The following is a 72,089-nucleotide window of genomic DNA, read 5'->3' as shown; positions in this document are numbered from 1 at the left end:
AGTGTGTGACTTGCATAATAAATGACATGAAGTTTCTTATCCTTCCTTTGTCCTAAAACACATCCGACAGCTAAGTCACTTGCATCACACATAATTTCAAATGGTAAATCCCAATCGGGTTTAGCAATAACAGGTGCACTGACTAAAGCTGTTTTTAATGTTTCGAAAGCTTTAACGCAATCTTCATTAAAATCAAAGGTAGAATCTTTCAAGAGTAGATTAGTGAGTGGTTTGGAAATTACAGAAAAATTCTTAATAAATCTTCTGTAAAAACCGACATGTCCTAAAAATGATCTTACTCCCTTAACAGTAGTTGGAGGGGGTAGTTTCTCTATTACTGAAGTTTTTGCTCTGTCCACTTCTAATCCTTTTTCAGATATTTTGTGACCTAAAACAATTCCTTCGTCAACCATGAAATGACATTTTTCCCAGTTTAATACCAAATTTGTTTCTTCACACCTAGACAAAACTTTATCCAAGTTTTCTAGGCACGAATCAAAGGAATCTCCATAAACTGAAAAATCGTCCATAAAAACTTCCATGATATCTTCAATGAAATCATTAAAAATTGCAGTCATACAACGTTGAAATGTCGCAGGTGCGTTACATAGACCAAAGGGCATTCTCCTATATGCAAATGTTCCGTAAGGACATGTGAATGTTGTTTTATCTTGGTCATCCGGGTAAATGTATATTTGAAAGAATCCGGAGTAACCATCTAGAAAACAGTAGAAAGCGTGACCAGCTATCCTTTCGATCATTTGATCAATTAAAGGAAGAGGAAAAATGATCTTTCCTAGTTGTCTTATTTAAATTTCTATAATCTATACAAACCCTCCAACCAGTGGTGGTTCGTGTAGGTATTAATTCACCTTCTTCATTCCTTACAACTGTTATGCCTCCCTTTTTAGGTACACAATGGATTGGACTAACCCATTCACTATCCGAGATAGGGTAGATGATTCCATTGTCCAGAAGTTTAGTAATCTCATTTTTTACTACTTCTTTCATATTCGGATTTAGGCGTCTTTGCCTATCCGCTTTAGGTGGCTTATCTTCTTCTAAGTGAATTATGTGCATTACGATGCTCGGATTAATACCTTTTAAGTCTGAAATTTGCCAACCCATACTTCCTATCCTATTTCTAACAACTTCTTTCAATTTCTCTTCTTGGACTTGTGTTAATTTGTTAGAGATAATAATAGGTAGAGAATCGCCTTCGCCTAAGAAAGCGTACCTCAAATGACTTGGTAATTCTTTAAGTTCTAATTTAGGTGGAACTATAATTGAAGGCGAAACTGGTCCATCTTCTCGAATCAAAGGTTCTGGTTCCTTATCTTCTAGTTCCTCACTCATTATAGGTTCTATTATTTCTTCTTTTTGAACAATGTCATTTACACATTCTTCAAATAAATCAAGTTTCATACAAGCGAAATCCTCCATAGGATATTTCATTGCTTGATTCATATCAAACTCAATCTTATCATCTCCTATTCTTAAAACTACTTTCCCTTCCGACACATCAACTAGAGCACGTCCCGTGTTCATGAACGGTCTACCGAAGATTAGCGGACAATTTACGTCATAAGCAAAATCTAAAATAACGAAATCGGTAGGAAAAATAAATTTGTCAACTTTAACTAAAACATCCTCAATTATACCGTATGGTCTTTTAGTGGTTTGATCCGCTAATTGCAAAACCATATTGGTACGTTTGATGCCTTCTTCTAAGCCTAACTTATTAAAAATAGATAATGGCATCAAGTTAATGTTTGCTCCTAAATCACAGAGACAACTGGGAAATTCAATATCTCCCAATTTACACGGAATGGTAAAACATCCGGGATCCTTGAGTTTTGTGGGAAAATTACTTGACACAATTGAACTACAATCTTCAGTTAGCGAAATGGATGAAATTCCTTCCCAACTGATTTTCTTCGAAATTAAATCTTTGAGGAATTTACCATAATTGGGAATTTGTGTAATCGCATCCATAAATGTTAAATTAATATGCAAATTCTTAAGTTTGTCTAAAAATGTTAAAAGTTGTTTGTCATAGTCCTTATTGCGACTTTATGTGGAAAAGGTGGTTTGGGTACAAAAGTTTTTGTACTAGAGTCAATTGGTGCATCTTTTTGTTTTAATGTATCTTCTTTGGGCTTTGATAAATCAGTTCCAGGTAAAGTTGAACTTCCGGACATTTCCGGGCCTAAGTAATTTTTCCCTGAACGAAGAGTGATAGCCTTAACATGCTCTTTCGGATTTTCTTCCGTATGGCTTGGAAGACTTCCCTCTTTGCGGGATTGGAAGCCTGTCTAGTTCCTGGTTCGAGAGATCCGATTGGCTAATCCGGACAGTCTCAGAACACAAGACGAGCATTTGGATGCGAATTAAAAAAATAATAATCAGTCACCTACTCGTTGATTTGCTAACAAGTCGTCCATGCTGGCGATCCGTAGTTAAAACATCAACCAATCAGATTACCATGACAAGGATGGAGAAGTTACATTTTCAGTTATCTGGGATTTTAGTGCTCCACTTTCAACCGACCTACAACGTTCCTCTATCGTCTCTCTCCCTATATAAAGCCCCTCATTTTACTTTTCCATTTTTGTAATTCCTTACTTTGTTTGATATCGCAACTTCAGAAATCGCAGTCTCTATTCGTTCTCTTCTTATTTTGAAAGTGAAATGGCTCGTACTAAGCAAACTGCTCGTAAATGCACCGGTAGAAAGAGGCTCCCAGGAAGCAACTCGCAGCAAAGGTATGTGTTAGATAGATGCTTAATTGGAGTTAGGAATGGAAATGCTTTGTTTAGAGATCTGTTTAATTGCCTTTTTTTTGGGTGAGTTTAGGATTTATGTTTCAATACATGTATACTTCTCTATTTATCAATTTCATACAGGTTGCTAGGTTATCGGCTCCTCCAACTACTATTAGAGGACGACTCAAGAGACCATATCGATACCATCCTGGAACTGTGGCTCTCCGGTATGCTATCCCTGTAACTTCAATTCTATTCTTTTGTTGTAATTAATACCGATCTCATGGAATCTATTTGTTTGATGAATTTACCAGAGAAATCAGAAAGTATCAAAAGAGCACTGATCTTTTGATCCGTAAAATGCCATTTCAGAGGCTTGTTCGTGAAATTGCTCAACATTACAAAGTCAATAATCCAATTTTTGTTATGAATTTTTAATAAATTGAGGGAAAGGAAACCTGTTGGTGATGAATATTTTTGTTGATTTATGGCAGAATGATTTGAGGTTCCAGTGCCATGCAGTGCTTGCCTTCACGAGGCTGCAGAGGCTTACTTGGTTGGTGTGTTTGAGGATACTAATCTTTGCGCTATTCATGCGAAGCGGGTAACGATAATGCCTAAGGACGTCCAACTTGCTAGGCGGATCCGTAGTGAACGTCTCTAGGTTTTCTTTGTGTTTGGTGTTTTGGTTAAGCAGCAGAGATAATTTAGGCGATTGGTTTTAGGTTTTTTAGAATTTGTGTTTGTGTTGTATAAAAGTTAGCATATCATCTGCATACAGGAGGTGTGAAGGAAAGTTCATGCTATGACCATAATTCATAGGAGTGAACCTACCTTCTCTTTCTAATTTGGAAATCCACCTAGTAAAAAAATCTTCTGCAATTCCAAATAAGATTGGAGATAGCGGATCGCCCTGCCGGACACCGCAAGAACAGCCAAAATAACGTTTTAGATTACCTCCTAGGAGAACTGAGATTTTAGCTGACGATAGAAGATTCAGAATCCAATCCCGAAAAGCTAAAGAGAAACCAAAAGCTTCCATTACTGCTAGTAGAAAATTCCAATCCAGTGTATCAAATGCCTTTTTAATGTCAATCTTAAGGGCCATGTTCCCCCATAACATTTTTTCGCAAGCATATTGAACCCCTCAGACGCAGCAGCTATCCATTAGTGAATGTTCCTACCCTGAACAAATCTGAATTGATTTACAGACACTATTTTCGCATCAATAAGAGACAACCTGTCAGCCAGAATCTTAGAAATAATTTTGCAGCTGAAATTACCCATCACAATAGGTCGGAATTGAGAAATAACAGTTGCTTCGTTCAACTTTGGAATAAGAGCCATTAGATTGGAGTTCATACCAGGGAGGACGTAGCCTGAGTTGAAGAAACTAGTAACCATGCTGCAGACATCCTGGCCAATGATATCCCAGAACTCGTGGTAGAAAAGGCCGCCAAAGCCATCTGGACCCAGCGTGCTGTCACCATTTAGGCTAAAAATGGCAGCTTTAATTTCTATAGCAGAAGGGCGCTTAGTGAGGGAGTCATTGTTCGTTTCTGTGACAAGGTTGGGGATCACTTCACCAATTAGACTCAAATCGACAGGATTGTTTTTACCGGTGAATAGAGCTGAATAATAATCAACAACATAGTGTGCCATTGTATTCTTGCTAGTGGTACGCACCCCCTCAATTGTAAGAGCATCGAGAGTTGATTGGATCTTCCTCAGTTTTGCGCAACAGTGGAAGAAAGAGGAATTACGGTCCCCCGCCTTCAGCCATTTAACACGGCTTTGATCCTTAAAAAGGAGTTCCTGTCTGTGAAGTTACAAGTCTAGTTCCTCTTGCGCCAGATTATGTCGACAATTTCTATCTGGATTCATTCCCAGGTCAGAAATGTCAAGTTGTATATTAGCAAGTCTAGTTTTAGCTTCAGCAATCTTGTCAAACACCCTCCCAAAGACATTTCGGTTCCAGCCCCTTAAAATTTGGCGCAACGATTTCAATTTGTGTGTAAGAAGCTGGGCGAGCGACAAGGATAAATGCGAATGGGACCAATGCTCAGAAATTACCTTTCGGATTGAATTATGAGTTAATCACATGGTGAGGAACCTGAATCGAGCCCTGCTGGTGACTCCCGAGGTGCAACTGATAATCAGGGGATAGTGATCAGATCTGTGCCGGGCAAGGGCAGAACCTGTGATGCGATCCCAAGAATCCACAAAATTCTCATTAACTAATGCCCTGTCAAGACGACATTCAACATGATCAGCGCCTTGACGACCATTAGTCCATGTAAACTGATTCCCCGTGGTGTTAACCTCAACAAGGCCACCATTATCTATGAAATTTCTAAAATCTAGGCAGAAACTCCTAGAGGGGCATCTCCCTATTTTCTCACATGAACCAGTAATGGCATTAAAATCTCCCAACACTAACCATTTATTATCAGAGGTAAAATTCAATAGCGAAGACCAAAGCTCCCATCGGGTTATAGCTGTTGAGCGATTTCTGCAAGTGCACGGTATATGCTTGTAGTAATAAAAGATATCGATCCCACAGGGAACGTTTTTTAACAAAACTTATTTACAATCGGTTAAATTTACTTTAAGGTTTATAATATGGAAAATCGTTTAATCGGTTTTTGGTTTTGAAATTGCTAGAATGAGAAAAATGTTAGAAAATATTCTGATTTAGGAATGATTTTTGCAAGATAGGAACTTTTAGTACTTTTTAGAAAAGTAAACGAATGTATTCGTTTGCATTAAGCAAAGAAAACAACTTTAAACTTTGTACGAATTATAAAGATGAAATAAATGACGGAACCTCTAATTAATTGGCTTTGAACATGACAAAACCCTTTCGGGATAGTTGCCCTTAATCAAATTAAAACTCTTTCGAGATAATAATTTGCCTAAGTGTTCAACAAAGTTTCCTTGTAAAGATTTTGGATTAAATATGTTTTAATGAAAACACCAGCAGTCACTTTAGTGGATTGGTTACCATAAGTGCTGCATAAAAATCTATCGAATAGAACGGACTTTATTAGATGAAATATAAATTGATACAAGTTTACAGAGAACATGGAGCATGGAAACATTCGATGGCTTGCAAGTGAACGGGTTGATCAATCCTTTCATTGGGTTTCGTTAGAGTTTGTCAGGCTCAGGGGCGGATCCTCTACTCAATCTTCTCGTTGAATCTTCGTAATAGAGACTGGGTCGGTCTACTACCAAAATGAAAACTAAACTGGAAAAATGACTAAACGTTACTAAACTTGTTATTATTGAATAAACAATGTGTGTACAACATATTGCTTTTTACAGAATCGAAATCTAACTTCTGAATCACTTGATTCAGAATTTCTGCATAAATTCTATACTAATCTCTTTTTTCTACATATCTTCAACTTTCCATCAACTCTTTATTTATAGATGTTGAAGAGTCTTGATTGAAGTGTCGTGTCCATTGTGAAGGATCGTGTCCGTTGCGAAGGATCGTGTCCGTTGTGAAAGGACGTCTTTATCCACCCGAACGATCGCGTTTCGTCGAAAACGAAAGTGTGTAACTAGGCTCCTAAAATCTCCTGCTCGTACCGAGAATCTTAAATTCTCTACCGAGAATGGGGGAGCATCAATTGGTCTTCAAACGAAGGAAGGAGAAGCTGGGGAACGCGTGTCGCGACCGTGAATTTGGGGGCCGCGGTCGCGGCACGAAACGTTTTTTGGTTTTTCATCTTTCGTTCGCGTCCTCGATTTGACGTTATTAATTTCTGTCGTCTTCGACTCCTATTGTAGGGTTTTTCTTCTATTTTCGAGCTCTTTTCGTTCCTATTTGGATTTTACCAAATATTTATGTACCTTACAAGAAAGAAACATATTCGAGAGTAAAAGCTTCCTAAACAGTTATAAATAGCATAAATTCGTAGCAATATTGATGTAATTAATAATGATATTTTAGGTATATTTTGGGCTTAACAAATCTCCACACTTAATCTTTTGCTAGTCCCGAGCAAAATTTCACTGAATTTATTCTCTAACTAATCTCTTTATGAAAATAAAACATATATCTTTGTATTACCTTTTGAATTAGTTAAGCCGAAAAGACTAGCTTCGCATGGCAAATTTATACGCAAAACATTAAACTAACTTAGTATAATATACGATATATCATTCGTCTTGTATTTCCAATTTTGAATTGAAGCATTCGGGACGATATAAGCACGCATGTTATTGAGTCTTTCGTCTCAAGGCATTTCAAAGCACAAAATTTCCTTTCCCAAACCTAAACTAATATATGAAATATATTAAATATTTAAATAAGTACTTGGGTTAATTATTTACTTAGTTACGCCCGAGATAAGGGTGGTCTTGATCGTAACTTTATACGTATTTTATTGCTTTATGTTTGCTTAAGAGGTACCGACCATGCCATGGGTGGACGCAATCGTTACTTTAAACTTATACACGCTTATAATTTTTGCTTTTAACGTTCCTTCCATACCTCGATTGTGATTAGGGTGGTCGCAACCGTGGCCAAAATAAACGGTACTTAATTATTCTTCCCTTTCATACATCGATTGTGATAAGGTTGGTCTCAATCGTGGCCAAAAGTTAAGAATTCAACTAATTGATTAATTAATATGAATTATAAAATTGAATTGTAAATTGGGAAAAAGAAAGATAGCACATTCATCCTATATTGACTTAAAATTCAACATGTATTATGGCTAAAGTTTCTTTAAAAACTTCAATTGGGGTTAATGTAAGACGAAATTAAACCGAGCTAAAATTGTTAGTTCAATTTAATGCTTATAAACCTAATTGAAAACTTAAAATAAGATTTATTGTATCATGAATTGCATGATATAAAATAGAAATTGAAATAAAGAATTTATTAACTTAAATACATTCACTCGAGACAATTTTACTTAAAATCGTATCGGAGATTTATGAAAAATTTTGAAAAATATTACCCGTATACGTATAGAAATATTCTTTCTAACGAAAATGATAACCTAAAAATAATCATAAGTTAAAATATTTTTAAACATGTGAAAATATAAAGTTTTATAAAAATAATGTTGAATAAATTGTGTTGCAATATATATGTTGCATTAACATAAAACAAGTGTTGCTTAAAAATTATTTATTCTTATTCGTTGCATAAAAATTTATTCGTACTAAAAAAAAATGATATATGCAATTTCCGCAAAAATCCATAATGATATTTTTTCGTTTTGCAAAATAATATCTTTGTTGCATTTATTCGTATACGTATAGAAATTGATATATGTATGTCTCCTCCCACACTTAAATTGGACAATGTCCTCATTTGTGCAAAAATAATGGAGAAAACACAAAAAATAAATACGAAATAAGGCATACGAAACAAAGATGGAAATAGTAGCAAATTAAACATTCAACATAAAATTAAAAAGAGAAAATGTACCAAACATAGGAAAATGAAAATTGTACCAAACCGCATCATTATCAAAATCTTTAGGCTTATTATAAAAATTCGAGGTAGGGAAACCAAACATATTTCCCATTGAATCATAATCAATGGTGTATGTGATGAAATTATTCCTAAAAGAGATTGAGGTTTTCTTCTTACTCATGGTCAAAGTGACCAAAATTCCACCACATATTCATTAATACGCGGAAAACGCATATTAACGAATTCTTGCCAACCCAACGCCTCAATAAAAGCATCAATTCGAGTAGAGAAATTCAATGTTCTTACCGAATGGAAGTCTAAAAAGTGCATATCCACAAATTGGCGGTCGGCTTGTGAAAAATGTTTGAAACGAGCGGCTTCTTCCTCCGAAGCGATGTCAAAATAAGCTCCACATTGAACCCGAAGGCGATTAGCTTCCGTAACAGCGGGCTTGTTACCAACACGTTTAGTCCTAACCATGGTGATGGTGTTTAGTGTTTTTAGGGTTTGAGAAGAAGAAGAAGAAGAAAAAGGAATTGAGAGAAAGAGTAAAGCTTGAAGATGAGTTTGGGGTTTGGAATATGGAAGTGATTGAATAGAAAACAGGATAGAAATTGGAGTGAATAAATTGGGAAGAGTAAAAGTAGATTTTTGGGGAAGAGTTTGGAGTAAGGGATTGGGTAAAAATAGAGGTGATGTGAGATATGTGGAAAAGGTAGGGTTATATAGGGTGATTAGGTGAATGTATAGGTAGAATAGGAATAGGAATAGGCAAAAATATTGGCAAAATCGGAATCAATAGGGCATAAATCACGCGTGTCGCGACCGCGAATAGCAAAGCCGCGGCCGCGGCACGCGATTTTCAGGGAATTTTGCCCCTCAAATTCGTCCATAGTTGCTACTCATACCGAGAATTGGTCAAAATGGCTTATTTGGGTGCCTTTTGACATAGTTTGTGCAATTTTGTTGATGATTTGGTTCCTGAACTTAATATAAAGTGTCCCTGCACTTAAAAACTAAAATAAATGACATTAATTGCAAGGAAAACCAAAGGTTTAACCTTAATAAATTGAATTAAAGTGTAATAAATTGGTTTATGAATAATTAATGAAACTTAAATGTTCATTGATGCATATAAGTTAAGAGAATCATATTAAGTGCATAATAAGTGCATATAAATATATATTAATTATAGGAACTTAGTCAATTGAATGAATTAATGTTTTAAACTTCAATTTTGTGAAAATTGGATTAAGTGTGAATATATGTGTTAATTAAGAAAACCATGATTTGTTCAATATTATAGATTTTATATAGATTTAACCATGATTATATGAGAAATGTAATAAAACATATATCTAACCTTGTAAAAAAAAATAGTAAATGAACTAAAATGAAATAGAACTTTATTGAACAAAACAAACTATAAAAGCAAAGAATAAAATGAAATAATACAAAAACACACAAAATATTTACAAAAAGAAAACCTATAAACCTAAACTATTCTATATACTCATCCCTATCAAGTGGGATATTTCTGGCCTTAATACGATCAATTTGAAACTGCACGAAAGTTTCACGTTCCGGTGCAGACAGAAAGTGAGGCCCTTCTCGAAAGACACGTTTTACAAGTCCTTCGTGCTTGAGAAACTCATAGTCAATTGTCGAGAAGAATTCATCATCACTCCAGGGAACATCAATGGTACCCTTTGTACCGAGAATTATTCCACAGATTATATTGCCGAACCCAATCTTTTTATCCTTGGATCGAGAAGCGGCGACAAGACCCTCCATCAAAATCTTTGAAGAATCTTCTGCATTTCCCTGGAATATATCTCCAAGGACATAGAGATCTGTGTCACGGACCACACTACTGAACGTGCGACCGAATAAACTGTGACACCGGAATTTGTGCAGATATAGCATGGAGTTGGAGCGAAAAGAGTGATTGTAGGCGAGTTTTGAATTGAATCGCCAGAATCCATTGAGCATTCTCCAAATGTCCGAGGATGTCATGTCTCCTTCAGGATGACGTTTGATTGTATCCCTCGGGGGAAAACCAAACCAAGCATGCAACTCGGGATAACCGAAAGTAAAGATTTCTCCTTCTCGATGAAAACTGAGACGTACCCGTCGTTTATTAGTGAAACGCATGGTACAGAAGAATTCGAGTATCCAGTCGCCTATTATTGGAAATCACATTTGGGCGAATTTTGTCCACCCTAGGTGTTCCATATAGCGGCTCATGTCATCAGTAATGCCTAATTGGCTGTTAAGAAATTCATCCATATACAACATTCCGGTGAAGAATTTGTAACGGTGATTCCAATAACGCCTACCTTCATCGTGATTGAAGATAGGAAAAGGCGCCCCATATCGCTTGGATAAGTCTGGGCGTTTATTGCTTGAGGCGGCCTTGTGCCTTGAAGTTTTGTATTTGGTAGGCATGGTGGTTGTTTGAATGAAACAAAGTTGCTGGTACTGAATAGAAAAATGGTGTTTTGAAGAAATCAGAGTTCTGATAAAGATAAAAAGAATTGTAACAGAACTTGAATCCTCTAGGATTAATTTATAAGAGTTTTAGATGAAAGGAGGTGTTGTTTTAATCATGAAAAGGTATAAAATGACACCTTTCGCGAATGAAGAAACTTAAGGTTTCAGTTGTCAAGAGGTTTCAGTTGTCAAGAGGTTTGATTCAGACCTGAGTGTGTAGGAATTTCGCGTGTCGCGACCGAGAATAGCAAAGCCGCGGTCGCGACAGGCTGATTTGCTTGCGGAAATCGAGCGTCGAAAGCCATGTCCTGATTCACGGTAGAGAATTTATAATTCTCGGTAAGTTCAGAGAAAATCTAACCTATTTGGACAAATCTGAAAAATAGAATTCTCGGCAGAGAATTCCAAATTCTCGGCAGTGAATTGCCTGAAACTTCAATTTCATTCTAATTTCCTAAAATTAATTCTAAAATCATGAAATAAACATATTTTATGCATATAAATCATAACATAAAGGCATCTAATCACAAAAAATTGACATTTGAAAAATAAAATAAAATAAAATAAAAATAAAATAAAATAAAATGAACAAAAATATAAAAAGAAAACAAAATAAACTGTGATCGAAAAACTGAGTGATTTATACGTCAGAAAATCTTGTTACGAACGAAATTTCTAGTTGTGAAATATTTTCGTAATCGATTTTACATCGATTACCATTAACTTTGAAACGAATTCCGTTAGGACCTTCCAGTTCTAAAGAACCATAATCGAATGTTTTGACGACTAAATATGGTCCTATCCATCTGGACTTAAGTTTTTCTGGAAATAAACGAAGTCGTGAATTAAATAACAGCACTTTATCCCCAACATTAAAGTGTTTGACTTTAATTTTGGCATCGTGCCATTTTTTCACTTTTTCTTTATAAATTTTTGCATTTTCGTAAGATAGATGGCGTAACTCATCTAACTCATTTAAATCGAGCAAATGTTTCTTACCTGCTTGTCGTAAATCAAAGTTTAGTTCCCTAATAGCCCAATAGGCTTTATGTTCTAATTCGACTGGCAAATGACATGCCTTCCCATACACTAAGCGGTATGGAGTCATTCCTATTGGTGTTTTAAATGCAGTACAGTATGCCCATAACGCATTATTTAGTTTACACGACCAATCTTTTCTTGAGGATGGAACTGTTTTCTCTAGAATCCATTTGAGTTCTCTATTTGATATCTCCGCCTGACCATTTGACTGAGGATGGTATGGCGTTGATACGCGGTGGCGTACTCCATATTTTTTCATAAGCGTTTCAAAACTTCGGTTTATAAAATGAGCACCACCATCACTAACGATGACTCTTGGACAACCAAATCTACAAAATATATCGTCAAGAAAATTAACGACAACTTTAGAATCGCTCGTCGGGGTTGCAATTGCTTCAACCCACTTTGAAACATAATCAACGGCGACTAATATGTAAGTTTTACCATTAGAAGGGGGAAAAGGTCCTATGAAATCTATTCCCCACATATCGAAGACTTCAACTTCTAATATGGTTGTGAGGGGCATCTCATCTTTCCTTACTAGATTTCCTGTTCTTTGGCACTTATCACAACGAGTAATAAATGAACGGACGTCTTTAAACATCGTAGGCCAAAAGAAACCACATTCAAATATTCTAGCTGCTGTTTTGGTAGCTCCATTACGTCCTCCATAAGAGCTAGAATGGCATTCCGACATTATGGATTCATATTCATTTTCACCAACGCATCTCCTAATTATCCTGTCACCACAAGTTTTGAACAGAAAAGGATCTTCCCAAAAATACTGTTTAATGTCGAAGAAAAATTTCTTCTTTTGTTGGAAATTTAATCCTTCCGGAACAATATTGGCTGCAAGATAATTAGCAATATCTGCATACCAGGGTGACATGACGCTTTTCATTTGATAGAGATGTTCATCAGGGAAATCATCTCGTATACCGTTAGTTTCACCCATCTAATTAGACGTGGTTTTGCATCCTTCTTAGCAAATAAATATCTTAATGCTGCATGATCAGTGTAAATAATAACTTTCGAACCTAACAAGTATGACCTAAACTTATCACATGCAAAAACTACAGCTAACATTTCTTTCTCAGTTGTGGTGTAGTTTAATTGTGCACCGGAAAGTGTGTGACTTGCATAATAAATGACATGAAGTTTCTTATCCTTCCTTTGTCCTAAAACACATCCGACAGCTAAGTCACTTGCATCACACATAATTTCAAATGGTAAATCCCAATCGGGTTTAGCAATAACAGGTGCACTGACTAAAGCTGTTTTTAATGTTTCGAAAGCTTTAACGCAATCTTCATTAAAATCAAAGGTAGAATCTTTCAAGAGTAGATTAGTGAGTGGTTTGGAAATTACAGAAAAATTCTTAATAAATCTTCTGTAAAAGCCGACATGTCCTAAAAATGATCTTACTCCCTTAACAGTAGTTGGAGGGGGTAGTTTCTCTATTACTGAAGTTTTTGCTCTGTCCACTTCTAATCCTTTTTCAGATATTTTGTGACCTAAAACAATTCCTTCGTCAACCATGAAATGACATTTTTCCCAGTTTAATACCAAATTTGTTTCTTCACACCTAGACAAAACTTTATCCAAGTTTTCTAGGCACGAATCAAAGGAATCTCCATAAACTGAAAAATCGTCCATAAAAACTTCCATGATATCTTCAATGAAATCATTAAAAATTGCAGTCATACAACGTTGAAATGTCGCAGGTGCGTTACATAGACCAAAGGGCATTCTCCTATATGCAAATGTTCCGTAAGGACATGTGGATGTCGTTTTATCTTGGTCATCCGGGTAAATGTATATTTGAAAGAATCCGGAGTAACCATCTAGAAAACAGTAGAAAGCATGACCAGCTATCCTTTCGATCATTTGATCAATGAAAGGAAGAGGAAAAATGATCTTTCCTAGTTGCCTTATTTAAATTTCTATAATCTATACAAACCCTCCAACCAGTGGTGGTTCGTGTAGGTATTAATTCACCTTCTTCATTCCTTACAACTGTTATGCCTCCCTTTTTAGGTACACAATGGATTGGACTAACCCATTCACTATCCGAGATAGGGTAGATGATTCCATTGTCCAGAAGTTTAGTAATCTCATTTTTTACTACTTCTTTCATATTCGGATTTAGGCGTCTTTGCCTATCCGCTTTAGGTGGCTTATCTTCTTCTAAGTGAATTATGTGCATTACGATGCTCGGATTAATACCTTTTAAGTCTGAAATTTGCCAACCCATACTTCCTATCCTATTTCTAACAACTTCTTTCAATTTCTCTTCTTGGACTTGTGTTAATTTGTTAGAGATAATAATAGGTAGAGAATCGCCTTCGCCTAAGAAAGCGTACCTCAAATGACTTGGTAATTCTTTAAGTTCTAATTTAGGTGGAACTATAATTGAAGGCGAAACTGGTCCATCTTCTCGAATCAAAGGTTCTGATTCCTTATCTTCTAGTTCCTCACTCATTATAGGTTCTATTATTTCTTCTTTTTGAACAATGTCATTTACACATTCTTCAATTAAATCAAGTTTCATACAAGCGAAATCCTCCATAGGATATTTCATTGCTTGATTCATATCAAACTCAATCTTATCATCTCCTATTCTTAAAACTACTTTCCCTTCCGACACATCAACTAGAGCACGTCCCGTGTTCATGAACGGTCTACCGAAGATTAGCGGACAATTTACGTCATAAGCAAAATCTAAAATAACGAAATCGGTAGGAAAAATAAATTTGTCAACTTTAACTAAAACATCCTCAATTATACCGTATGGTCTTTTAGTGGTTTGATCCGCTAATTGCAAAACCATATTGGTACGTTTGATGCCTTCTTCTAAGCCTAACCTATTAAAAATAGATAATGGCATCAAGTTAATGTTTGCTCCTAAATCACAGAGACAACTGGGAAATTCAATATCTCCCAATTTACACGGAATGGTAAAACATCCGGGATCCTTGAGTTTTGTGGGCAAATTACTTGACACAATTGAACTACAATCTTCAATTAGCGAAATGGATGAAATTCCTTCCCAACTGATTTTCTTCGAAATTAAATCTTTGAGGAATTTACCATAATTGGGAATTTGTGTAATCGCATCCATAAATGTTAAATTAATATGCAAATTCTTAAGTTTGTCTAAAAATGTTAAAAGTTGTTTGTCATAGTCCTTATTGCGGACTTTGTGTGGAAAAGGTGGTTTGGGTACAAAAGTTTTTGTACTAGAGTCAATTGGTGCATCTTTTTGTTTTAATGTATCTTCTTTGGGCTTTGATAAATCAGTTCCAGGTAAAGTTGAACTTCCGGACATTTCCGGGCCTAAGTAATTTTTCCCTGAACGAAGAGTGATAGCCTTAACATGCTCTTTCGGATTTTCTTCCGTATGGCTTGGAAGACTTCCCTCTTTGCGGGATTGGAAGTCTGTCTAGTTCCTGGTTCGAGAGATCCGATTGGCTAATCCGGACAGTCTCAGAACACAAGACGAGCATTTGGATGCGAATTAAAAAAATAATAATCAGTCACCTACTCGTTGATTTGCTAACAAGTCGTCCATGCTGGCGATCCGTAGTTAAAAAATCAACCAATTAGATTACCATGACAAGGATGGAGAAGTTACATTTTCAGTTATCTGGGATTTTAGTGCTCCACTTTCAACCGACCTACACCGTTCCTCTATCGTCTCTCTCCCTATATAAAGCCCCTCATTTTACTTTTCCATTTTTGTAATTCCTTACTTTGTTTGATATCGCAACTTCAGAAATCGCAGTCTCTATTCGTTCTCTTCTTATTTTGAAAGTGAAATGGCTCGTACTAAGCAAACTGCTCGTAAATGCACCGGTAGAAAGAGGCTCCTAGGAAGCAACTCGCAGCAAAGGTATGTGTTAGATAGATGCTTAATTGGAGTTAGGAATGGAAATGCTTTGTTTAGAGATCTGTTTAATTGCCTTTTTTTTGGGTGAGTTTAGGATTTATGTTTCAATACATGTATACTTCTCTATTTATCAATTTCATACAGGTTGCTAGGTTATCGGCTCCTCCAACTACTATTAGAGGACGACTCAAGAGACCATATCGATACCATCCTGGAACTGTGGCTCTCCGGTATGCTATCCCTGTAACTTCAATTCTATTCTTTTGTTGTAATTAATACCGATCTCATGGAATCTATTTGTTTGATGAATTTACCAGAGAAATCAGAAAGTATCAAAAGAGCACTGATCTTTTGATTCGTAAAATGCCATTTCAGAGGCTTGTTCGTGAAATTGCTCAACATTACAAAGTCAAATATCCAATTTTTGTTATGAATTGTTAATAAATTGAGGGAAAGGAAACCTGTTGGTGATGAATATTTTTGTTGATTTATGGCAGAATGATTTGAGGTTCCAGTGCCATGCAGTGCTTGCCTTCACGAGGCTGCGGAGGCTTACTTGGTTGGTGTGTTTGAGGATACTAATCTTTGCGCTATTCATGCGAAGCGGGTAACGATAATGCCTAAGGACGTCCAACTTGCTAGGCGGATCCGTAGTGAACGTCTCTAGGTTTTCTTTGTGTTTGGTGTTTTGGTTAAGCAGAAGAGATAATTTAGGCGATTGGTTTTATGTTTTTTAGAATTTGTGTTTGTGTTGTATAAAAGTTAGCATATCATCTGCATACAGGAGGTGTGAAGGAAAGTTCATGCTATGACCATAATTCATAGGAGTGAACCTACCTACTCTTTCTAATTTGGAAATCCACCTAGTAAAAAAATCTTCTGCAATTCCAAATAAGATTGGAGATAGCGGATCGACCTGCCGGACACCGCAAGAACAGCCAAAATAACCTTTTAGATTACCTCCTAGGAGAACTGAGATTTTAGCTGACGATAGAAGATTCAGAATCCAATCCCGAAAAGCTAAAGAGAAACCAAAAGCTTCCATTACTGCTAGTAGAAAATTCCAATCCAGTGTATCAAATGCCTTTTTAATGTCAATCTTAAGGGCCATGTTCCCCCATAACATTTTTTCGCAAGCATATTGAACCCCTCAGACGCAGCAGCTATCCATTAGTGAATGTTCCTACCCTGAACAAATCTGAATTGATTTACAGACACTATTTTCGCATCAATAAGAGACAACCTGTCAGCCAGAATCTTAGAAATAATTTTGCAGCTGAAATTACCCATCACAATAGGTCGGAATTGAGAAATAACAGTTGCTTCGTTCAACTTTGGAATAAGAGCCATTAGATTGGAGTTCATACCAGGGAGGACGTAGCCTGAGTTGAAGAAACTAGTAACCATGCTGCAGACATCCTGGCCAATGATATCCCAGAACTCGTGGTAGAAAAGGCCGCCAAAGCCATCTGGACCCAGCGTGCTGTCACCATTTAGGCTAAAAATGGCAGCTTTAATTTCTACAGCAGAAGGGCGCTTAGTGAGGGAGTCATTGTTCGTTTCTGTGACAAGGTTGGGGATCACTTCACCAATTAGACTCAAATCGACAGGATTGTTTTTACCGGTGAATAGAGCTGAATAATAATCAACAACATAGTGTGCCATTGTATTCTTGCTAGTGGTACGCACCCCCTCAATTGTAAGAGCATCGAGAGTTGATTGGATCTTCCTCAGTTTTGCGCAACAGTGGCAGAAAGAGGAATTACGGTCCCCCGCCTTCAGCCATTTAACACGGCTTTGATCCTTAAAAAGGAGTTCCTGTCTGTGAAGTTACAAGTCTAGTTCCTCTTGCGCCAGATTATGTCGACAATTTCTATCTGGATTCATTCCCAGGTCAGAAATGTCAAGTTGTATATTAGCAAGTCTAGTTTTAGCTTCAGCAATGTTGTCAAACACCCTCCCAAAGACATTTCGGTTCCAGCCCCTTAAAATTTGGCGCAACGATTTCAATTTGTGTGTAAGAAGCTGGGCGAGCGACAAGGATAAATGCGAATGGGACCAATGCTCAGAAATTACCTTTCGGATTGAATTATGAGTTAATCACATGGTGAGGAACCTGAATCGAGCCCTGCTGGTGACTCCCGAGGTGCAACTGATAATCAGGGGATAGTGATCAGATCTGTGCCGGGCAAGGGCAGAACCTGTGATGCGATCCCAAGAATCCACAAAATTCTCATTAACTAATGCCCTGTCAAGACGACATTCAACATGATTAGTCCATGTAAACTGATTACCCGTGGTGTTAACCTCAACAAGGCCACCATTATCTATGAAATTTCTAAAATCTAGGCAGAAACTCCTAGAGGGGCATCTCCCTATTTTCTCATATGAACCAGTAATGGCATTAAAATCTCCCAACACTAACCATTTATTATCATAGGTAAAATTCAATAGCGAAGACCAAAGCTCCCATCGGGTTATAGCTGTTGAGCGATTTCCGCAAGTGCACGGTATATGCTTGTAGTAATAAAAGATATCGATCCCACAGGGAACGTTTTTTAACAAAACTTATTTACAATCGGTTAAATTTACTTTAAGGTTTATAATGTGGAAAATCGTTTAATCGGTTTTTGGTTTTGAAATTGCTAGAATGAGAAAAATGTTAGAAAATATTCTGATTTAAGAATGATTTTTGCAAGATAGGAACTTTTAGTACTTTTTAGAAAAGTAAACGAATGTATTCGTTTGCATTAAGCAAAGAAAACAACTTTAAACTTTGTACGAATTATAAAGATGAAATAAATGACGGAACCTCTAATTAATTGGCTTTGAACATGACAAAACCCTTTCGGGATAGTTGCCCTTAATCAAATTAAAACTCTTTCGAGATAATAATTTGCCTAAGTGTTCAACAAAGTTTCCTTGTAAAGATTTTGGATTAAATATGTTTTAATGAAAACACCAGCAGTCACTTTAGTGGATTGGTTACCATAAGTGCTGCATAAAAATCTATTGAATAGAACGGACTTTATTAGATGAAATATAAATTGATACAAGTTTACAGAGAACATGGAAACATTCGACGGCTTGCAAGTGAACGAGTTGATCAATCCTTTCATTGGGTTTCGTTAGAGTTTGTCAGGCTCAGGGGCGGATCCTCTACTCAATCTTCTCGTTGAATCTTCGTAATAGAGACTGGGTCGGTCTACTACCAAAATGAAAACTAAACTGGAAAAATGACTAAACGTTACTAAACTTGTTATTATTGAATAAACAATGTGTGTACAACATATTGCTTTTTACAGAATCGAAATCTAACTTCTGAATCACTTGATTCAGAATTTCTGCATAAATTCTATACTAATCTCTTTTTTCTACATATCTTCAACTTTCCATCAACTCTTTATTTATAGATGTTGAAGAGTCTTGATTGAAGTGTCATGTCCATTGTGAAGGATTGTGTCCGTTGCGAAGGATCGTGTCCGTTGTGAAAGGACGTCTTTATCCACCCGAACGATCGCGTTTCGTCGAAAACGAAAGTGTGTAACTAGGCTCCTAAAATCTCCTGCTCGTACCGAGAATCTTAAATTCTCTACCGAGAATGGGGGAGCATCAATTGGTCTTCCAACGAAGGAAGGAGAAGCTGGGGAACGCGTGTCGCGACCGTGAATTTGGGGGCCGCGGTCGCGGCACGAAACGTTTTTTGGTTTTTCATCTTTCGTTCGCGTCCTCGATTTGACGTTATTAATTTCTGTCGTCTTCGACTCCTATTGTAGGGTTTTTCTTCTGTTTTCGAGCTCTTTTCGTTCCTATTTGGATTTTACCAAATATTTATGTACCTTACAAGAAAGAAACATATTCGAGAGTAAAAGCTTCCTAAACAGTTATAAATAGCATAAATTCGTAGCAATATTGATGTAATTAATAATGATATTTTAGGTATATTTTGGGCTTAACAAATCTCCACACTTAATCTTTTGCTAGTCCCGAGCAAAATTTCACTGAATTTATTCTCTAACTAATCTCTTTATGAAAATAAAACATATATCTTTGTATTACCTTTTGAATTAGTTAAGCCGAAAAGACTAGCTTCGCATGGCAAATTTATACGCAAAACATTAAACTAACTTAGTATAATATACGATATATCATTCGTCTTGTATTTCCAATTTTGAATTGAAGCATTCGGGACGATATAAGCACGCATGTTATTGAGTCTTTCGTCTCAAGGCATTTCAAAGCACAAAATTTCCTTTCCCAAACCTAAACTAATATATGAAATATATTAAATATTTAAATAAGTACTTGGGTTAATTATTTACTTAGTTACGCCCGAGATAAGGGTGGTCTTGATCGTAACTTTATACGTATTTTATTGCTTTGTGTTTGCTTAAGAGGTACCGACCATGCCATGGGTGGACGCAATCGTTACTTTAAACTTATACACGCTTATAATTTTTGCTTTTAACGTTCCTTCCATACCTCGATTGTGATTAGGGTGGTCGCAACCGTGGCCAAAATAAACGGTACTTAATTATTCTTCCCTTTCATACCTCGATTGTGATAAGGTTGGTCTCAATCGTGGCCAAAAGTTAAGAATTCAACTAATTGATTAATTAATATGAATTATAAAATTGAATTGTAAATTGGGAAAAAGAAAGATAGCACATTCATCATATATTGACTTAAAATTCAACATGTATTATGGCTAAAGTTTCCTTAAAAACTTCAATTGGGGTTAATGTAAGACGAAATTAAACCGAGCTAAAATTGTTAGTTCAATTTAATGCTTATAAACCTAATTGAAAACTTAAAATAAGATTTATTGTATCATGAATTGCATGATATAAAATAGAAATTGAAATAAAGAATTTATTAACTTAAATACATTCACTCGAGACAATTTTACTTAAAATCGTATCGGAGATTTATGAAAAATTTTGAAAAATATTACCCGTATACGTATAAAAATATTCTTTCTAACGAAAATGATAACCTAAAAATAATCATAAGTTAAAATATTTTTAAACATGTGAAAATATAAAGTTTTATAAAAATAATGTTGAATAAATTGTGTTGCAATATATATGTTGCATTAACATAAAACAAGTGTTGCTTAAAAATTATTTATTCTTATTCGTTGCATAAAAATTTATTCGTACTAAAAAAAATGATATATGCAATTTCCGCAAAAATCCATAATGATATTTTTTCGTTTTGCAAAATAATATCTTTGTTGCATTTATTCGTATACGTATAGAAATTGATATATGTATGTCTCCTCCCACACTTAAATTGGACCATGTCCTCATTGGTGCAAAAATAATGGAGAAAACACAAAAAATAAATACGAAATAAGGCATACGAAACAAAGATGGAAATAGTAGCAAATTAAACATTCAACATAAAATTAAAAAGAGAAAATGTACCAAACATAGGAAAATGAAAATTGTACCAAATTATAACAAGATAGAAATAAATTGAAAGAAAACAACCTATTCTTGAGGTGGGGAATCCGGAGGTGTAGGTGAAGTCTCCACATTTCGGCGGCGGAAAAAGGAAAGCATCCGATGCCGAGTCGATCTATGCTCACGCCTCAAAAGGTTGAGGTTGTCATTCATCACCATATTATTATCTACCAAATCATCAATTCTCAAGTTCATTTGACGATTGTTGGAATTGATTTGGTTCAAAATCCTCCGCAAATCCACCGGATCATCCGCTTGAGGTGCTTGGGGTTGTGGTTGAGCTTGGGGTTTATCTTCTTCTCCTACCGCCTCTCCGCCGCCTTCGGTACCTGTAAATTGAGAACTTGAAGCGCCACCACCCATAGTGCCACGAAGGTGGGCAATACGGGAGGCATACGAAATAAAGACGGGGGGACCTTGTGGAAGCAATAAATGAGCTCGCTCAAGAGCCGAGATGTCCAAAAGTGGAACATACCCACGGCAGGTGGACATGTCAAAATCAGCCAATTCACCCCGAGCTCCCAACACAATAGCGGTGATAAAATTACAAAGAGGGATCTGAATGGTAGTAGCCCTCGAAGCACGGAACAAATTATCGAACATTATGCCAATGCTATCAATCCTCAAACCTTTAAACAAGCTATCCAAAACATATAAATCCCGAACCTGAACCTTTGAACTCTCAACACGCCCAAAAAGGAGAAACTCAAAAATTTGTGAAAGAAGAACACACAATTGTCCTTAATCAACTTGCTTGAAGTGTTCTTAGAATTAAAATAGTCTTGGTCCGAAAGAGTTTGCCAAACCGCATCATTATCAAAATCTTTAGGCTTATTATAAAAATTCGAGGTAGGGAAACCAAACATATTTCCCATTGCATCATAATCAATGGTGTATGTGATATCATTATTCCTAAAAGAGATTGAGGTTTTCTTCTTACTCATGGTCAAAGTGACCAAAATTCCACCACATATTCATTAATACGCGGAAAACGCATATTAACGAATTCTTGCCAACCCAACGCCTCAATAAAAGCATCAATTCGAGTAGAGAAATTCAATGTTCTTACCGAATGGAAGTCTAAGAAGTGCATATCCACAAATTGGCGGTCGGCTTGTGAAAAATGTTTGAAACGAGCGGCTTCTTCCTCCGAAGCGATGTCAAAATAAGCTCCACATTGAACCCGAAGGCGATTAGCTTCCGTAACAGCGGGCTTGTTACCAACACGTTTAGTCCTAACCATGGTGATGGTGTTTAGTGTTTTTAGGGTTTGAGAAGAAGAAGAAGAAGAAAAAGGAATTGAGAGAAAGAGTAAAGCTTGAAGATGAGTTTGGGGTTTGGAATATGGAAGTGATTGAATAGAAAAGAGGATAGAAATTGGAGTGAATAAATTGGGAAGAGTAAAAGTAGATTTTTGGGGAAGAGTTTGGAGTAAGGGATTGGGTAAAAATAGAGGTGATGAGAGATATGTGGAAGAGGTAGGGTTATATAGGGTGATTAGGTGAATGTATAGGTAGAATAGGAATAGGAATAGGCAAAAATATTGGCAAAATCGGAATCAATAGGGCATAAATCACGCGTGTCGCGACCGCGAATAGCAAAGCCGCGGCCGCGGCACGCGATTTTCAGGGAATTTTGCCCCTCAAATTCGTCCATAGTTGCTACTCATACCGAGAATTGGTCAAAATGGCTTATTTGGGTGCCTTTTGACATGGTTTGTGCAATTTTGTTGATGATTTGGTTCCTGAACTTAATATAAAGTGTCCCTGCACTTAAAAACTAAAATAAATGACATTAATTGCAAGGAAAACCAAAGGTTTAACCTTAATAAATTGAATTAAAGTGTAATAAATTGGTTTATGAATAATTAATGAAAATTAAATGTTCATTGATGCATATAAGTTAAGAGAATCATATTAAGTGCATAATAAGTGCATATAAATATATATTAATTATAGGAACTTAGTCAATTGAATGAATTAATGTTTTAAACTTCAATTTTGTGAAAATTGGATTAAGTGTGAATATATGTGTTAATTAAGAAAACCATGATTTGTTCAATATTATAGATTTTATATAGATTTAACCATGATTATATGAGAAATGTAATAAAACATATATCTAACCTTGTAAAAAAAATAGTAAATGAACTAAAATGAAATAGAACTTTATTGAACAAAACAAACTATAAAAGCAAAGAATAAAATGAAATAATACAAAAACACACAAAATATTTACAAAAAGAAAACCTATAAACCTAAACTATTCTATATACTCATCCCTATCAAGTGGGATATTTCTGGCCTTAATACGATCAATTTGAAACTGCACGAAAGTTTCACGTTCCGGTGCAGACAGAAAGTGAGGCCCTTCTCGAAAGACACGTTTTACAAGTCATTCGTGCTCGAGAAACTCATAGTCAATTGTCGGGAAGAATTCATCATCACTCCAGGGAACATCAATGGTACCCTTTGTACCGAGAATTATTCCACAGATTATATTGCCGAACCCAATCTTTTTATCCTTGGATCGAGAAGCGGCGACAAGACCCTCCATCAAAATCTTTGAAGAATCTACTGCATTTCCCTGGAATATATCTCCAAGGACATAGAGATCTGTGTCACGGACCACACTACTGAACGTGCGACCGAATAAACTGTGACACAGGAATTTATGCAGATACAGCATGGAGTTGGAGCGAAAAGAGTGATTGTAGGCGAGTTTTGAATTGAATCGCCAGAATCCATTGAGCATTCTCCAAGTGTCCAAGGATGTCATGTCTCGTCCAGGATGACGTTTGATTGTATCCCTCGGGGGAAAACCAAACCAAGCATGCAACTCGGGATAACCGAAAGTAAAGATTTCGCCTTCTCGACGAAAACTGAGACGTACCCGTCGTTTATTAGTGAAACGCATGGTACAGAAGAATTCGAGTATCCAGTCGCCTATTATTGGAAATCACATTTGGGCGAATTTTGTCCACCCTAGGTGTTCCATATAGCGGCTCATGTCATCAGTAATGCCTAATTGGCTGTTAAGAAATTCATCCATATACAACATTCCGGTGAAGAATTTGTAACGGTGATTCCAATAACGCCTACCTTCATCGTGATTGAAGATAGGAAAAGGCGCCCCATATCGCTTGGATAAGTCTGGGCGTTTATTGCTTGAGGCGGCCTTGTGCCTTGAAGTTTTGTATTTGGTAGGCATGGTGGTTGTTTGAATGAAACAAAGTTGCTGGTACTGAATAGAAAAATGGTGTTTTGAAGAAATCAGAGTTCTGATAAAGATAAAAAGAATTGTAACAGAACTTGAATCCTCTAGGATTAATTTATAAGAGTTTTAGATGAAAGGAGGTGTTGTTTTAATCATGAAAAGGTATAAAATGACACCTTTCGGGAATGAAGAAACTTAAGGTTTCAGTTGTCAAGAGGTTTGTTGAAAGGTTTAGGTTGATTCAGACCTGAGTGTGCAGGAATTTCGCGTGTCGCGACCGAGAATAGCAAAGCCGCGGTCGCGACAGGCTGATTTTCTTGCGGAAATCGGGCGTCGAAAGCCATGTCCTGATTCACGGTAGAGAATTTATAATTCTCGGTAAGTTCAGAGAAAATCTAACCTATTTGGACAAATCTGAAAAATAGAATTCTCGGTAGAGAATTCCAAATTCTCGGCAGTGAGTTGCCTGAAACTTCAATTTCATTCTAATTTCCTAAAATTAATTCTAAAATCATGAAATAAACATATTTTATGCATATAAATCATAACATAAAGGCATCTAATCACAAAAAATTGACATTTGAAAAATAAAATAAAATAAAATAAAAATAAAATAAAATAAAATGAACAAAAATATAAAAAGAAAACAAAATAAACTGTGATCGAAAAACTGAGTGATTTATACATCAGAAAATCTTGTTACGAACGAAATTTCTAGTTGTGAAATATTTTCGTAATAGATTTTACATCGATTACCATTAACTTTGAAACGAATTCCGTTAGGACCTTCCAGTTCTAAAGAACCATAATCGAATGTTTTGACGACTAAATATGGTCCTATCCATCTGGACTTAAGTTTTCCTGGAAATAAACGAAGTCGTGAATTAAATAACAGCACTTTATCCCCAACATTAAAGTGTTTGACTTTAATTTTGGCATCGTGCCATTTTTTCACTTTTTCTTTATAAATTTTTGCATTTTCGTAATATAGATGGCGTAACTCATCTAACTCATTTAAATCAAGAAAATGTTTCTTACCTGCTTGTCGTAAATCAAAGTTTAGTTCCCTAATAGCCCAATAGGCTTTATGTTCTAATTCGACTGGCAAATGACATGCCTTCCCATACAGTAAGCGGTATGGAGTCATTCCTATTGGTGTTTTAAATGCAGTACAGTATGCCCATAACGCATTATTTAGTTTACACGGCCAATCTTTTCTTGAGGATGAAACTGTTTTCTCTAGAATCCATTTGAGTTCTCTATTTGATATCTCCGCCTGACCATTTGACTGAGGATGGTATGGCGTTGATACGCGGTGGCGTACTCCATATTTTTTCATAAGCGTTTCAAAACTTCGGTTTATAAAATGAGCACCACCATCACTAACGATGACTCTTGGACAACCAAATCTACAAAATATATCGTCAAGAAAATTAACGACAACTTTAGAATCGCTCGTCGGGGTTGCAATTGCTTCAACCCACTTTGAAACATAATCAACGGCGACTAATATGTAAGTTTTACCATTAGAAGGGGGAAAAGGTCCTATGAAATCTATTCCCCACATATCGAAGACTTCAACTTCTAATATGGTTGTGATGGGCATCTCATCTTTCCTTACTAGATTTCCTGTTCTTTGGCACTTATCACAACGAGTAATAAATGAACGGACGTCTTTAAACATCGTAGGCCAAAAGAAACCACATTCAAATATTTTAGCTGCTGTTTTGGTAGCTCCATTACGTCCTCCATAAGAGCTAGAATGGCATTCCGACATTATGGATTCATATTCATTTTCACCAACGCATCTCCTAATTATCCCGTCACCACAAGTTTTGAACAGAAAAGGATCTTCCCAAAAATACTGTTTAATGTCGAAGAAAAATTTCTTCTTTTGTTGGAAATTTAATCCTTTCGGAACAATATTGGCTGCAAGATAATTAGTAATATCTGCATACCAGGGTGACATGACGCTTTTCATTTGATAGAGATGTTCATCAGGGAAATCATCTCGTATACCGTTAGTTTCACCCATCTAATTAGACGTGGTTTTGCATCCTTCTTAGCAAATAAATATCTTAATGCTGCATGATCAGTGTAAATAATAACTTTCGAACCTAACAAGTATGACCTAAACTTATCAAATGCAAAAACTACAGCTAACATTTCTTTCTCAGTTGTGGTGTAGTTTAATTGTGCACCGGAAAGTGTGTGACTTGCATAATAAATGACATGAAGTTTCTTATCCTTCCTTTGTCCTAAAACACATCCGACAGCTAAGTCACTTGCATCACACATAATTTCAAATGGTAAATCCCAATCGGGTTTAGCAATAACAGGTGCACTGACTAAAGCTGTTTTTAATGTTTCGAAAGCTTTAACGCAATCTTCATTAAAATCCAAGGTAGAATCTTTCAAGAGTAGATTAGTGAGTGGTTTGGAAATTACAGAAAAATTCTTAATAAATCTTCTGTAAAAACCGACATGTCCTAAAAATGATCTTACTCTCTTAACAGTAGTTGGAGGGGGTAGTTTCTCTATTACTGAAGTTTTTGCTCTGTCCACTTCTAATCCTTTTTCAGATATTTTGTGACCTAAAACAATTCCTTCGTCAACCATGAAATGACATTTTTCCCAGTTTAATACCAAATTTGTTTCTTCACACCTAGACAAAACTTTATCCAAGTTTTCTAGGCACGAATCAAAGGAATCTCCATAAACTGAAAAATCGTCCATAAAAACTTCCATGATATCTTCAATGAAATCATTAAAAATTGCAGTCATACAACGTTGAAATGTCGCAGGTGCGTTACATAGACCAAAGGGCATTCTCCTATATGCAAATGTTCCGTAAGGACATGTGAATGTTGTTTTATCTTGGTCATCCGGGTAAATGTATATTTGAAAGAATCCGGAGTAACCATCTAGAAAACAGTAGAAAACGTGACCAGCTATCCTTTCGATCATTTGATCAATGAAAGGAAGAGGAAAAATGATCTTTCCTAGTTGCCTTATTTAAATTTCTATAATCTATACAAACCCTCCAACCAGTGGTGGTTCGTGTAGGTATTAATTCACCTTCTTCATTCCTTACAACTGTTATGCCTCCCTTTTTAGGTACACAATGGATTGGACTAGCCCATTCACTATCCGAGATAGGGTAGATGATTCCATTGTCCAGAAGTTTAGTAATCTCATTTTTTACTACTTCTTTCATATTCGGATTTAGGCGTCTTTGCCTATCCGCTTTAGGTGGCTTATCTTCTTCTAAGTGAATTATGTGCATTACGATGCTCGGATTAATACCTTTTAAGTCTGAAATTTGCCAACCCATACTTCCTATCCTATTTCTAACAACTTCTTTCAATTTCTCTTCTTGGACTTGTGTTAATTTGTTAGAGATAATAATAGGTAGAGAATCGCCTTCGCCTAAGAAAGCGTACCTCAAATGACTTGGTAATTCTTTAAGTTCTAATTTAGGTGGAACTATAATTGAAGGCGAAACTGATCCATCTTCTCGAATCAAAGGTTCTGGTTCCTTATCTTCTAGTTCCTCACTCATTATAGGTTCTATTATTTCTTCTTTTTGAACAATGTCATTTACACATTCTTCAATTAAATCAAGTTTCATACAAGAGAAATCCTCCATAGGATATTTCATTGCTTGATTCATATCAAACTCAATCTTATCATCTCCTATTCTTAAAACTACTTTCCCTTCCGACACATCAACTAGAGCACGTCCCGTGTTCATGAACGGTCTACCGAAGATTAGCGGACAATTTACGTCATAAGCAAAATCTAAAATAACGAAATCGGTAGGAAAAATAAATTTGTCAACTTTAACTAAAACATCCTCAATTATACCGTATGGTCTTTTAGTGGTTTGATCCGCTAATTGCAAAACCATATTGGTACGTTTGATGCCTTCTTCTAAGCCTAACTTATTAAAAATAGATAATGGCATCAAGTTAATGTTTGCTCCTAAATCACAAAGACAACTGGGAAATTCAATATCTCCCAATTTACACGGAATGGTAAAACATCCGGGATCCTTGAGTTTTGTGGGCAAATTACTTGACACAATTGAACTACAATCTTCAGTTAGCGAAATGGATGAAATTCCTTCCCAACTGATTTTCTTCGAAATTAAATCTTTGAGGAATTTACCATAATTGGGAATTTGTGTAATCGCATCCATAAATGTTAAATTAATATGCAAATTCTTAAGTTTGTCTAAAAATGTTAAAAGTTGTTTGTCATAGTCCTTATTGCGGACTTTGTGTGGAAAAGGTGGTTTGGGTACAAAAGTTTTTGTACTAGAGTCAATTGGTGCATCTTTTTGTTTTAATGTATCTTCTTTGGGCTTTGATAAATCAGTTCCAGGTAAAGTTGAACTTCCGGACATTTCCGGGCCTAAGTAATTTTTCCCTGAACGAAGAGTGATAGCCTTAACATGCTCTTTCGGATTTTCTTCCGTATGGCTTGGAAGACTTCCCTCTTTGTGGGATTGGAAGTCTGTCTAGTTCCTGGTTCGAGAGATCCGATTGGCTAATCCGGACAGTCTCAGAACACAAGACGAGCATTTGGATGCGAATTAAAAAAATAATAATCAGTCACCTACTCGTTGATTTGCTAACAAGTCGTCCATGCTGGCGATCCGTAGTTAAAAAATCAACCAATCAGATTACCATGACAAGGATGGAGAAGTTACGTTTTCAGTTATCTGGGATTTTGGTGCTCCACTTTCAACCGACCTACAACGTTCCTCTATCGTCTCTCTCCCTATATAAAGCCCCTCATTTTACTTTTCCATTTTTGTAATTCCTTACTTTGTTTGATATCGCAACTTCAGAAATCGCAGTCTCTATTCGTTCTCTTCTTATTTTGAAAGTGAAATGGCTCGTACTAAGCAAACTGCTCGTAAATGCACCGGTAGAAAGAGGCTCCCAGGAAGCAACTCGCAGCAAAGGTATGTGTTAGATAGATGCTTAATTGGAGTTAGGAATGGAAATGCTTTGTTTAGAGATCTGTTTAATTGCCTTTTTTTTGGGTGAGTTTAGGATTTATGTTTCAATACATGTATACTTCTCTATTTATCAATTTCATACAGGTTGCTAGGTTATCGGCTCCTCCAACTACTATTAGAGGACGACTCAAGAGACCATATCGATACCATCCTGGAACTGTGGCTCTCCGGTATGCTATCCCTGTAACTTCAATTCTATTCTTTTGTTGTAATTAATACCGATCTCATGGAATCTATTTGTTTGATGAATTTACCAGAGAAATCAGAAAGTATCAAAAGAGCACTGATCTTTTGATCCGTAAAATGCCATTTCAGAGGCTTGTTCGTGAAATTGCTCAACATTACAAAGTCAATAATCCAATTTTTGTTATGAATTGTTAATAAATTGGGGGAAAGGAAACCTGTTGGTGATGAATATTTTTGTTGATTTATGGCAGAATGATTTGAGGTTCCAATGCCATGCAGTGCTTGCCTTCACGAGGCTGCGGAGGCTTACTTGGTTGGTGTGTTTGAGGATACTAATCTTTGCGCTATTCATGCGAAGCGGGTAACGATAATGCCTAAGGACGTCCAACTTGCTAGGCGGATCCGTAGTGAACGTCTCTAGGTTTTCTTTGTGTTTGGTGTTTTGGTTAAGCAGCAGAGATAATTTAGGCGATTGGTTTTATGTTTTTTAGAATTTGTGTTTGTGTTGTATAAAAGTTAGCATATCATCTGCATACAGGAGGTGTGAAGGAATGTTCATGCTATGACCATAATTCATAGGAGTGAACCTACCTTCTCTTTCTAATTTGGAAATCCACCTAGTAAAAAAATCTTCTGCAATTCCAAATAATATTGGAGATAGCGGATCGCCCTGCCGGACACCGCAAGAACAGCCAAAATAACCTTTTAGATTACCTCCTAGGAGAACTGAGATTTTAGCTGACGATAGAAGATTCAGAATCCAATCCCGAAAAGCTAAAGAGAAACCAAAAGCTTCCATTACTGCTAGTAGAAAATTCCAATCCAGTGTATCAAATGCCTTTTTAATGTCAATCTTAAGGGCCATGTTCCCCCATAACATTTTTTCGCAAGCATATTGAACCCCTCAGACGCAGCAGCTATCCATTAGTGAATGTTCCTACCCTGAACAAATATGAATTGATTTACAGACACTATTTTCGCATCAATAAGAGACAACCTGTCAGCCAGAATCTTAGAAATAATTTTGCAGCTGAAATTACCCATCACAATAGGTCGGAATTGAGAAATAACAGTTGCTTCGTTCAACTTTGGAATAAGAGCCATTAGATTGGAGTTCATACCAGGGAGGACGTAGCCTGAGTTGAAGAAACTAGTAACCATCCTGCAGACATCCTGGCCAATGATATCCTAGAACTCCTGGTAGAAAAGGCTGCCAAAGCCATCTGGACCCAGCGTGCTGTCACCATTTAGGCTAAAAATGGCAGCTTTAATTTCTACAGCAGAAGGGCGCTTAGTGAGGGAGTCATTGTTCGTTTCTGTGACAAGGTTGGGGATCACTTCACCAATTAGACTCAAATCGACAGGATTGTTTTTACCGGTGAATAGAGCTGAATAATAATCAACAACATAGTGTGCCATTGTATTCTTGCTAGTGGTACACACCCCCTCAATTGTAAGAGCATCGAGAGTTGATTGGATCTTCCTCAGTTTTGCGCAACAGTGGAAGAAAGAGGAATTACAGTCCCCCGCCTTCAGCCATTTAACACGGCTTTGATCCTTAAAAAGGAGTTCCTGTCTGTGAAGTTACAAGTCTAGTTCCTCTTGCGCCAGATTATGTCGACAATTTCTATCTGGATTCATTCCCAGGTCAGAAATGTCAAGTTGTATATTAGCAAGTCTAGTTTTAGCTTCAGCAATGTTGTCAAACACCCTCCCAAAGACATTTCGGTTCCAGCCCCTTAAAATTTGGCGCAACGATTTCAATTTGTGTGTAAGAAGCTGGGCGAGCGACAAGGATAAATGCGAATGGGACCAATGCTCAGAAATTACCTTTCGGATTGAATTATGAGTTAATCACATGGTGAGGAACCTGAATCGAGCCCTGCTGGTGACTCCCGAGGTGCAACTGATAATCAGGGGATAGTGATCAGATCTGTGCCGGGCAAGGGCAGAACCTGTGATGCGATCCCAAGAATCCACAAAATTCTCATTAACTAATGCCCTGTCAAGACGACATTCAACATGATCAGCGCCTTGACGACCATTAGTCCATGTAAACTGATTACCCGTGGTGTTAACCTCAACAAGACCACCATGATCTATGAAATTTCTAAAATCTAGGCAGAAACTCCTAGAGGGGCATCTCCCTATTTTCTCATGTGAACCAGTAATGGCATTAAAATCTCCCAACACTAACCATTTATTATCAGAGGTAAAATTCAATAGCGAAGACCAAAGCTCCCATCGGGTTATAGCTGTTGAGCGATTTCCGCAAGTGCACGGTATATGCTTGTAGTAATAAAAGATATCGATCCCACAGGGAACGTTTTTTAACAAAACTTATTTACAATCGGTTAAATTTACTTTAAGGTTTATAATATGGAAAATCGTTTAATCAGTTTTTGGTTTTGAAATTGCTAGAATGAGAAAAATGTTAGAAAATATTCTGATTTAAGAATGAATTTGCAAGATAGGAACTTTTAGTACTTTTTAGAAAAGTAAATGACTGTATTCGTTTGCATTAAGCAAAGAAAACAACTTTAAACTTTGTACGAATTATAAAGATGAAATAAATGACGGAACCTCTAATTAATTGGCTTTGAACATGACAAAACCCTTTCGGGATAGTTGCCCTTAATCAAATTAAAACTCTTTCGAGATAATAATTTGCCTAAGTGTTCAACAAAGTTTCCTTGTAAAGATTTTGGATTAAATATGTTTTAATGAAAACACCAGCAGTCACTTTAGTGGATTGGTTACCATAAGTGCTGCATAAAAATCTATCGAATAGAACGGACTTTATTAGATGAAATATAAATTGATACAAGTTTACAGAGAACATGGAGCATGCAAACATTCGACGGCTTGCAAGTGAACGGGTTGATCAATCCTTTCCTTGGGTTTCGTTAGAGTTTGTCAGGCTCAGGGGCGGATCCTCTACTCAATCTTCTCGTTGAATCTTCGTAATAGAGACTGGGTCGGTCTACTACCAAAATGAAAACTAAACTGGAAAAATGACTAAACGTTACTAAACTTGTTATTATTGAATAAACAATGTGTGTACAACATATTGCTTTTTACAGAATCGAAATCTAACTTCTGAATCACTTGATTCAGAATTTCTGCATAAATTCTATACTAATCTCTTTTTTCTACATATCTTCAACTTTCCATCAACTCTTTATTTATAGATGTTGAAGAGTCTTGATTGAAGTGTCGTGTTCGTTGTGAAGGATCGTGTCCGTTGCGAAGGATCGTGTCCGTTGTGAAAGGACGTCTTTATCCACCCAAACGATCGCGTTTCGTCGAAAACGAAAGTGTGTAACTAGGCTTCTAAAATCTCCTGCTCGTACCGAGAATCTTAAATTCTCTACCGAGAATGGGGGAGCATCAATTGGTCTTCAAACGAAGGAAGGAGAAGCTGGGGAACGCGTGTCGCGACTGTGAATTTGGGGGCCGCGGTCGCGGCACGGAACGTTTTTTGGTTTTTCATCTTTCGTTCGCGTCCTTGATTTGGCGTTATTAATTTCTGTCGTCTTCGACTCCTATTGTAGGGTTTTTCTTATGTTTTCGAGCTCTTTTCGTTCCTATTTGGATTTTACCAAATATTTATGTACCTTACAAGAAAGAAACATATTCGAGAGTAAAAGCTTCCTAAACAGTTATAAATAGCATAAATTCGTAGCAATATTGATGTAATTAATAATGATATTTTAGGTACATTTTGGGCTTAACAAATCTCCACACTTAATCTTTTGCTAGTCCCGAGCAAAATTTCACTGAATTTATTCTCTAACTAATCTCTTTATGAAAATAAAACATATATCTTTGTATTACCTTTTGAATTAGTTAAGCCGAAAAGACTAGCTTCGCATGGCAAATTTATACGCAAAACATTAAACTAACTTAGTATAATATACGATATATCATTCGTCTTGTATTTCCAATTTTGAATTGAAGCATTCGGGACGATATAAGCACGCATGTTATTGAGTCTTTCGTCTCAAGGCATTTCAAAGCACAAAATTTCCTTTCCCAAACCTAAACTAATATATGAAATATATTAAATATTTAACTAAGTACTTGGGTTAATTATTTACTTAGTTACGCCCGAGATAAGGGTGGTCTTGATCGTAACTTTATACGTATTTTATTGCTTTGTGTTTGCTTAAGAGGTACCGACCATGCCATGGGTGGACGCAATCGTTACTTTAAACTTATACACGCTTATAATTTTTGCTTTTAACGTTCCTTCCATACCTCGATTGTGATTAGGGTGGTCGCAACCGTGGCCAAAATAAACGGTACTTAATTATTCTTCCCTTTCATACCTCGATTGTGATAAGGTTGGTCTCAATCGTGGCCAAAAGTTAAGAATTCAACTAATTGATTAATTAATATGAATTATAAAATTGAATTGTAAATTGGGAAAAAGAAAGATAGCACATTCATCATATATTGACTTAAAATTCAACATGTATTATGGATAAAGTTTCCTTAAAAACTTCAATTGGGGTTAATGTAAGACGAAATTAAACCGAGCTAAAATTGTTAGTTCAATTTAATGCTTATAAACCTAATTGAAAACTTAAAATAAGATTTATTGTATCATGAATTGCATGATATAAAATAGAAATTGAAATAAAGAATTTATTAACTTAAATACATTCACTCGAGACAATTTTACTTAAAATCGTATCGGAGATTTATGAAAAATTTTGAAAAATATTACCCGTATACGTGTAGAAATATTCTTTCTAACGAAAATGATAACCTAAAAATAATCATAAGTTAAAATATTTTTAAACATGTGAAAATATAAAGTTTTATAAAAATAATGTTGAATAAATTGTGTTGCAATATATATGTTGCATTAACATAAAACAAGTGTTGCTTAAAAATTATTTATTCTTATTCGTTGCATAAAAATTTATTCGTACTAAAAAAAAATGATATATGCAATTTCCGCAAAAATCCATACTGATATTTTTTCGTTTTGCAAAATAATATCTTTGTTGCATTTATTCGTATACGTATAGAAATTGATATATGTATGTCTCCTCCCACACTTAAATTGGACCATGTCCTCATTGGTGCAAAAATAATGGAGAAAACACAAAAAATAAATACGAAATAAGGCATACGAAACAAAGATGGAAATAGTAGCAAATTAAACATTCAACATAAAATTAAAAAGAGAAAATGTACCAAACATAGGAAAATGAAAATTGTACCAAATTATAACAAGATAGAAATAAATTGAAAGAAAACAACCTATTCTTGAGGTGGGGAATCCGGAGGTGTAGGTGAAGTCTCCACATTTCGGCGGCGGAAAAAGGAAAGCATCCGATGCCGAGTCGATCTATGCTCACGCCTCAAAAGGTTGAGGTTGTCATTCATCACCATATTATTATCTACCAAATCATCAATTCTCAAGTTCATTTGACGATTGTTGGAATTGATTTGGTTCAAAATCCTCCGCAAATCCACCGGATCATCCGCTTGAGGTGCTTGGGGTTGTGGTTGAGCTTGGGGTTTATCTTCTTCTCCTACCGCCTCTCCGCCGCCTTCGGTACCTGTAAATTGAGAACTTGAAGCGCCACCACCCATAGTGCCACGAAGGTGGGCAATACGGGAGGCATACGAAATAAAGACGGGGGGACCTTGTGGAAGCAATAAATGAGCTCGCTCAAGAGCCGAGATGTCCAAAAGTGGAACATACCCACGGCAGGTGGACATGTCAAAATCAGCCAATTCACCCCGAGCTCCCAACACAATAGCGGTGATAAAATTACAAAGAGGGATCTGAATGGTAGTAGCCCTCGAAGCACGGAACAAATTATCGAACATTATGCCAATGCTATCAATCCTCAAACCTTTAAACAAGCTATCCAAAACATATAAATCCCGAACCTGAACCTTTGAACTCTCAACACGCCCAAAAAGGAGAAACTCAAAAATTTGTGAAAGAAGAACACACAATTGTCCTTAATCAACTTGCTTGAAGTGTTCTTAGAATTAAAATAGTCTTGGTCCGAAAGAGTTTGCCAAACCGCATCATTATCAAAATCTTTAGGCTTATTATAAAAATTCGAGGTAGGGAAACCAAACATATTTCCCATTGCATCATAATCAATGGTGTATGTGATATCATTATTCCTAAAAGAGATTGAGGTTTTCTTCTTACTCATGGTCAAAGTGACCAAAATTCCACCACATATTCATTAATACGCGGAAAACGCATATTAACGAATTCTTGCCAACCCAACGCCTCAATAAAAGCATCAATTCGAGTAGAGAAATTCAATGTTCTTACCGAATGGAAGTCTAAGAAGTGCATATCCACAAATTGGCGGTCGGCTTGTGAAAAATGTTTGAAACGAGCGGCTTCTTCCTCCGAAGCGATGTCAAAATAAGCTCCACATTGAACCCGAAGGCGATTAGCTTCCGTAACAGCGGGCTTGTTACCAACACGTTTAGTCCTAACCATGGTGATGGTGTTTAGTGTTTTTAGGGTTTGAGAAGAAGAAGAAGAAGAAAAAGGAATTGAGAGAAAGAGTAAAGCTTGAAGATGAGTTTGGGGTTTGGAATATGGAAGTGATTGAATAGAAAAGAGGATAGAAATTGGAGTGAATAAATTGGGAAGAGTAAAAGTAGATTTTTGGGGAAGAGTTTGGAGTAAGGGATTGGGTAAAAATAGAGGTGATGAGAGATATGTGGAAGAGGTAGGGTTATATAGGGTGATTAGGTGAATGTATAGGTAGAATAGGAATAGGAATAGGCAAAAATATTGGCAAAATCGGAATCAATAGGGCATAAATCACGCGTGTCGCGACCGCGAATAGCAAAGCCGCGGCCGCGGCACGCGATTTTCAGGGAATTTTGCCCCTCAAATTCGTCCATAGTTGCTACTCATACCGAGAATTGGTCAAAATGGCTTATTTGGGTGCCTTTTGACATGGTTTGTGCAATTTTGTTGATGATTTGGTTCCTGAACTTAATATAAAGTGTCCCTGCACTTAAAAACTAAAATAAATGACATTAATTGCAAGGAAAACCAAAGGTTTAACCTTAATAAATTGAATTAAAGTGTAATACATTGGTTTATGAATAATTAATGAAAATTAAATGTTCATTGATGCATATAAGTTAAGAGAATCATATTAAGTGCATAATAAGTGCATATAAATATATATTAATTATAGGAACTTAGTCAATTGAATGAATTAATGTTTTAAACTTCAATTTTGTGAAAATTGGATTAAGTGTGAATATATGTGTTAATTAAGAAAACCATGATTTGTTCAATATTATAGATTTTATATAGATTTAACCATGATTATATGAGAAATGTAATAAAACATATATCTAACCTTGTAAAAAAAAATAGTAAATGAACTAAAATGAAATAGAACTTTATTGAACAAAACAAACTATAAAAGCAAAGAATAAAATGAAATAATACAAAAACACACAAAATATTTACAAAAAGAAAACCTATAAACCTAAACTATTCTATATACTCATCCCTATCAAGTGGGATATTTCTGGCCTTAATACGATCAATTTGAAACTGCACGAAAGTTTCACGTTCCGGTGCAGACAGAAAGTGAGGCCCTTTTCGAAAGACACGTTTTACAAGTCCTTCTTGCTCGAGAAACTCATAGTCAATTGTCGGGAAGAATTCATCATCACTCCAGGGAACATCAATGGTACCCTTTGTACCGAGAATTATTCCACAGATTATATTGTCGAACCCAATCTTTTTATCCTTGGATCGAGAAGCGGCGACAAGACCCTCCATCAAAATCTTTGAAGAATCTACTGCATTTCCCTGGAATATATCTCCAAGGACATAGAGATCTGTGTCACGGACCACACTACTGAACGTACGACCGAATAAACTGTGACACAGGAATTTGTGCAGATACAGCATGGAGTTGGAGCGAAAAGAGTGATTGTAGGCGAGTTTTGAATTGAATCGCCAGAATCCATTGAGCATTCTCCAAATGTCCGAGGATGTCATGTCTCGTCCAGGATGACGTTTGATTGTATCCCTCGGGGGAAAACCAAACCAAGCATGCAACTCGGGATAACCGAAAGTAAAGATTTCGCCTTCTCGATGAAAACTGAGACGTACCCGTCGTTTATTAGTGAAACGCATGGTACAGAAGAATTCGAGTATCCAGTCGCCTATTATTGGAAATCACATTTGGGCGAATTTTGTCCACCCTAGGTGTTCCATATAGCGGCTCATGTCATCAGTAATGCCTAATTAGCTGTTAAGAAATTCATCCATATACAACATTCCGGTGAAGAATTTGTAACGGTGATTCCAATAACGCCTACCTTCATCGTGATTGAAGATAGGAAAAGGCGCCCCATATCGCTTGGATAAGTCTGGGCGTTTATTGCTTGAGGCGGCCTTGTGCCTTGAAGTTTTGTATTTGGTAGGCATGGTGGTTGTTTGAATGAAACAAAGTTGCTGGTACTGAATAGAAAAATGGTGTTTTGAAGAAATCAGAGTTCTGATAAAGATAAAAAGAATTGTAACAGAACTTGAATCCTCTAGGATTAATTTATAAGAGTTTTAGATGAAAGGAGGTGTTGTTTTAATCATGAAAAGGTATAAAATGACACCTTTCGGGAATGAAGAAACTTAAGGTTTCAGTTGTCAAGAGGTTTGTTGAAAGGTTTAGGTTGATTCAGACCTGAGTGTGCAGGAATTTCGCGTGTCGCGACCGAGAATAGCAAAGCCGCGGTCGCGACAGGCTGATTTTCTTGCGAAAATCAGGCGTCGAAAGCCATGTCCTGATTCACGGTAGAGAATTTATAATTCTCGGTAAGTTCAGAGAAAATCTAACCTATTTGGACAAGTCTGAAAAATAGAATTCTCGGCAGAGAATTCCAAATTCTCGGCAGAGAATTGCCTGAAACTTCAATTTCATTCTAATTTCCTAAAATTAATTCTAAAATCATGAAATAAACATATTTTATGCATATAAATCATAACATAAAGGCATCTAATCACAAAAAATTGACATTTGAAAAATAAAATAAAATAAAATAAAAATAAAATAAAATAAAATAAAAATAAAATAAAATAAAATGAACAAAAATATAAAAAGAAAACAAAATAAACTGTGATCGAAAAACTGAGTGATTTATACGTCAGAAAATCTTGTTACGAACGAAATTTCTAGTTGTGAAATATTTTCGTAATAGATTTTACATCGATTACCATTAACTTTGAAACGAATTCCGTTAGGACCTTCCAGTTCTAAAGAACCATAATCGAATGTTTTGACGACTAAATATGGTCCTATCCATCTGGACTTAAGTTTTCCTGGAAATAAACGAAGTCGTGAATTAAATAACAGCACTTTATCCCCAACATTAAAGTGTTTGACTTTAATTTTGGCATCGTGCCATTTTTTCACTTTTTCTTTATAAATTTTGCATTTTCGTAAAATAGATGGCGTAACTCATCTAACTCATTTAAATCGAGCAAATGTTTCTTACCTGTTTGTCGTAAATCAAAGTTTAGTTCCCTAATAGCCCAATAGGCTTTATGTTCTAATTCGACTGGCAAATGACATGCCTTCCCATACACTAAGCGGTATGGAGTCATTCCTATTGGTGTTTTAAATGCAGTACAGTATGCCCATAACGCATTATTTAGTTTACACGACCAATCTTTTCTTGAGGATGAAACTGTTTTCTCTAGAATCCATTTGAGTTCTCTATTTGATATCTCCGCCTGACCATTTGACTGAGGATGGTATGGCGTTGATACGCGGTGGCGTACTCCATATTTTTTCATAAGCGTTTCAAAACTTCGGTTTATAAAATGAGCACCACCATCACTAACGATGACTCTTGGACAACCAAATCTACAAAATATATCATCAAGAAAATTAACGACAACTTTAGAATCGCTCGTCGGGGTTGCAATTGCTTCAACCCACTTTGAAACATAATCAACGGCGACTAATATGTAAGTTTTACCATTAGAAGGGGGAAAAGGTCCTATGAAATCTATTCCCCACATATCGAAGACTTCAACGTCTAATATGGTTGTGAGGGGCATCTCATCTTTCCTTACTAGATTTCCTGTTCTTTGGCACTTATCACAACGAGTAATAAATGAACGGACGTCTTTAAACATCGTAGGCCAAAAGAAACCACATTCAAATATTCTAGCTGCTGTTTTGGTAGCTCCATTACGTCCTCCATAAGAGCTAGAATGGCATTCCGACATTATCGATTCATATTCATTTTCACCAACGCATCTCCTAATTATCCCGTCACCACAAGTTTTGAACAGAAAAGGATCTTCCCAAAAATACTGTTTAATGTCGAAGAAAAATTTCTTCTTTTGTTGGAAATTTAATCCTTTCGGAACAATATTGGCTGCAAGATAATTAGCAATATCTGCATACCAGGGTGACATGACGCTTTTCATTTGATAGAGATGTTCATCAGGGAAATCATCTCGTATACCGTTAGTTTCACCCATCTAATTAGACGTGGTTTTGCATCCTTCTTAGCAAATAAATATCTTAATGCTGCATGATCAGTGTAAATAATAACTTTCGAACCTAACAAGTATGACCTAAACTTATCACATGCAAAAACTACAGCTAACATTTCTTTCTCAGTTGTGGTGTAGTTTAATTGTGCACCGGAAAGTGTGTGACTTGCATAATAAATGACATGAAGTTTCTTATCCTTCCTTTGTCCTAAAACACATCCGACAGCTAAGTCACTTGCATCACACATAATTTCAAATGGTAAATCCCAATCGGGTTTAGCAATAACAGGTGCACTGACTAAAGCTGTTTTTAATGTTTCGAAAGCTTTAACGCAATCTTCATTAAAATCAAAGGTAGAATCTTTCAAGAGTAGATTAGTGAGTGGTTTGGAAATTACAGAAAAATTCTTAATAAATCTTCTGTAAAAACCGACATGTCCTAAAAATGATCTTACTCTCTTAACAGTAGTTGGAGGGGGTAGTTTCTCTATTACTGAAGTTTTTGCTCTGTCCACTTCTAATCCTTTTTCAGATATTTTGTGACCTAAAACAATTCCTTCGTCAACCATGAAATGACATTTTTCCCAGTTTAATACCAAATTTGTTTCTTCACACCTAGACAAAACTTTATCCAAGTTTTCTAGGCACGAATCAAAGGAATCTCCATAAACTGAAAAATCGTCCATAAAAACTTCCATGATATCTTCAATGAAATCATTAAAAATTGCAGTCATACAACGTTGAAATGTCGCAGGTGCGTTACATAGACCAAAGGGCATTCTCCTATATGCAAATGTTCCGTAAGGACATGTGAATGTTGTTTTATCTTGGTCATCCGGGTAAATGTATATTTGAAAGAATCCGGAGTAACCATCTAGAAAACAGTAGAAAGCGTGACCAGCTATCCTTTCGATCATTTGATCAATGAAAGGAAGAGGAAAAATGATCTATCCTAGTTGCCTTATTTAAATTTCTATAATCTATACAAACCCTCCAACTAGTGGTGGTTCGTGTAGGTATTAATTCACCTTCTTCATTCCTTACAACTGTTATGCCTCCCTTTTTAGGTACACAATGGATTGGACTAGCCCATTCACTATCCGAGATAGGGTAGATGATTCCATTGTCCAGAAGTTTAGTAATCTCATTTTTTACTACTTCTTTCATATTCGGATTTAGGCGTCTTTGCCTATCCGCTTTAGGTGGCTTATCTTCTTCTAAGTGAATTATGTGCATTACGATGCTCGGATTAATACCTTTTAAGTCTGAAATTTGCCAACCCATACTTCCTATCCTATTTCTAACAACTTCTTTCAATTTCTCTTCTTGGACTTGTGTTAAATTGTTAGAGATAATAATAGGTAGAGAATCGCCTTCGCCTAAGAAATCGTACCTCAAATGACTTGGTAATTCTTTAAGTTCTAATTTAGGTGGAACTATAATTGAAGGCGAAACTGGTCCATCTTCTCGAATCAAAGGTTCTGGTTCCTTATCTTCTAGTTCCTCACTCATTATAGGTTCTATTATTTCTTCTTTTTGAACAATGTCATTTACACATTCTTCAATTAAATCAAGTTTCATACAAGCGAAATCCTCCATAGGATATTTCATTGCTTGATTCATATCAAACTCAATCTTATCATCTCCTATTCTTAAAACTACTTTCCCTTCCGACACATCAACTAGAGCACGTCCCGTGTTCATGAACGGTCTACCGAAGATTAGCGGACAATTTACGTCATAAGCAAAATCTAAAATAACGAAATCGGTAGGAAAAATAAATTTGTCAACTTTAACTAAAACATCCTCAATTATACCGTATGGTCTTTTAGTGGTTTGATCCGCTAATTGCAAAACCATATTGGTACGTTTGATGCCTTCTTCTAAGCCTAACTTATTAAAAATAGATAATGGCATCAAGTTAATATTTGCTCCTAAATCACAAAGACAACTGGGAAATTCAATATCTCCCAATTTACACGGAATGGTAAAACATCCGGGATCCTTGAGTTTTGTGGGCAAATTACTTGACACAATTGAACTACAATCTTCAGTTAGCGAAATGGATGAAATTCCTTCCCAACTGATTTTCTTCGAAATTAAATCTTTGAGGAATTTACCATAATTGGGAATTTGTGTAATCGCATCCATAAATGTTAAATTAATATGCAAATTCTTAAGTTTGTCTAAAAATGTTAAAAGTTGTTTGTCATAGTCCTTATTGCGGACTTTGTGTGGAAAAGGTGGTTTGGGTACAAAAGTTTTTGTACTAGAGTCAATTGGTGCATCTTTTTTTTTTAATGTATCTTCTTTGGGCTTTGATAAATCAGTTCCAGGTAAAGTTGAACTTCCGGACATTTCCGGGCCTAAGTAATTTTTCCCTGAACGAAGAGTGATAGCCTTAACATGCTCTTTCGGATTTTCTTCCGTATGGCTTGGAAGACTTCCCTCTTTGTGGGATTGGAAGTCTGTCTAGTTCCTGGTTCGAGAGATCCGATTGGCTAATCCGGACAGTCTCAGAACACAAGACGAGCATTTGGATGCGAATTAAAAAAATAATAATCAGTCACCTACTCGTTGATTTGCTAACAAGTTGTCCATGCTGGCGATCCGTAGTTAAAAAATCAACCAATCAGATTACCATGACAAGGATGGAGAAGTTACGTTTTCAGTTATCTGGGATTTTGGTGCTCCACTTTCAACCGACCTACAACGTTCCTCTATCGTCTCTCTCCCTATATAAAGCCCCTCATTTTACTTTTCCATTTTTGTAATTCCTTACTTTGTTTGATATCGCAACTTCAGAAATCGCAGTCTCTATTCGTTCTCTTCTTATTTTGAAAGTGAAATGGCTCGTACTAAGCAAACTGCTCGTAAATGCACCGGTAGAAAGAGGCTCCCAGGAAGCAACTCGCAGCAAAGGTATGTGTTAGATAGATGCTTAATTGGAGTTAGGAATGGAAATGCTTTGTTTAGAGATCTGTTTAATTGCCTTTTTTTTGGGTGAGTTTAGGATTTATGTTTCAATACATGTATACTTCTCTATTTATCAATTTCATACAGGTTGCTAGGTTATCGGCTCCTCCAACTACTATTAGAGGACGACTCAAGAGACCATATCGATACCATCCTGGAACTGTGGCTCTCCGGTATGCTATCCCTGTAACTTCAATTCTATTCTTTTGTTGTAATTAATACCGATCTCATGGAATCTATTTGTTTGATGAATTTACCAGAGAAATCAGAAAGTATCAAAAGAGCACTGATCTTTTGATCCGTAAAATGCCATTTCAGAGGCTTGTTCGTGAAATTGCTCAACATTACAAAGTCAATAATCCAATTTTTGTTATGAATTGTTAATAAATTGGGGGAAAGGAAACCTGTTGGTGATGAATATTTTTGTTGATTTATGGCAGAATGATTTGAGGTTCCAATGCCATGCAGTGCTTGCCTTCACGAGGCTGCGGAGGCTTACTTGGTTGGTGTGTTTGAGGATACTAATCTTTGCGCTATTCATGCGAAGCGGGTAACGATAATGCCTAAGGACGTCCAACTTGCTAGGCGGATCCGTAGTGAACGTCTCTAGGTTTTCTTTGTGTTTGGTGTTTTGGTTAAGCAGCAGAGATAATTTAGGCGATTGGTTTTATGTTTTTTAGAATTTGTGTTTGTGTTGTATAAAAGTTAGCATATCATCTGCATACAGGAGGTGTGAAGGAAAGTTCATGCTATGACCATAATTCATAGGAGTGAACCTACCTTCTCTTTCTAATTTGGAAATCCACCTAGTAAAAAAATCTTCTGCAATTCCAAATAAGATTGGAGATAGCGGATTGCCCTGCCGGACACCGCAAGAACAGCCAAAATAACCTTTTAGATTACCTCCTAGGAGAACTGAGATTTTAGCTGACGATAGAAGATTCAGAATCCAATCCCGAAAAGCTAAAGAGAAACCAAAAGCTTCCATTACTGCTAGTAGAAAATTCCAATCCAGTGTATCAAATGCCTTTTTAATGTCAATCTTAAGGGCCATGTTCCCCCATAACATTTTTTCGCAAGCATATTGAACCCCTCAGACGCAGCAGCTATCCATTAGTGAATGTTCCTACCCTGAACAAATCTGAATTGATTTACAGACACTATTTTCGCATCAATAAGAGACAACCTGTCAGCCAGAATCTTAGAAATAATTTTGCAGCTGAAATTACCCATCACAATAGGTCGGAATTGAGAAATAACAGTTGCTTCGTTCAACTTTGGAATAAGAGCCATTAGATTGGAGTTCATACCAGGGAGGACGTAGCCTGAGTTGAAGAAACTAGTAACCATGCTGCAGACATCCTGGCCAATGATATCCTAGAACTCGTGGTAGAAAAGGCCGCCAAAGCCATCTGGACCCAGCGTGCTGTCACCATTTAGGCTAAAAATGGCAGCTTTAATTTCTACAGCAGAAGGGCGCTTAGTGAGGGAGTCATTGTTCGTTTCTGTGACAAGGTTGGGGATCACTTCACCAATTAGACTCAAATCGACAGGATTGTTTTTACCGGTGAATAGAGCTGAATAATAATCAACAACATAGTGTGCCATTGTATTCTTGCTAGTGGTACACACCCCCTCAATTGTAAGAGCATCGAGAGTTGATTGGATCTTCCTCAGTTTTGCGCAACAGTGGAAGAAAGAGGAATTACAGTCCCCCGCCTTCAGCCATTTAACACGGCTTTGATCCTTAAAAAGGAGTTCCTGTCTGTGAAGTTACAAGTCTAGTTCCTCTTGCGCCAGATTATGTCGACAATTTCTATCTGGATTCATTCCCAGGTCAGAAATGTCAAGTTGTATATTAGCAAGTCTAGTTTTAGCTTCAGCAATGTTGTCAAACACCCTCCCAAAGAAATTTCGGTTCCAGCCCCTTAAAATTTGGCGCAACGATTTCAATTTGTGTGTAAGAAGCTGGGCGAGCGACAAGGATAAATTCGAATGGGACCAATGCTCAGAAATTACCTTTCGGATTGAATTATGAGTTAATCACATGGTGAGGAACCTGAATCGAGCCCTGCTGGTGACTCCCGAGGTGCAACTGATAATCAGGGGATAGTGATCAGATCTGTGCCGGGCAAGGGCAGAACCTGTGATGCGATCCCAAGAATCCACAAAATTCTCATTAACTAATGCCCTGTCAAGACGACATTCAACATGATCAGCGCCTTGACGACCATTAGTCCATGTAAACTGATTACCCGTGGTGTTAACCTCAACAAGACCACCATGATCTATGAAATTTCTAAAATCTAGGCAGAAACTCCTAGAGGGGCATCTCCCTATTTTCTCATGTGAACCAGTAATGGCATTAAAATCTCCCAACACTAACCATTTATTATCAGAGGTAAAATTCAATAGCGAAGACCAAAGCTCCCATCGGGTTATAGCTGTTGAGCGATTTTCGCAAGTGCACGGTATATGCTTGTAGTAATAAAAGATATCGATCCCACAGGGAACATTTTTTAACAAAACTTATTTACAATCGGTTAAATTTACTTTAAGGTTTATAATATGGAAAATCGTTTAATCAGTTTTTGGTTTTGAAATTGCTAGAATGAGAAAAATGTTAGAAAATATTCTGATTTAAGAATGAATTTGCAAGATAGGAACTTTTAGTACTTTTTAGAAAAGTAAATGAATGTATTCGTTTGCATTAAGCAAAGAAAACAACTTTAAACTTTGTACGAATTATAAAGATGAAATAAATGACGGAACCTCTAATTAATTGGCTTTGAACATGACAAAACCTTTTCGGGATAGTTGCCCTTAATCAAATTAAAACTCTTTCGAGATAATAATTTGCCTAAGTGTTCAACAAAGTTTCCTTGTAAAGATTTTGGATTAAATATGTTTTAATGAAAACACCAGCAGTCACTTTAGTGGATTGGTTACCATAAGTGCTGCATAAAAATCTATCGAATAGAACGGACTTTATTAGATGAAATATAAATTGATACAAGTTTACAGAGAACATGGAGCATGGAAACATACGACGGCTTGCAAGTGAACGGGTTGATCAATCCTTTCCTTGGGTTTCGTTAGAGTTTGTCAGGCTCAGGGGCGGATCCTCTACTCAATCTTCTCGTTGAATCTTCGTAATAGAGACTGGGTCGGTCTACTACCAAAATGAAAACTAAACTGGAAAAATGACTAAACGTTACTAAACTTGTTATTATTGAATAAACAATGTGTGTACAACATATTGCTTTTGACAGAATCGAAATCTAACTTCTGAATCACTTGATTCAGAATTTCTGCATAAATTCTATACTAATCTCTTTTTTCTACATATCTTCAACTTTCCATCAACTCTTTATTTATAGATGTTGAAGAGTCTTGATTGAAGTGTCGTGTCCGTTGTGAAGGATCGTGTCCGTTGCGAAGGATCGTGTCCGTTGTGAAAGGACGTCTTTATCCACCCGAACGATCGCGTTTCGTCGAAAACGAAAGTGTGTAACTAGGCTTCTAAAATCTCCTGCTCGTACCGAGAATCTTAAATTCTCTACCGAGAATGGGGGAGCATCAATTGGTCTTCAAACGAAGGAAGGAGAAGCTGGGGAACGCGTGTCGCGACCGTGAATTTGGGGGCCGCGGTCGCGGCACGGAACGTTTTTTGGTTTTTCATCTTTCGTTCGCGTCCTCGATTTGGCGTTATTAATTTCTGTCGTCTTCGACTCCTATTGTAGGGTTTTTCTTCTGTTTTCGAGCTCTTTTCGTTCCTATTTGGATTTTACCAAATATTTATGTACCTTACAAGAAAGAAACATATTCGAGAGTAAAAGCTTCCTAAACAGTTATAAATAGCATAAATTCGTAGCAATATTGATGTAATTAATAATGACATTTTAGGTATATTTTGGGCTTAACAAATCTCCACACTTAATCTTTTGCTAGTCCCGAGCAAAATTTCACTGAATTTATTCTCTAACTAATCTCTTTATGAAAATAAAACATATATCTTTGTATTACCTTTTGAATTAGTTAAGCCGAAAAGACTAGCTTCGCATGGCAAATTTATATGCAAAACATTAAACTAACTTAGTATAATATACGATATATCATTCGTCTTGTATTTCCAATTTTGAATTGAAGCATTCGGGACGATATAAGCACGAATTTTATTGAGTCTTTCATCTCAAGGCATTTCAAAGCACAAATTTTTTTTCCCAAACCTAAACTAATATATGAAATATATTAAATATTTAAATAAGTACTTGGGTTAATTATTTACTTAGTTACGCCCGAGATAAGGGTGGTCTTGATCGTAACTTTATACGTATTTTATTGCTTTGTGTTTGCTTAAGAGGTACCGACCATGCCATGGGTGGACGCAATCGTTACTTTAAACTTATACACGCTTATAATTTTTGCTTTTAACGTTCCTTCCATACCTCGATTGTGATTAGGGTGGTTGCAACCGTGGCCAAAATAAACGGTACTTAATTATTCTTCCCTTTCATACCTCGATTGTGATAAGGTTGGTCTCAATCGTGGCCAAAAGTTAAGAATTCAACTAATTGATTAATTAATATGAATTATAAAATTGAATTGTAAATTGGGAAAAAGAAAGATAGCACATTCATCCTATATTGACTTAAAATTCAACATGTATTATGGCTAAAGTTTCCTTAAAAACGTCAATTGGGGTTAATGTAAGACGAAATTAAACCGAGCTAAAATTGTTAGTTCAATTTAATGCTTATAAACCTAATTGAAAACTTAAAATAAGATTTATTGTATCATGAATTGCATGATATAAAATAGAAATTGAAATAAAGAATTTATTAACTTAAATACATTCACTCGAGACAATTTTACTTAAAATCGTATCGGAGATTTATGAAAATTTTTGAAAAATATTACCCGTATACATATAGAAATATTCTTTCTAACGAAAATGATAACCTAAAAATAATCATAAGTTAAAATATTTTTAAACATGTGAAAATATAAAGTTTTATAAAAATAATGTTGAATAAATTGTGTTGCAATATATATGTTGCATCAACATAAAACAAGTGTTGCTTACAAATTATTTATTCTTATTCGTTGCATAAAAATTTATTCGTACTAAAAAAAATGATATATGCAATTTCCGCAAAAATCCATAATGATATTTTTTCGTTTTGCAAAATAATATCTTTGTTGCATTTATTCGTATACGTATAGAAATTGATATATGTATGTCTCCTCCCACACTTAAATTGGACCATGTCCTCATTTGTGCAAAAATAATGGAGAAAACACAAAAAATAAATACGAAATAAGGCATACGAAACAAAGATGGAAATAGTAGCAAATTAAACATTCAACATAAAATTAAAAAGAGAAAATGTACCAAACATAGGAAAATGAAAATTGTACCAAATTATAACAAGATAGAAATAAATTGAAAGAAAACAACCTATTCTTGAGGTGGGGAATCCGGAGGTGTAGGTGAAGTCTCCACATTTCGGCGGCGGAAAAAGGAAAGCATCCGATGCCGAGTCGATCTATGCTCACGCCTCAAAAGGTTGAGGTTGTCATTCATCACCATATTATTATCTACCAAATCATCAATTCTCAAGTTCATTTGACGATTGTTGGAATTGATTTGGTTCAAAATCCTCCGCAAATCCACCGGATCATCCGCTTGAGGTGCTTGGGGTTGTGGTTGAGCTTGGGGTTTATCTTCTTCTCCTACCGCCTCTCCGCCGCTTTCGGTACCTGTAAATTGAGAACTTGAAGCGCCACCACCCATAGTGCCACGAAGGTGGGCAATACGGGAGGCATACGAAATAAAGACGGGGGGACCTTGTGGAAGCAATAAATGAGCTCGCTCAAGAGCCGAGATGTCCAAAAGTGGAACATATCCACGGCAGGTGGACATGTCAAAATCAGCCAATTCACCCCGAGCTCCCAACACAATAGCGGTGATAAAATTACAAAGAGGGATCTGAATGGTAGTAGCCCTCGAAGCACGGAACAAATTATCGAACATTATGCCAATGCTATCAATCCTCAAACCTTTAAACAAGCTATCCAAAACATATAAATCCCGAACCTGAACCTTTGAACTCTCAACACGCCCAAACAAGGAGAAACTCAAAAATTTGTGAAAGAAGAACACACAATTGTCCTTAATCAACTTGCTTGAAGTGTTCTTAGAATTAAAATAGTCTTGGTCCGAAAGAGTTTGCCAAACCGCATCATTATCAAAATCTTTAGGCTTATTATAAAAATTCGAGGTAGGGAAACCAAACATATTTCCCATTGCATCATAATCAATGGTGTATGTGATACCATTATTCCTAAAAGAGATTGAGGTTTTCTTCTTACTCATGGTCAAAGTGACCAAAATTCCACCACATATTCATTAATACGCGGAAAACGCATATTAACGAATTCTTGCCAACCCAACGCCTCAATAAAAGCATCAATTCGAGTAGAGAAATTCAATGTTCATACCGAATGGAAGTCTAAGAAGTGCATATCCACAAATTGGCGGTCGGCTTGTGAAAAATGTTTGAAACGAGCGGCTTCTTCCTCCGAAGCGATGTCAAAATAAGCTCCACATTGAACCCGAAGGCGATTAGCTTCCGTAACAGCGGGCTTGTTACCAACACATTTAGTCCTAACCATGGTGATGGTGTTTAGTGTTTTTAGGGTTTGAGAAGAAGAAAAAGAAGAAAAAGGAATTGAGAGAAAGAGTAAAGCTTGAAGATGAGTTTGGGGTTTGGAATATGGAAGTGATTGAATAGAAAAGAGGATAGAAATTGGAGTGAATAAATTGGGAAGAGTAAAAGTAGATTTTTGGGGAAGAGTTTGGAGTAAGGGATTGGGTAAAAATAGAGGTGATGTGAGATATGTGGAAGAGGTAGGGTTATATAGGGTGATTAGGTGAATGTATAGGTAGAATAGGAATAGGAATAGGCAAAAATATTGGCAAAATCGGAATCAATAGGGCATAAATCACGCGTGTCGCGACCGCGAATAGCAAAGCCGCGGCCGCGACCCGCGATTTTCAGGGAATTTTGCCCCTCAAATTCGTCCATAGTTGCTACTCATACCGAGAATTGGTCAAAATGGCTTATTTGGGTGCCTTTTGACATGGTTTGTGCAATTTTGTTGATGATTTGGTTCCTAGACTTAATATAAAGTGTCCTGCACTTAAAAACTAAAATAAATGACATTAATTGCAAGGAAAACCAAAGGTTTAACCTTAATAAATTGAATTAAAGTGTAATAAATTAGTTTATGAATAATTAATGAAACTTAAATGTTCATTGATGCATATAAGTTAAGAGAATCATATTAAGTGCATAATAAGTGCATATAAATATATATTAATTATAGGAACTTAGTCAATTGAATGAATTAATGTTTTAAACTTCAATTTTGTGAAAATTGGATTAAGTGTGAATATATGTGTTAATTAAGAAAACCATGATTTGTTCAATATTATAGATTTTATATAGATTTAACCATGATTATATGAGAAATGTAATAAAACATATATCTAACCTTGTAAAAAAAATAGTAAATGAACTAAAATGAAATAGAACTTTATTGAACAAAACAAACTATAAAAGCAAAGAATAAAATGAAATAATACAAAAACACACAAAATATTTACAAAAAGAAAACCTATAAACCTAAACTATTCTATATACTCATCCCTATCAAGTGGGATATTTCTGGCCTTAATACGATCAATTTGAAACTGCACGAAAGTTTCACGTTCCGGTGCAGACAGAAAGTGAGGCCCTTCTCGAAAGACACGTTTTACAAGTCCTTCGTGCTCGAGAAACTCATAGTCAATTGTCGGTAAGAATTCATCATCACTCCAGGGAACATCAATGGTACCCTTTGTACCGAGAATTATTCCACAGATTATATTGCCGAACCCAATCTTCTTATCCTTGGATCGAGAAGCGGCGACAAGACCCTCCATCAAAATCTTTGAAGAATCTATTGCATTTCCCTGGAATATATCTCCAAGGACATAGAGATCTGTGTCACGGACCACACTACTGAACGTGCGACCGAATAAACTGTGACACAGGAATTTGTGCAGATACAGCATGGAGTTGGAGCGAAAAGAGTGATTGTAGGCGAGTTTTGAATTGAATCGCCAGAATCCATTGAGCATTCTCCAAATGTTCGAGGATGTCATGTCTCGTCCAGGATGACGTTTGATTGTATCCCTCGGGGGAAAACCAAACCAAGCATGCAACTCGGGATAACCGAAATTAAAGATTTCGCCTTCTCGACGAAAACTGAGACGTACCCGTCGTTTATTAGTGAAACGCATGGTACAGAAGAATTCGAGTATCCAGTCGCCTATTATTGGAAATCACATTTGGGCGAATTTTGTCCACCCTAAGCGTTCCATATAGCGGCTCGTGTCATCAGTAATGCCTAATTGGCTGTTAAGAAATTCATCCATATACAACATTCCGGTGAAGAATTTGTAACGGTGATTCCAATTATGCCTACCTTCATCGTGATTGAAGATAGGAAAAGGCGCCCCATATCGCTTGGATAAGTCTGGGCGTTTATTGCTTGAGGCGGCCTTGTGCCTTGAAGTTTTGTATTTGGTAGGCATGGTGGTTGTTTGAATGAAACAAAGTTGCTGGTACTGAATAGAAAAATGGTGTTTTGAAGAAATCAGAGTTCTGATAAAGATAAAAAGAATTGTAACAGAACTTGAATCCTCTAGGATTAATTTATAAGAGTTTTAGATGAAAGGAGGTGTTGTTTTAATCATGAAAAGGTATAAAATGACACCTTTCGGGAATGAAGAAACTTAAGGTTTCAGTTATCAAGAGGTTTGTTGAAAGGTTTAGGTTGATTCAGACCTGAGTGTGCAGGAATTTCGCGTGTCGCGACCGAGAATAGCAAAGCTGCGGTCGCGACAGGCTGATTTTCTTGCGAAAATCGGGCGTCGAAAGCCATGTCCTGATTCACGGTAGAGAATTTATAATTCTCGGTAAGTTCAGAGAAAATCTAACTTATTTGGACAAATCTGAAAAATAGAATTCTCGGTAGAGAATTCCAAATTCTCGGCAGAGAATTGCCTGAAACTTCAATTTCATTCTAATTTCTTAAAATTAATTCTAAAATCATGAAATAAACATATTTTATGCATATAAATCATAACATAAAGGCATCTAATCACAAAAAATTGACATTTGAAAAATAAAATAAAAATAAAATAAAATAAAATAAAATGAACAAAAATATAAAAAGAAAACAAAATAAACTGTGATCGAAAAACTGAGTGATTTATACGTCAGAAAATCTTGTTACGAACGAAATTTCTAGTTGTGAAATATTTTCGTAATAGATTTTACATCGATTACCATTAACTTTGAAACGAATTCCGTTAGGACCTTCCAGTTCTAAAGAACCATAATCGAATGTTTTGACGACTTAAGTTTTCCTGGAAATAAACGAAGTCGTGAATTAAATAACAGCACTTTATCCCCAACATTAAAGTGTTTGACTTTAATTTTGGCATCGTGCCATTTTTTCACTTTTTCTTTATAAATTTTTGCATTTTCGTAAGATAGATGGCGTAACGCATCTAACTCATTTAAATCGAGCAAATGAGCACCACCATCACTAACGATGACTCTTGGACAACCAAATCTACAAAATATATCGTCAAGAAAATTAACGACAACTTTAGAATCGCTCGTCGGGGTTGCAATTGCTTCAACCCACTTTGAAACATAATCAACGGCGACTAATATGTAAGTTTTACCATTAGAAGGGGGAAAAGGTCCTATGAAATCTATTCCCCACATATCGAAGACTTCAACTTCTAATATGGTTGTGAGGGGCATCTCATCTTTCCTTACTATATTTCCTGTTCTTTGGCACTTATCACAACGAGTAATAAATGAACGGACGTCTTTAAACATCGTAGGCCAAAAGAAACCACATTCAAATATTCTAGCTGCTGTTTTGGTAGCTCCATTACGTCCTCCATAAGAGCTAGAATGGCATTCCGACATTATGGATTCATATTCATTTTCACCAACGCATCTCCTAATTATCCCGTCACCATAAGTTTTGAACAGAAAAGGATCTTCCCAAAAATACTGTTTAATGTCGAAGAAAAATTTCTTCTTTTGTTGGAAATTTAATCCTCCCGGAACAATATTGGCTGCAAGATAATTAGCAATATCTGCATACCAGGGTGACATGACGCTTTTCATTTGATAGAGATATTCATCAGGGAAATCATCTCGTATACCGTTATTTTCACCCATCTAATTAGACGTGGTTTTGCATCCTTCTTAGCAAATAAATATCTTAATGCTGCATGATCAGTGTAAATAATAACTTTCGAACCTAACAAGTATGACCTAAACTTATCACATGCAAAAACTACAGCTAACATTTCTTTCTCAGTTGTGGTGTAGTTTAATTGTGCACCGGAAAGTGTGTGACTTGCATAATAAATGACATGAAGTTTCTTATCCTTCCTTTGTCCTAAAACACATCCGACAGCTAAGTCACTTGCATCACACATAATTTCAAATGGTAAATCCCAATCGGGTTTAGCAATAACAGGTGCACTGACTAAAGCTGTTTTTAATGTTTCGAAAGCTTTAACGCAATCTTCATTAAAATCAAAGGTAGAATCTTTCAAGAGTAGATTAGTGAGTGGTTTGGAAATTACAGAAAAATTCTTAATAAATCTTCTGTAAAAACCGACATGTCCTAAAAATGATCTTACTCCCTTAACAGTAGTTGGAGGGGGTAGTTTCTCTATTACTGAAGTTTTTGCTCTGTCCACTTCTAATCCTTTTTCAGATATTTTGTGACCTAAAACAATTCCTTCGTCAACCATGAAATGACATTTTTCTCAGTTTAATACCAAATTTGTTTCTTCACACCTAGACAAAACTTTATCCAAGTTTTCTAGGCACGAATCAAAGGAATCTCCATAAACTGAAAAATCGTCCATAAAAACTTCCATGATATCTTCAATGAAATCATTAAAAATTGCAGTCATACAACGTTGAAATGTCGCAGGTGCGTTACATAGACCAAAGGGCATTCTCCTATATGCAAATGTTTCGTAAGGACATGTGAATGTTGTTTTATCTTGGTCATCCGGGTAAATGTATATTTGAAAGAATCCGGAGTAACCATCTAGAAAACAGTAGAAAGCGTGACCAGCTATCCTTTCGATCATTTGATCAATGAAAGGAAGAGGAAAAATGATCTTTCCTAGTTGCCTTATTTAAATTTCTATAATCTATACAAACCCTCCAACCAGTGGTGGTTCGTGTAGGTATTAATTCACCTTCTTCATTCCTTACAACTGTTATGCCTCCCTTTTTAGGTACACAATGGATTGGACTAACTCATTCACTATCCGAGATAGGGTAGATGATTCCATTGTCCAGAAGTTTAGTAATCTCATTTTTTACTACTTCTTTCATATTCGGATTTAGGCGTCTTTGCCTATCCGCTTTAGGTGGCTTATCTTCTTCTAAGTGAATTATGTGCATTACGATGCTCGGATTAATACCTTTTAAGTCTGAAATTTGCCAACCCATACTTCCTATCCTATTTCTAACAACTTCTTTCAATTTCTCTTCTTGGACTTGTGTTAATTTGTTAGAGATAATAATAGGTAGAGAATCGCCTTCGCCTAAGAAAGCGTACCTCAAATGACTTGGTAATTCTTTAAGTTCTAATTTAGGTGGAACTATAATTGAAGGCGAAACTGGTCCATCTTCTCGAATCAAAGGTTCTGGTTCCTTATCTTCTAGTTCCTCACTCATTATAGGTTCTATTATTTCTTCTTTTTGAACAATGTCATTTACACATTCTTCAAATAAATCAAGTTTCATACAAGCGAAATCCTCCATAGGATATTTCATTGCTTGATTCATATCAAACTCAATCTTATCATCTCCTATTCTTAAAACTACTTTCCCTTCCGACACATCAACTAGAGCACATCCCGTGTTCATAAACGGTCTACCGAAGATTAGCGGACAATTTACGTCATAAGCAAAATCTAAAATAACGAAATCGGTAGGAAAAATAAATTTGTCAACTTTAACTAAAACATCCTCAATTATACCGTATGGTCTTTTAGTGGTTTGATCCGCTAATTGCAAAACCATATTGGTACCTTTGATGCCTTCTTCTAAGCCTAACTTATTAAAAATAGATAATGGCATCAAGTTAATGTTTGCTCCTAAATCACAGAGACAACTGGGAAATTCAATATCTCCCAATTTACACGGAATGGTAAAACATCCGGGATCCTTGAGTTTTGTGGGCAAATTACTTGACACAATTGAACTACAATCTTCAGTTAGCGAAATGTATGAAATTCCTTCCCAACTGATTTTCTTCGAAATTAAATCTTTGAGGAATTTACCATAATTGGGAATTTGTGTAATCGCATCCATAAATGTTAAATTAATATGCAAATTCTTAAGTTTGTCTAAAAATGTTAAAAGTTGTTTGTCATAGTCCTTATTGCGGACTTTGTGTGGAAAAGGTGGTTTGGGTACAAAAGTTTTTGTACTAGAGTCAATTGGTGCATCTTTTTGTTCTAATGTATCTTCTTTGGGCTTTGATAAATCAGTTCCAGGTAAAGTTGAACTTCCGGACATTTTCGGGCCTAAGTAATTTTTCCCTGAACGAAGAGTGATAGCCTTAACATGCTCTTTCGGATTTTCTTCCGTATGGCTTGGAAGACTTCCCTCTTTGTGGGATTGGAAGTCTGTCTAGTTCTTGGTTCGAGAGATCTGATTGGCTAATCCGGACAGTCTCAGAACACAAGACGAGCATTTGGATGCGAATTAAAAAAATAATAATCAGTCACCTACTCGTTGATTTGCTAACAAGTCGTCCATGCTGGCGATCCGTAGTTAAAAAATCAACCAATCAGATTACCATGACAAGGATGGAGAAGTTACATTTTCAGTTATCTGGGATTTTGGTGCTCCACTTTCAACCGACCTACAATGTTCCTCTATCGTCTCTCTCCCTATATAAAGCCCCTCATTTTACTTTTCCATTTTTGTAATTCCTTACTTTGTTTGATATCGCAACTTCAGAAATCGCAGTCTCTATTCGTTCTCTTCTTATTTTGAAAGTGAAATGGCTCGTACTAAGCAAACTTCTCGTAAATGCACCGGTAGAAAGAGGCTCCCCGGAAGCAACTCGCAGCAAAGGTATGTGTTAGATAGATGCTTAATTGGAGTTAGGAATGGAAATGCTTTGTTTAGAGATCTGTTTAATTGCCTTTTTTTTGGGTGAGTTTAGGATTTATGTTTCAATACATGTATACTTCTCTATTTATCAATTTCATACAGGTTGCTAGGTTATCGGCTCCTCCAACTACTATTAGAGGACGACTCAAGAGACCATATCGATACCATCCTGGAACTGTGGCTCTCCGGTATGCTATCCCTGTAACTTCAATTCTATTCTTTTGTTGTAATTAATACCGATCTCATGGAATCTATTTGTTTGATGAATTTACCAGAGAAATCAGAAAGTATCAAAAGAGCACTGATCTTTTGATCCGTAAAATGCCATTTCAGAGGCTTGTTCGTGAAATTGCTCAACATTACAAAGTCAATAATCCAATTTTTGTTATGAATTGTTAATAAATTAGGGGAAAGGAAACCTGTTGGTGATGAATATTTTTGTTGATTTATGGCAGAATGATTTGAGGTTCCAATGCCATGCAGTGCTTGCCTTCACGAGGCTGCGGAGGCTTACTTGATTGGTGTGTTTGAGGATACTAATCTTTGCGATATTCATGCGAAGCGGGTAACGATAATGCCTAAGGACGTCCAACTTGCTAGGCGGATCCGTAGTGAACGTCTCTAGGTTTTCTTTGTGTTTGGTGTTTTGGTTAAGCAGTAGAGATAATTTAGGCGATTGGTTTTATGTTTTTTAGAATTTGTGTTTGTGTTGTATAAAAGTTAGCATATCATCTGCATACAGGAGGTGTGAAGGAAAGTTCATGCTATGACCATAATTCATAGGAGTGAACCTACCTTCTCTTTCTAATTTGGAAATCCACCTAGTAAAAAAATCTTCTGCAATTCCAAATAAGATTGGAGATAGCGGATCGCCCTGCCGGACACCGCAAGAACAGCCAAAATAACCTTTTAGATTACCTCCTAGGAGAACTGAGATTTTAGCTGATGATAGAAGATTCAGAATCCAATCCCGAAAAGCTAAAGAGAAACCAAAAGCTTCCATTACTGCTAGTAGAAAATTCCAATCCAGTGTATCAAATGCCTTTTTAATGTCAATCTTAAGGGCCATGTTCCCCCATAACATTTTTTCGCAAGCATATTGAACCCCTCAGACGCAGCAGCTATCCATTAGTGAATGTTCCTACCCTGAACAAATCTGAATTGATTTACAGACACTATTTTCGCATCAATAAGAGACAACCTGTCAGCCAGAATCTTAGAAATAATTTTGCAGCTGAAATTACCCATCACAATAGGTCGGAATTGAGAAATAACAGTTGCTTCGTTCAACTTTGGAATAAGAGCCATTAGATTGGAGTTCATACCAGGGAGGACGTAGCCTGAGTTGAAGAAACTAGTAACCATGCTGCAGACATCCTGGCCAATGATATCCCAGAACTCGTGGTAGAAAAGGCCGCCAAAGCCATCTGGACCCAGCGTGCTGTCACCATTTAGGCTAAAAATGGCAGCTTTAATTTCTACAGCAGAAGGGCGCTTAGTGAGGGAGTCATTGTTCGTTTCTGTGACAAGGTTGGGGATCACTTCACCAATTAGACTCAAATCGACAGGATTGTTTTTACCGGTGAATAGAGCTGAATAATAATCAACAACATAGTGTGCCATTGTATTCTTGCTAGTGGTACACACCCCCTCAATTGTAAGAGCATCGAGAGTTGATTGGATCTTCCTCAGTTTTGCGCAACAGTGGAAGAAAGAGGAATTACAGTCCCCTGCCTTCAGCCATTTAACACGGCTTTGATCCTTAAAAAGGAGTTCCTGTCTGTGAAGTTACAAGTCTAGTTCCTCTTGCGCCAGATTATGTCGACAATTTCTATCTGGATTCATTCCCAGGTCAGAAATGTCAAGTTGTATATTAGCAAGTCTAGTTTTAGCTTCAGCAATGTTGTCAAACACCCTCCCAAAGACATTTCGGTTCCAGCCCCTTAAAATTTGGCGCAACGATTTCAATTTGTGTGTAAGAAGCTGGACGAGCGACAAGGATAAATGCGAATGGGACCAATGCTCAGAAATTACCTTTCGGATTGAATTATGAGTTAATCACATGGTGAGGAACCTGAATCGAGCCCTGCTGGTGACTCCCGAGGTGCAACTGATAATCAGGAGATAGTGATCAGATCTGTGCCGGGCAAGGGCAGAACCTGTGATGCGATCCCAAGAATCCACAAAATTCTCATTAACTAATGCCCTGTCAAGACGACATTCAACATGATCAGCGCCTTGACGACCATTAGTCCATGTAAACTGATTACCCGTGGTGTTAACCTCAACAAGGCCACCATTATCTATGAAATTTCTAAAATCTAGGCAGAAACTCCTAGAGGGGCATCTCCCTATTTTCTCATGTGAACCAGTAATGGCATTAAAATCTCCCAACACTAACCATTTATTATCAGAGGTAAAATTCAATAGCGAAGACCAAAGCTCCCATCGGGTTATAGCTGTTGAGCGATTTCCGCAAGTGCACGGTATTGCTTGTAGTAATAAAAGATATCGATCCCACAGGGAACGTTTTTTTAACAAAACTTATTTACAATCGGTTAAATTTACTTTAAGGTTTATAATATGGAAAATCGTTTAATCGGTTTTTGATTTTGAAATTGCTAGAATGAGAAAAATGTTAGAAAATATTCTGATTTAAGAATGAATTTGCAAGATAGGAACTTTTAGTACTTTTAGAAAAGTAAACGAATGTATTCGTTTGCATTAAGCAAAGAAAACAACTTTAAACTTTGTACGAATTATAAAGATGAAATAAATGACGGAACCTCTAATTAATTGGCTTTGAACATGACAAAACCCTTTTGGGATAGTTGCCCTTAATCAAATTAAAACTCTTTCGAGATAATAATTTACCTAAGTGTTCAACAAAGTTTCCTTGTAAAGATTTTGGATTAAATATGTTTTAATGAAAACACCAGCAGTCACTTTAGTGGATTGGTTACCATAAGTGCTGCATAAAAATCTATCGAATAGAACGGACTTTATTAGATGAAATATAAATTGATACAAGTTTACAGAGAACATGGAGCATGGAAACATTCGACGGCTTGCAAGTGAACGGGTTGATCAATCCTTTCCTTGGGTTTCGTTAGAGTTTGTCAGGCTCAGGGGCGGATCCTCTACTCAATCTTCTCGTTGAATCTTCGTAATAGAGACTGGGTCGGTCTACTACCAAAATGAAAACTAAACTGGAAAAATGACTAAACGTTACTAAACTTGTTATTATTGAATAAACAATGTGTGTACAACATATTGCTTTTTACAGAATCGAAATCTAACTTCTGAATCACTTGATTCAGAATTTCTGCATAAATTCTATACTAATCTCTTTTTTCTACATATCTTCAACTTTCCATCAACTCTTTATTTATAGATGTTGAAGAGTCTTGATTGAAGTGTCGTGTCCATTGTGAAGGATCGTGTCCGTTGCGAAGGATCGTGTCCGTTGTGAAATGACGTCTTTATCCACCCGAACGATCGCGTTTCGTCGAAAACGAAAGTGTGTAACTAGGCTTCTAAAATCTCCTGCTCGTACCGAGAATGGGGGAGCATCAATTTGTCTTCAAACGAAGGAAGGATAAGCTGGGGAACGCGTGTCGCGACCGTGAATTTGGGGGCCGCGGTCACGGCACGGAACATTTTTTGGTTTTTCATCTTTCATTCGCGTCCTCGATTTGGCGTTATTAATTTCTGTCCTCTTCGACTCCTATTGTAGGCATTTTCTTCTGTTTTCGAGCTCTTTTCGTTCCTATTTGGATTTTACCAAATATTTATGTACCTTACAAGAAAGAAACATATTCGAGAGTAAAAGCTTCCTAAACAGTTATAAATAGCATAAATTCGTAGCAATATTGATGTAATTAATAATGATATTTTAGGTACATTTTGGGCTTAACAAATCTCCACACTTAATCTTTTGCTAGTCCCGAGCAAAATTTCACTGAATTTATTCTCTAACTAATCTCTTTATGAAAATAAAACATATATCTTTGTATTACCTTTTGAATTAGTTAAGCCGAAAAGACTAGCTTCGCATGGCAAATTTATACGCAAAACATTAAACTAACTTAGTATAATATACGATATATCATTCGTCTTGTATTTCCAATTTTGAATTGAAGCATTCGGGACGATATAAGCACGCATGTTATTGAGTCTTTCGTCTCAAGGCATTTCAAAGCACAAAATTTCCTTTCCCAAACCTAAACTAATATATGAAATATATTAAATATTTAAATAAGTACTTGGGTTAATTATTTACTTAGTTACGCCCGAGATAAGGGTGGTCTTGATCGTAACTTTATACGTATTTTATTGCTTTGTGTTTGCTTAAGAGGTACCGACCATGCCATGGGTGGACGCAATCGTTACTTTAAACTTATACACGCTTATAATTTTTGCTTTTAACGTTCCTTCCATACCTCGATTGTGATTAGGGTAGTCGCAACCGTGGCCAAAATAAACGGTACTTAATTATTCTTCCCTTTCATACCTCGATTGTGATAAGGTTGGTCTCAATCGTGGCCAAAAGTTAAGAATTCAACTAATTGATTAATTAATATGAATTATAAAATTGAATTGTAAATTGGGAAAAAGAAAGATAGCACATTCATCCTATATTGACTTAAAATTCAACATGTATTATGGCTAAAGTTTCCTTAAAAACTTCAATTGGGGTTAATGTAAGACGAAATTAAACCGAGCTAAAATTGTTAGTTCAATCTAATGCTTATAAACCTAATTGAAAACTTAAAATAAGATTTATTGTATCATGAATTGCATGATATAAAATAGAAATTGAAATAAAGAATTTATTAACTTAAATACATTCACTCGAAACAATTTTACTTAAAATCGTATCGGAGATTTATGAAAAATTTTGAAAAATATTACCCGTATACGTATAGAAATATTCTTTCTAACGAAAATGATAACCTAAAAATAATCATAAGTTAAAATATTTTTAAACATGTGAAAATATAAAGTTTTATAAAAATAATGTTGAATAAATTGTGTTGCAATATATATGTTGCATTAACATAAAACAAGTGTTGCTTAAAAATTATTTATTCTTATTCGTTGCATAAAAATTTATTCGTACTAAAAAAAATGATATATGCAATTTCCGCAAAAATCCATAATGATATTTTTTCGTTTTGCAAAATAATATCTTTGTTGCATTTATTCGTATACGTATAGAAATTGGTATATGTATGTCTCCTCCCACACTTAAATTGGACCATGTCCTCATTGGTGCAAAAATAATGGAGAAAACACAAAAAATAAATACGAAATAAGGCATACGAAACAAAGATGGAAATAGTAGCAAATTAAACATTCAACATAAAATTAAAAAGAGAAAATGTACCAAACATAGGAAAATGAAAATTGTACCAAATTATAACAAGATAGAAATAAATTGAAAGAAAACAACCTATTCTTGAGGTGGGGAATCCGGAGGTGTAGGTGAAGTCTCCACATTTCGGCGGTGGAAAAAGGAAAGCATCCGATGCCGAGTCGATCTATGTTCACGCCTCAAAAGGTTGAGGTTGTCATTCATCACCATATTATTATCTACCAAATCATCAATTCTCAAGTTCATTTGACGATTGTTGGAATTGATTTGGTTCAAAATCCTCCGCAAATCCACCGGATCATCCGCTTGAGGTGCTTGGGGTTGTGGTTGAGCTTGGGGTTCATCTTCTTCTCCTACTGCCTCTCCGCCGCCTTCGGTACCTGCAAATTGAGAACTTGAAGCGCCACCACCCATAGTGCCACGAAGGTGGGCAATATGGGAGGCATACGAAATAAAGACGGGGGGACCTTGTGGAAGCAATAAATGAGCTCGCTCAAGAGCCGAGATGTCCAAAAGTGGAACATACCCACGGCAGGTGGACATGTCAAAATCAGCCAATTCACCCCGAGCTCCCAACACAATAGCGGTGATAAAATTACAAAGAGGGATCTGAATGGTAGTAGCCCTCGAAGCACGGAACAAATTATCGAACATTATGCCAATGCTATCAATCCTCAAACCTTTAAACAAGCTATCCAAAACATATAAATCCCGAACCTGAACCTTTGAACTCTCAACACGCCCAAACAAGGAGAAACTCAAAAATTTGTGAAAGAAGAACACACAATTGTCCTTAATCAACTTGCTTGAAGTGTTCTTAGAATTAAAATAGTCTTGGTCCGAAAGAGTTTGCCAAACCACATCATTATCAAAATCTTTAGGCTTATTATAAAAATTCGAGGTAGGGAAACCAAACATATTTCCCATTGCATCATAATCAATGGTGTATGTGATACCATTATTCCTAAAAGAGATTGAGGTTTTCTTCTTACTCATGGTCAAAGTGACCAAAATTCCACCACATATTCATTAATACGCGGAAAACGCATATTAACGAATTCTTGCCAACCCAACGCCTCAATAAAAGCATCAATTCGAGTAGAGAAATTCAATGTTCTTACCGAATGGAAGTCTAAGAAGTGCATATCCACAAATTGGCGGTCGGTTTGTGAAAAATGTTTGAAACGAGCGGCTTCTTCCTCCGAAGCGATGTCAAAATAAGCTCCACATTGAACCCGAAGGCGATTAGCTTCCGTAACAGCGGGCTTGTTACCAACACGTTTAGTCCTAACCATGGTGATGGTGTTTAGTGTTTTTAGGGTTTGAGAAGAAGAAGAAGAAGAAAAAGGAATTGAGAGAAAGAGTAAAGCTTGAAGATGAGTTTGGGGTTTGGAATATGGAAGTGATTGAATAGAAAAGAGGATAGAAATTGGAGTGAATAAATTGGGAAGAGTAAAAGTAGATTTTTGGGGAAGAGTTTGGAGTAAGGGATTGGGTAAAAATAGAGGTGATGTGAGATATGTGGAAGAGGTAGGGTTATATAGGGTGATTAGGTGAATGTATAGGTAGAATAGAAATAGGAATAGGTAAAAATATTGGCAAAATCGGAATCAATATGGCATAAATCACGCGTGTCGCGACCGCGGCACGCGATTTTCAGGGAATTTTGCCCCTCAAATTCGTCCATATTTGCTACTCATACCGAGAATTGGTCAAAATGGCTTATTTGGGTGCCTTTTGACATGGTTTGTGCAATTTTGTTGATGATTTGGTTCCTGAACTTAATATAAAGTGTCCCTGCACTTAAAAACTAAAATAAATGACATTAATTGCAAGGAAAACCAAAGGTTTAACCTTAATAAATTGAATTAAAGTGTAATAAATTGGTTTATGAATAATTAATGAAACTTAAATGTTCATTGATGCATATAAGTTAAGAGAATCATATTAAGTGCATAATAAGTTCATATAAATATATATTAATTATAGGAACTTAGTCAATTGAATGAATTAATGTTTTAAACTTCAATTTTGTGAAAATTGGATTAAGTGTGAATATATGTGTTAATTAAGAAAACCATGATTTGTTCAATATTATAGATTTTATATAGATTTAACCATGATTATATGAGAAATGTAATAAAACATATATCTAACCTTGTAAAAAAAAAATAGTAAATGAACTAAAATGAAATAGAACTTTATTGAACAAAACAAACTATAAAAGCAAAGAATAAAATGAAATAATACAAAAACACACAAAATATTTACAAAAAGAAAACCTATAAACCTAAACTATTCTATATACTCATCCCTATCAAGTGGGATATTTCTGGCCTTAATACGATCAATTTGAAACTGCACGAAAGTTTCACGTTCCGGTGCAGACAGAAAGTGAGGCCCTTCTCGAAAGACACGTTTTACAAGTCCTTCGTGCTCGAGAAACTCATAGTCAATTGTCGGGAAGAATTCATCATCACTCCATGGAACATCAATGCTACCCTTTGTACCGAGAATTATTCCACAGATTATATTGCCGAACCCAATCTTCTTATCCTTGGATCGAGAAGTGGCGACAAGACCCTCCATCAAAATCTTTGAAGAATCTACTGCATTTCCCTGGAATATATCTCCAAGCACATAGAGATCTGTGTCACGGACCACACTACTGAACGTGCGACCGAATAAACTGTGACACAGGAATTTGTGCAGATACAGCATGGAGTTGGAGCGAAAAGAGTGATTGTAGGCGAGTTTTGAATTGAATCGCCAGAATCCATTAAGCATTCTCCAAATGTCCGAGGATGTCATGTCTTGTCCAGGATGACGTTTGATTGTATCCCTCGGGGGAAAACCAAACCAAGCATGCAACTCGGGATAACCGAAAGTAAAGATTTCGCCTTCTCGACGAAAACTGAGACGTACCCGTCGTTTATTAGTGAAACGCATGGTACAGAAGAATTCGAGTATCCAGTCGCCTATTATTGGAAATCACATTTGGGTGAATTTTGTCCACCCTAGGCGTTTCATATAGCGGCTCATGTCATCAGTAATGCCTAATTGGCTGTTAAGAAATTCATCCATATACAACATTCCGGTGAAGAATTTGTAACGGTGATTCCAATAACGCCTACCTTCATCGTGATTGAAGATAGGAAAATGCGCCCCATATCGCTTGGATAAGTCTGGGCGTTTATTGCTTGAGACGGCCTTGTGCCTTGAAGTTTTGTATTTGGTAGGCATGGTGGTTGTTTGAATGAAACAAAGTTGCTGGTACTGAATAGAAAAATGGTGTTTTGAAGAAATCAGAGTTCTGATAAAGATAAAAAGAATTGTAACAGAACTTGAATCCTCTAGGATTAATTTATAAGAGTTTTAGATGAAAGGAGGTGTTGTTTTAATCATGAAAAGGTATAAAATGACACCTTTCGGGAATGAAGAAACTTAAGGTTTCAGTTGTCAAGAGGTTTGTTGAAAGGTTTAGGTTGATTCAGACCTGAGTGTCCAGGAATTTCGAGTGTCGCGACCGAGAATAGCAAAGCCGCGGTCGCGACAGGCTGATTTTCTTACGGAAATCGGGCGTCGAAAGCCATGTCCTGATTCACGGTAGAGAATTTATAATTCTCGGTAAGTTCAGAGAAAATCTAACCTATTTGGACAAATCTGAAAAATAGAATTCTCGGCAGAGAATTGCCTGAAACTTCAATTTCATTCTAATTTCCTAAAATTAATTCTAAAATCATGAAATAAACATATTTTATGCATATAAATCATAACATAAAGGCATCTAATCACAAAAAATTGACATTTGAAAAATAAAATAAAATAAAATAAAATAAAAATAAAATAAAATAAAATGAACAAAAATATAAAAAGAAAACAAAATAAACTGTGATCGAAAAACTGAGTGATTTATACGTCAGAAAATCTTGTTACGAACGAAATTTCTAGTTGTGAAATATTTTCGTAATAGATTTTACATTGATTACCATTAACTTTGAAACGAATTCCGTTAGGACCTTCCAGTTCTAAAGAACCATAATCGAATGTTTTGACGACTAAATATGGTCCTATCCATCTGGACTTAAGTTTTCCTGGAAATAAACGAAGTCGTGAATTAAATAACAGCACTTTATCCCCAACATTAAAGTGTTTGACTTTAATTTTGGCATCGTGCCATTTTTTCACTTTTTCTTTATAAATTTTTGCATTTTCGTAAGATAGATGGCGTAACTCATCTAACTCATTTAAATCGAGCAAATGTTTCTTACCTGCTTGTCGTAAATCAAAGTTTAGTTCCCTAATAGCCCAATAGGCTTTATGTTCTAATTCGACTGGCAAATGACATGCCTTCCCATACACTAAGCGGTATGGAGTCATTCCTATTGGTGTTTTAAATGCAGTACAGTATGCCCATAACACATTATTTAGTTTACACGACCAATCTTTTCTTGAGGATTAAACTGTTTTCTCTAAAATCCATTTGAGTTCTCTATTTGGTATCTCCGCCTGACCATTTGACTGAGGATGGTATGGCGTTGATACGCGGTGGCGTACAACATATTTTTTCATAAGCGTTTCAAAACTTCGGTTTATAAAATGAGCACCACCATCACTAACGATGACTCTTGGACAACCAAATCTACAAAATATATCGTCAAGAAAATTAACGACAACTTTAGAATCGCTCGTCGGGGTTGCAATTGCTTCAACCCACTTTGAAACATAATCAACGGCGACTAATATGTAAGTTTTACCATTAGAAGGGGGAAAAGGTCCTATGAAATCTATTCCCCACATATCGAAGACTTCAACTTCTAATATGGTTGTGAGGGGCATCTCATCTTTCCTTACTAGATTTCCTGTTCTTTGGCACTTATCACAACGAGTAATAAATGAACGGACGTCTTTAAACATCGTAGGCCAAAAGAAACCACATTCAAATATTCTAGCTGCTGTTTTGGTAGCTCCATTACGTCCTCCATAAGAGCTAGAATGGCATTCCGACATTATGGATTCATATTCATTTTCACCAACGCATCTCCTAATTATCCCGTCACCACAAGTTTTGAACAGAAAAGGATCTTCCCAAAAATACTGTTTAATGTCGAAGAAAAATTTCTTCTTTTGTTGGAAATTTAATCCTTCCGGAACAATATTGGCTGCAAGATAATTAGCAATATCTGCATACCAGGGTGACATGACGCTTTTCATTTGATAGAGATGTTCATCAGGGAAATCATCTCGTATACCGTTAGTTTCACCCATCTAATTAGACGTGGTTTTGCATCCTTCTTAGCAAATAAATATCTTAATGCTGCATGATCAGTGTAAATAATAACTTTCGAACCTAACAAGTATGACCTAAACTTATCACATGCAAAAACTACAGCTAACATTTCTTTCTCAGTTGTGGTGTAGTTTAATTGTGCACCGGAAAGTGTGTGACTTGCATAATAAATGACATGAAGTTTCTTATCCTTCCTTTGTCCTAAAACACATCCGACAGCTAAGTCACTTGCATCACACATAATTTCAAATGGTAAATCCCAATCGGGTTTAGCAATAACAGGTGCACTGACTAAAGCTGTTTTTAATGTTTTGAAAGCTTTAACGCAATCTTCATTAAAATCAAAGGTAGAATCTTTCAAGAGTAGATTAGTGAGTGGTTTGGAAATTACAGAAAAATTCTTAATAAATCTTCTGTAAAAACCGACATGTCCTAAAAATGATCTTACTCCCTTAACAGTAGTTGGAGGGGGTAGTTTCTCTATTACTGAAGTTTTTGCTCTGTCCACTTCTAATCCTTTTTCAGATATTTTGTGACCTAAAACAATTCCTTCGTCAACCATTAAATGACATTTTTCCCAGTTTAATACCAAATTTGTTTCTTCACACCTAGACAAAACTTTATCCAAGTTTTCTAGGCACGAATCAAAGGAATCTCCATAAACTGAAAAATCGTCCATAAAAACTTCCATGATATCTTCAATGAAATCATTAAAAATTGCAGTCATACAACATTGAAATGTCGCAGGTGCGTTACATAGACCAAATGGCATTCTCCTATATGCAAATGTTCCGTAAGGACATGTGAATGTTGTTTTATCTTGGTCATCCGGGTAAATGTATATTTGAAAGAATCCGGAGTAACCATCTAGAAAACAGTAGAAAGCATGACCAGCTATCCTTTCGATCATTTGATCAATGAAAGGAAGAGGAAAAATGATCTTTCCTAGTTGCCTTATTTAAATTTCTATAATCTATACAAACCCTCCAACCAGTGGTGGTTCGTGTAGGTATTAATTCACCTTCTTCATTCCTTACAACTGTTATGCCTCCCTTTTTAGGTACACAATGGATTGGACTAACCCATTCACTATCCGAGATAGGGTAGATGATTCCATTGTCCAGAAGTTTAGTAATCTCATTTTTTACTACTTCTTTCATATTCGGATTTAGGCGTCTTTGCTTATCCGCTTTAGGTGGCTTATCTTCTTCTAAGTGAATTATGTGCATTACGATGCTCGGATTAATACCTTTTAAGTCTGAAATTTGACAACCCATACTTCCTATCCTATTTCTAACAACTTCTTTCAATTTCTCTTCTTGGACTTGTGTTAATTTGTTAGAGATAATAATAGGTAGAGAATCGCCTTCGCCTAAGAAAGCGTACCTCAAATGACTTGGTAATTCTTTAAGTTCTAATTTAGGTGGAACTATAATTGAAGGCGAAACTGGTCCATCTTCTCGAATCAAAGGTTCTGGTTCCTTATCTTCTAGTTCCTCACTCATTATAGGTTCTATTATTTCTTCTTTTTGAACAATGTCATTTACACATTCTTCAATTAAATCAAGTTTCATACAAGCGAAATCCTCCATAGGATATTTCATTGCTTGATTCATATCAAACTCAATCTTATCATCTCCTATTCTTAAAACTACTTTCCCTTCCGACACATCAACTAGAGCACGTCCCGTGTTCATGAACGGTCTACTAAAGATTAGCGGACAATTTACGTCATAAGCAAAATCTAAAATAACGAAATCGGTAGGAAAAATAAATTTGTCAACTTTAACTAAAACATCCTCAATTATACCGTATGGTCTTTTAGTGGTTTGATCCGCTAATTGCAAAACCATATTGGTACGTTTGATGTCTTCTTCTAAGCCTAACTTATTAAAAATAGATAATGGCATCAAGTTAATGCTTGCTCCTAAATCACAGAGACAACTGGGAAATTCAATATCTCCCAATTTACACGGAATGGTAAAACATCCGGGATCCTTGAGTTTTGTGGGCAAATTACTTGACACAATTGAACTACAATCTTCAGTTAGCGAAATGGATGAAATTCCTTCCCAACTGATTTTCTTCGAAATTAAATCTTTGAGGAATTTACCATAATTGGGAATTTGTGTAATCGCATCCATAAATGTTAAATTAATATGCAAATTCTTAAGTTTGTCTAAAAATGTTAAAAGTTGTTTGTCATAGTCCTTATTGCGGACTTTGTGTGGAAAATGTGGTTTGGGTACAAACGTTTTTGTACTAGAGTCAATTGGTGCATCTTTTTGTTTTAATGTATCTTCTTTGGGCTTTGATAAATCAGTTCCAGGTAAAGTTGAACTTCCGGACATTTCCAGGCCTGAGTAATTTTTCCATGAACGAAGAGTGATAGCCTTAACATGCTCTTTCGGATTTTATTCCGTATGGCTTGGAAGACTTCCCTCTTTGCGGGATGGAATTGATTTAGCGAGTTGTCCAATTTGAATCTCCAAATTATGGATGCTAGATGATTGGTTTTTAATAAGCTGGTCGAATTTATTCTCGATCCGTTTAAAACCATCATCGTGATTACTTATTTTTCCGCTCATAGCATCAATAAATTTGTCGATTTTAGAAGATAAAGTGCTAATCGTGTCTCTGGATTGATTTTGATAATTAGCAGTAGCATTATTATTATTATTATTATCTCTCCAGTTAAAGTTAGGATGATTTCTCCATCCAGGATTATATGTATTGGAATAAGGGTTATTAGTTTGGTTTTGCCCTTGGACAAAATTTACCTGTTCAATTTCACTCATACCTTCGTAATCCACATCTATTTGGATTGGCTTACCATTAGAATCACACGGTGCCATAAACCTATCAATTTTGTGCGATAAGGCAGAAAATTGGGCTTGCAACATCGCTACTGGATCAAGATTCATTATACCTTTAACTGATGAAGTAGTTGAGGATGATGGTTTCGCTGATGGTATGTGTCCACGTTCCGTGGGCCACATACTGCTGTTGATTGCCATTTCCTCCAAAAGTTCTCTTGCTTGGGCAGATGTTTTCTTTATGAATAACCCTCCAGACATAGCGTCCAATGAACCTCTAGTTGTAGGATTTAGTCCATTATAAAATGTTTGCATTAAAAGTTCAGCGGGCAATTGGTGGTGTGGGCATAAACGTTGAAGTTCTTTAAAACGTTCCCAAGCCTCATAAAGAGTTTCATTATCATTTTGAGAAAAAGATGTTAACTCTTTAACGACTCTTGCGGTTTTTGCTAAAGGAAATTTTTTTGATAAAAATGCTTGGGCTAATTGCTCCAAAGTCTCAATTGATGCGGCTGGCATATAAGTTAACCATTCTTTGGATCGATCCTTCAAGGTAAAAGGAAAAAGACGAAGTTTGATTGCTTCTGCAGTTACATCAGTAATTTTAAAAGTGTCACAAATTTCTAAGAAATTTGTCAAATGGGTATTAGGATTTTCGTTAGGTAACCCGTAAAACGTTACATTATTTTGCAACATATTAAGCAACGCAGGCTTAATTTCAAAATGATGTGCATTAATTTGGGGTCTAACTATACTGTTTGTTACACCGGCCACTCCTGGCCTAGCGTAATCCATAAGTGTTGCCATAACTTCTGGCTCGGTAATTTTAGTTTTTATTGGGGTTTTGTTTTTCTTTTTCTTTTCTTTCTTGTTCTTTTTAAGAGTTCTTTCAATTTCTAGGTCAATAGGATCTGGTGACGTGCCCGAACTTCGAGAACTGCGCATGAACTTGAAATTTCGCACGAACCGAAACTACCTACAAAACAGAATTTGAAAAATAAATATGTTAGTAATTGAAAATAATTAAAAATATAAAAGTTTGAATAAGTATGAATAAACCTAGATTCGTAATAAAACACGAAAAATTTAAAATTTTGTCAAAAATTTTGGCGTTCCCCGGCAACGGCGCCAAAAACTTGTTGAGCGATTTCCGCAAGTGCACGGTATACGCTTGTAGTAATAAAAGATATCGATCCCACAGGGAACGTTTTTTAACAAAACTTATTTACAATCGGTTAAATTTACTTTAAGGTTTATAATATGGAAAATCGTTTAATCCGTTTTTGGTTTTGAAATTGCTAGAATGAGAAGAATGTTAGAAAATATTCTGATTTAAGAATGAATTTGCAAGATAGGAACTTTTAGTACTTTTAAGAAAAGTAAATGAATGTATTCGTTTGCATTAAGCAAAGAAAACAACTTTAAACTTTGTACGAATTATAAAGATGAAATAAATGACGGAACCTCTAATTAATTGGCTTTGAACATGACAAAACCCTTTCGGGATAGTTGCCCTTAATCAAATTAAAACTCTTTCGAGATAATAATTTGCCTAAGTGTTCAACAAAGTTTCCTTGTAAAGATTTTGGATTAAATATGTTTTAATGAAAACACCAGCAGTCACTTTAGTGGATTGGTTACCATAAGTGCTGCATAAAAATCTATCGAATAGAACAGACTTTATTAGATGAAATATAAATTGATACAAGTTTACAGAGAACATGGAGCATGGAAACATTCGACCGCTTGCAAGTGAACAGGTTGATCAATCCTTTCCTTGGGTTTCGTTAGAGTTTGTCAGGCTCAGGGGCGAATCCTCTACTCAATCTTCTCGTTGAATCTTCGTAATAGAGACTGGGTCGGTCTACTACCAAAATGAAAACTAAACTGGAACAATGACTAAACGTTACTAAACTTGTTATTATTGAATAAACAATGTGTGTACAACATATTGCTTTTTACAGAATCGAAATCTAACTTCTGAATCACTTGATTTGGAATTTCTGCATAAATTCTATACTAATCTCTTTTTTCTACATATCTTCAACTCTCCATCAACTCTTTATTTATAGATGTTGAAGAGTCTTGATTGAAGTGTCATGTCCGTTGTGAAGGATCGTGTCCGTTGCGAAGGATCGTGTCCGTTGTGAAAGGACGTCTTTATCCACCCGAACGATCGCGTTTCGTCGAAAACGAAAGTGTGTAACTAGGCTTCTAAAATCTCCTGCTCATACCGAGAATCTTAAATTCTCTACCGAGAATGGGGGAGCATCAATT

General features: G+C 36.1%; 1 non-coding gene and 5 pseudogenes across 1 annotated transcript; all 6 read left to right on the top strand.

The window, feature by feature from the left end:
- The first annotated feature begins 2,691 nt into the window (after positions 1 to 2,691).
- Positions 2,692 to 3,429, top strand: LOC136222222 (histone H3.3-like; annotated as a pseudogene).
- Positions 3,430 to 15,557: 12,128 nt separating this feature from the next.
- LOC136222223 (histone H3.3-like) lies at positions 15,558 to 16,295 on the top strand (annotated as a pseudogene).
- Positions 16,296 to 29,210: 12,915 nt separating this feature from the next.
- LOC136222221 (histone H3.3-like) lies at positions 29,211 to 29,948 on the top strand (annotated as a pseudogene).
- A 12,961-nt stretch (positions 29,949 to 42,909) lies between these two features.
- On the top strand, positions 42,910 to 43,647 carry LOC136222220 (histone H3.3-like; annotated as a pseudogene).
- Positions 43,648 to 56,216: 12,569 nt separating this feature from the next.
- On the top strand, positions 56,217 to 56,954 carry LOC136222224 (histone H3.3-like; annotated as a pseudogene).
- Positions 56,955 to 70,143: 13,189 nt separating this feature from the next.
- LOC136225023 (small nucleolar RNA R71) lies at positions 70,144 to 70,250 on the top strand. The gene has a single exon (XR_010686762.1). It is a non-coding gene; the product is annotated as a small nucleolar RNA R71 (small nucleolar RNA).
- Positions 70,251 to 72,089: the final 1,839 nt, after the last annotated feature.

The sequence above is a fragment of the Euphorbia lathyris genome, chromosome 3, assembly GCF_963576675.1.
Source record: "Euphorbia lathyris chromosome 3, ddEupLath1.1, whole genome shotgun sequence".
Taxonomy (NCBI): Eukaryota; Viridiplantae; Streptophyta; class Magnoliopsida; order Malpighiales; family Euphorbiaceae; genus Euphorbia; species Euphorbia lathyris.
The sequence above is the reverse complement of the archived record's forward strand: the minus strand, read 5'-3'. Positions and strand labels throughout refer to the sequence as shown.